Source organism: Pelophylax lessonae, assembly GCF_965119305.1.
Source record: "Pelophylax lessonae genome assembly, chromosome: 7".
NCBI lineage: Eukaryota > Metazoa > Chordata > Amphibia > Anura > Ranidae > Pelophylax > Pelophylax lessonae.
This window is the reverse complement of record NC_138774.1, coordinates 184,916,357-184,988,445: the sequence shown is the minus strand read 5'-3', so window position 1 is coordinate 184,988,445 and position 72,089 is coordinate 184,916,357. Positions and strand designations below refer to the sequence as shown.

Below are 72,089 nucleotides of genomic sequence, written 5' to 3'. Positions count from 1 at the left end.
GGTCGTGGAACGTTTTAAGAACCTGGACTCTGGCTCCCTCGGGTACAAAAATCTTATCCCTGTGCCACAAAAGACCTTCCTGCCTTCTAAGTGTGGGGATTTCGGACTCAGGGCACCGGGAGGAAACCTGTTCCAGGGTGGCCCTTAGATCAGGCTGGATAAGAAGAAAGTTCTGGGGAGACAGAATGGTGCTGGGGGTGGCAGTATTTGGGGTCTCAGGGAACATTCGTGACAGAGCATCCGCTTTACCATTCTTGGATCCTGGGCGATAGGTGAGGTGAAAATTAAACCTTGAGAAAAACAAGGCCCACCTGGCCTGTCGTGGTCTCAAGCGCTTGGCAGATCTGAGATACTCCAAGTTCTTATGGTCGGTGAATATCATAATTGGGTGCGCTGCACCCTCCAGGAGATATCTCCACTCCTCCAGAGCGACTTTGATGGCCAGCAGTTCCCGATCCCCAACATCATAGTTCCTTTCCGGCTGAGAGAGCTTTCGGGAGAAGAAAGCCACTGGATGCAATAGTGCTTTAGGGCCCAGACGTTGAGATAGGACGGCCCCTGTGGCGACTTCAGATGCATCAACCTCCAGTACGTAGGGCAGGGCGGGGTCGGGATGCTGCAGGACAGGGGCAGAAGTGAATAACGCCTTTAATTTATCAAAAGCCTCTTGAGCCTCTTGGGACCACTGGAAGCGGCAGTGTTGGCGGGTTTGCTGGGTAATCGGGGCGATAATGCCAGAAAAGTCCTTGATGAACCTCCGATAGAAATTCGCAAACCCTACGAACCTCTGAATGCCCTTTTTGTCCGTGGGAGCTGGCCACTCCAGGATGGCAGATACCTTCTGGGGGTCCATGGCTACCCCATCAATGGAAATGATCAGACCCAAAAATTGTATAGAAGTCTTTTCAAAGGAACACTTCTCTGCTTTTGCATAGAGTCCGTGTACCCTTAGTGTGGACAGCACTTTCTTGACATGGATTCTATGTAGTTCCAGGGTAGGGGAGAAGACAAGAATGTCGTCCAGGTACACAATCATGAAGTTATCCAGGTATTCTCTAAAGATATTATTCACGAAGTGCTGAAAGGTAGCTGGAGCATTACATAGACCAAAAGGCATAACCAGGTACTCAAAATGCCCAAAACGTGTTCGAAAGGCTGTTTTCCATTCATCGCCCTCGCGAATGCGTACTAGGTTGTAGGCACCGCGCAAGTCCAATTTAGTAAAGACCCGGGCGGTACGGAACCTCTGAAAGAGCTCAGGAACAAGCGGAAGAGGGTACCGGTTTTTAATTGTGATTTTATTGAGCTCTCTGTAATCCACACAGGGTCTGAGGGTATGATCTTTCTTTTCTACGAAGAAAATTCCGGCGCCAGCTGGAGAAGATGAGGGGCGGATGAATCCCTTTTTAAGGTTTTCATCAATGTACTGGCGCAACACCTCAAGCTCAGTCTCTGAAAGTGGAAAAATCCTTCCAAAGGGAACTTCTGCACCAGGTAATAGCTCGATAGGGCAGTCGTAGGGGCGATGAGGTGGTAGTATATCGGCCTTCTTTTTGTCAAAGACGTCCAGGAAATCATGGTAAACTGGAGGAACGTCCTGGCTGGAGTCGGAGACTGGCTGGACGGTCAGGCAACTGGAAGGAGACACAGGTTTGGGTATCAGACAGTGCTGAAGGCAGTAGGGGGACCCAAAGGAGATCTCCCTTCGGATCCAGTCTATCTGCGGGTTGTGTGCCTGCAACCATGGTATCCCCAGAATTATGGGGAACATGGGGGAACATAAAATATCAAACTTCAGGAACTCTTGATGGCCAGAGTCAGTAATGGTAAGAATAGGTACCGTCTCGTGAGTAACAGGCCCGGATCGAGGAGTGGTACCGTCGGCCAACTGGACCTTGAGTTTAAGTTCTTTAGTCTGAATAGGAATCCGGAAGTCCTTAGCAAGGGTTACATCCATGAAGCAACTACATGCCCCAGAGTCAATTATTGCTGGGAGTCGGACCTCCCCTTTCGCTACCTGTAGGGAGACATGGAGAACAAGATGAGTAAGGGAAGATCCTGGGACTTGCTGATACATGGAGTTGTGTGGGGAAGACTTACTGGGCCTCACAGGGCAGTTGCGGAGAAAGTGTCCGGCCTCCCCACAGTAGAGGCAGAGGTTAGCCCGCCTGCGGCGGAGTCTCTCATCAGAGGTCAGGGCAGAACGAACCATGCCAATTTGCATAGGTTCTCCTTCAGAGGAGGCTGCTGTGGCTGGAATAGGTGCAGGGACAACTGGGACCTTGGGTAGCATCCAGGAAGGCCGGAAGGACTGAACACGTTCAGATCGCCGCTCCCGCAGGCGTCTGTCCAGTTGGATGGCGAGCTGAATGAGGCCCTCCAAACTGGTGGGGCTTTCTACTCGTGCCAGCTCATCTTTGAGGGCCTCGGATAGGCCAAGTCGGTACTGGTGCCTGAGGGCGGCATCGTTCCATTCAGTATCTGCTGACCATTTGCGGAAGTCCACAGTGTAGTCTTCAGCAGGGCGCCTCCCCTGCTGTAAGGTATGGAGAGTGGCCTCTGCAGTGGCCCTGCGTTGTGGGTCATCATATAGTTGGCCCATGGCTTCAAAAAAGGTGTCCAAAGTGTTGATGACAGGACTTTTTTGTTCCAACAGGTGATGAGCCCAGGACTGCGGTTCATCGGATAGCAGAGAGATGACAAATCCCACTTTAACTGTTTCCAGGGAGAAGGTCCTTGGTTGCAGAGCCAGGTAGAGAGAACAGGCATTCTTAAAAGCCCTGAACTTCCTCCGATTGCCGGAAAAACGCTCTGGAGTGGGCACCCTGGGTTCAGGAGGAGGAGCCATCATCATAGGAGTGGGTGAGTGACGCTCCGGAGTCAGTGAGGCTGATGCAAGACCTGCAGAAGGAGGAGCTGTAGTTGCGGAAGATACTGCCAAGTTCTGTAAACGACCCTCCAACTGGAAGTACCCGTCCTGTAGGTTGGTCACTGCTTGGGTGAGGGCTGCGACTTGCTGGCACAGAGCCTCCAGCTGGGAAGCACCTCTGTCGGCCTCTGACATATTCTGGCTGGATGATACTATCACGTACCTGATCAGAGGCCGAGGTGCTGAGAGGGCTTCCCTTGTGGCTAAGTGCAAGGCACCCCTGGAGGTGGAGACAGGGAATGCTGTGCCCAAAGGAACAGGGGTCGCCAGCTGCGGCAAGCTCCGGTGAATAGGTGACTGCGGTGGTTGTAGACACGTAGTGCGTGCTGAAATGCAGGATGCCTTGAAGGTGACTGGAGAAGGTAGCCAGGCGTGCGACAAGAGCGAGGTCAAGATCAAGCCAAGGGGTCAAACACAGTTCATCAAGCAGAAGAGGAGTCCGTAGGAGCAAGCCGGGGGTCATACACGGGAACAGCAGACTGAAGCAGAGTGGGTAAACAAGCCGATGGTCGGAGCCAGGAGGAGAGACAAGACAGGTGAGACAAGCCGGGTCGGTAACAGGTAATCCAAGTAAACAGGAACAGGAACTCAGGAACACAGGAAACAGGAAGCTGAAGATCATCCAGCAACTAATGGCTGGAGCAGGCTGGTTTAAATAGGCCACTGGGCGTCGCTGCATTAGTGTGGGCGGAAGATCCAGCTCTCTTGTGGGAAGTTCCCTGACAGGCAGTCAGCGATGTGTTCTGTCACAGGGCTGACCGTCTGTGTTACAGAACGAGCTACCAAGCCCCTCCCTCCTCCACACGAATGGCTGCTAGAGGCTGGATCTGCTCTCTCTTTGCCCGCCCACATTCCGAGCAGCCCGTGTGCTGTCTGTCAAGAGGATGTGTGGGCGGGAAAGTTCAAACTGAGCAGTCGGCTCAACAGATAGAGCTTTAAAATGAATCCAGTGAAAGTAAGTGAGTTTTATCTCCCTCCCTCCCTTCCTCTCTCCCAAATCCCTCTCTCTCTCTTCCAAATCCCTCACCTTCACTGTAGCGAAATATTTTTTTTTTCTAGCAGCCTGACTTTTGTGACTTTGAGGTCAAAAAAGTGTGAAAGGGGCCTTCAGTAATCAAGGTATAGTGTGCCCCCTTTCGATGCAGAGAGACCAGCGTGCCCCCTTTCAATGCAGAGAGACCAGTGTGCCCCCTTTCAATGCAAAGAGACCAGTGTGCCCCCTTTCAATGCAGAGAGACCAGCGTGCCCCCTTCAATGCAGAGAGACCAGCGTGCCCCCTTTCAATGCAGAGTGACCAGCGTGCCCCCTTTCAATGCAGAGTGACCAGCGTGCCCCCTTTCAATGCAGTGACCAGCATGCCCCCATCAATGCAGTGACCAGCGTGCCCCTTTTCAATGCAGTGACCAGCGTGCCCCCTTTCAATGTAGTGACCAGCGTGCCCTCTTTCAATGCAGTGACCAGCGTGCCCCCATCAATGCAGTGACCAGCGTGCCCCCTTCAATGCAGAGAGACTTACCTGCAGCGGCGGCGTCTCCTCGAGTCCTCCCGCCTCCTCCTCGGCCAATGGCATGCATTCACCTTTCGTCCAATCAGGAAGCGGGTCTCGGACCCGCTTCCTGATTGGCCAGGAGGAGGATCCATGTGACAATAGTGAATTTTCATTCGCTATTGTCACACAATGGGTGGGCTCGGGGCGCACTGCTCTGCGCCCCGGGTCCACCCTTTTCTCAAGCCTATTAGAGCCTCTGGCTCTAATCAGGTGATTAAAAAAAAAACCCATTGAACTTCATGCGTCCGGCGCCCCGCGTGTAGATTAGGGGCCGGACGCATGGATAGGGGGGACGGCGCCCCCAACACACCGGCCGCCACTGTGGCTGCTATAGCTGCCGGCAGTGTTCACTGTATTCTGATGACTGGGAAACTTTCACCACAGAGCACACGCCAGCACACAGTTTCTATGGAAGCTTGGTAAATCAAATGCCAGGCTTCTCGAGCATTACACCTGTGTGGCTGTGACCAAGTCTGGGCACAAGCCAGCACAGGCTCCTGGAAATACAGGAGACCAGTAAGAGGAGAGCTGGGATATGGTGTTACTTACGTCGTATCCCTGCCACTCCAGCACCAGGCCCACAATGCCCTTAATCTGGCCCTGGGGGCCAGTGCACCAGCATGTGCCTGCATGTGCTTTTCTCACTACCCGCAATTGACACAGGAGGAGCCTTCAGCCTGGGGAATATGGTGGTTGTGCCCAGGGAGACAGCAGGACTTGCGTGTTTAGCCTGCTGCACTTACTGTGACTCCGCTTGCTTGGCTTACCCAATGGTGTGGTGCTCACTCACCAGAGAAGATCCAAACTCCACAAGTAGTGCTTAGTGTAGCAGCAGTGACACCCAAGACTTCAGTCTTCATCTTCCTGCAGTCTCTTTGGTCTGTGTACTGGGTGTGGGGAAGAGGCAAGCTCTCTGTCTCATTCTCTCTGGGACAATCATGTGGAGCAGTCTCTGAGAGACTGCTCCACATGATTGCCAAAACAGAGAGTAGCCCCCACAGAGAGTGACCGCTTCACGCTGCCCACACAGAGAGTGACCGCTTCATGCTGCCCACACAAAGAATGACCGATTCACGCTGCTCACACAGAGAGTGACCGCTTCAGGCTGCCCACACAGAGAGTGACTGCTTCATGCTGCCCCAAAGAGAGTGGCCGCTTCACGCTTCCTGCACAGAGAGTGACCGCTTCACGCTACCCACACAGAGAGTGACTGCTTCACGCTGCCCAAACAGAGAGTGAGGGCTTCACGATGCCCACACAGAGAGTGACCGCTTCACGCTGCCCGCACAGAGAGTGACCGCTTCACACTGCCCCCACAGAGAGTGACCGCTTCATGCTGCCCACACAGAGAATGACCGCTTCACGCTGCTCACACAGAGAGAGACCGCTTCACGCTGCCCACACAGAGAGTGACTGCTTCATGCTGCCCCAAAGAGAGTGGCTGCTTCACGCTTCCTGCACAGAGTGACCACTTCACACTACCCGCACAGAGAGTAACCACTTCACGCTGCCCGCACAGAGAGTGACTGCTTCATGCTGCCCACACAGAGAGTGATCGCTTCACGCTGCCCGCACAGAGAGTGACCGCTTCACGCTGCCCGCACAGAGAGTGACCGCTTCACGCTGCCCGTACAGAGAGTGACCGCTTCACACTGCCCCCACAGAGAGTGACCGCTTCATGCTGCCCACACAGAGAATGACCGCTTCAAACTGCTCACACAGAGAGAGACCGCTTCACGCTGCCCACACAGAGAGTGACTGCTTCACGCTGCCCGCACAGAGAGTGACTGCTTCACGCTGCCCACACAGAGAGTGACTGCTTCACGCTGCCCACACAGAGAGTGAGCGCTTCACGCTGCCCGCACAGAGAGTGACCGCTTCATGCTGCCCGCACAGAGAGTAACCGCTTCATGCTGCCCGCACAGAGAGTGACCGCTTCACACTGCCTGCACAGAGAGTGACCGCTGCCCTCCACATGATTGCCAAAACAGAGAGTAGCCCCCACACAGTGTGACCGCTTCACGCTGCCCACACAGAGAGTGACCGCTTCACGCTGCCCACACAGAGAGTGACCGCTTCTCACTGCCCCCACAGAGAGTGGCCGCTTCATGCTGCCCACACAAAGAATGACCGATTCACGCTGCTCACAGAGAGTGACCGCTTCACACTACCCGCACAGAGAGTAACCACTTCACGCTGCCCGCACAGAGAGTGACTGCTTCACGCTGCCCACACAGAGAGTGATCGCTTCACGCTGCCCGCACAGAGAGTGACCGCTTCACGCTGCCCGCACAGAGAGTTACCGCTTCACGATGCCCACACAGAGAGTGACCGGTTCACGCTGCCCGCACAGAGAGTGACCGCTTCACGCTGCCCGTACAGAGAGTGACCGCTTCACGCTGCCCCCACAGAGAGTGACCGCTTCATGCTGCCCACACAGAGAATGACCGCTTCGCGCTGCTCACACAGAGAGTAACTGCTTCACGCTGCCCGCACAGAGAGTGACTGCTTCACGCTGCCCACACAGAGAGTGAGCGCTTCACGCTGCCCGCACAGAGAGTGACTGCTTCACGCTGCCCGCACAGAGAGTAACCGCTTCACGCTGCCCGCACAGAGAGTGACCGCTTCACACTGCCTGCACAGAGAGTGACCGCTGCCCACACAGCTTCACAGAGAGAGAGAGAGAGAGAGAGACCGCTCCACATTGCATGCACAATGTGGAGCAGTCTCTCTCTCTCTGTGCAGGCAATGTGGAGCAGTCTCTCTCTCTGTGCAGGCAATGTGGAGCAGTCTCTCTCTCTCTCTTTCTGTGCAGGCAATGTGGAGCAGTCTCTCTCTCTCTCTCTCTGTACAGGCATTGTGGAGCAGTCTCACTCTTTCTGTGCAGGCAATGTGGTGCAGTCACCCTCTCCCTCTCTGCGCAGGCAATGTGGAGCAGTATACCGCTCTCTCTCTGTGCGGGCAATGTGGAGCAGTCACCCTCTCTCTCTCTGTGCGGGCAATGTGGAGCAGTCACTCTCTCTCTCTCTGTGCAGGCAATGTGGAGCAGTATACCTCTCTCTTTCTGTGCGGGCAATGTGGAGCAGTCTCCCTCTCTCTCTGTGCGGGCAACGTGATGCAGATGGATGTTGAGCTGATTCGGTGGTTCAGTGGGCCACTTGACTGGACTTGCCCCCCAGGCCTAAGGCAGCCAGCCCTCCCCTGACACAGCCGTCAGGTGGAACGGGACAGCCAATTGAAACATTCCAGCACATGGACAGTCCCCCTACCCTATAAATAGACCTGACCTGGGGCCATTTCACATTCCGTTTTCTGCCAGTGTAGGGAGAGGTCTGCTGTGCTCGTCAGGGAGAGTTTTCTAGACACATATAGCGCTGTGAAGATCCACAAAAGTCCTTTCCAGGGCTGGTATTTCAGTATAGGCCTTCTACAGTCTCTTTTCAGGTTAGGGACAGGTATCCTGTGGTTGCTTTAGGGGCAGTCAGAGATCGGCTGCAGTCACAAATCGCTCTGTCAATGTCCACAAAAGTCCTTCTCAGGGCTGGTATTTCGGTATAGGTCTAGTATCTTTTGAGCTTAGGGAGAGGTATCCTGTGGTTGCTCTAGGGGCAGTTAGAGATCGGCTGCAGTCGCACAGAAATCGCTTTGTCAATGTCCACAAAAGTAATTTAAAATGCTCCAATGTCGTTTTAGGGTCTATTACAGTCTCTTTAACATTAGGGCCAGGTATCCTGTGGTTGCTTTAGGGGCAGTTAGATATCGGCTGCAGTCGCACAGAAATCGCTTTGTCAATGTCCACAAAAGTAATTTAAAATGCTCCAATGTCGTTTTAGGGTCTATTACAGTCTCTTTAACATTAGGGCCAGGTATCCTGTGGTTGCTTTAGGGGCAGTTAGATATCGGCTGCAGTCGCACAGAAATTGCTTTGTCAATGTCCACAAAAGTCATTTAAAATGCTCCAATGTCGTTTTAGGGTCTATTACAGTCTCTTTAACATTAGGGCCAGGTGTCCTGTGGTTGCTTTAGGGACAGTTAGATATCGGCTGCAGTCGCACAGAAATCGCTTTGTCAATGTCCACAAAAGTCATTTAAAATGCTCCAATGTAGTTTTAGGGTCTATTACAGTCTCTTTAACATTAGGGCCAGGTATCCTGTGGTTGCTTTAGGGGCAGTTAGATATCGGCTGCAGTCGCACAGAAATCGCTTTGTCAATGTCCACAAAAGTCATTTAAAATGCTCCAATGTCGTTTTAGGGTCTATTACAGTCTCTTTAACATTAGGGCCAGGTATCCTGTGGTTGCTTTAGGGGCAGTTAGATATCGGCTGCAGTCGCACAGAAATTGCTTTGTCAATGTCCACAAAAGTCATTTAAAATGCTCCAATGTCGTTTTAGGGTCTATTACAGTCTCTTTAACATTAGGGCCAGATATCCTGTGGTTGCTTTAGGGACAGTTAGATATCGGCTGCAGTCGCACAGAAATCGCTTTGTCAATGTCCACAAAAGTCATTTAAAATGCTCCAATGTAGTTTTAGGGTCTATTACAGTCTCTTTAACATTAGGGCCAGGTATCCTGTGGTTGCTTTAGGGGCAGTTAGATATCGGCTGCAGACGCACAGAAATCGCTTTGTCAATGTCCACAAAAGTCATTTAAAATGCTCCAATGTCGTTTTAGGGTCTTTTACAGTCTCTTTAACATTAGGGCCAGGTATCCTGTGGTTGCTTTAGGGGCAGTTAGATATCGGCTGCATTATTATGCATGTTATTTAACAGTATAATTTTCGAAGAGTGTATTTTAGTCCTGCAAACATTTGGCCTCTTTTGCTGTGTTAACTCTGCTACACATAGTGACAACAGATACTGGCCAATTATTTGTAGAACTGCTGTAATAAACCTGTGCGCCCCCCCCCCCCAATGCCACATATTGAATTGAGGTGTTATTTAACAGTATACTTTTCTAAGATTGTATTTTAGTCCTGCAAACATTTGGCCTCTTTTGCTGTGTTAACTCTGCTACATACAGTGACAACAGTTACTGGCCAATTATTTGTAGAACTGGCGGACTGACGGACCGGCAGATTGGGAGGAGAGGCAGGCAGAACTTGCATTGCAGAAGAGGTAGAAAGCAGACTGCAAATGTATCTCAGGAGCGAGCCATCAACCATGTACAGTCACATCTGGCGCTCCCAGGATGCAGGCACATGGCTCCGCAGCATGGGCTTTTATTAATGTGTCCTTTGCTGACACCAGTGTTGCCATCTGCAGCCTTTGCAGTCAAAGCATACGTCGCGGTAAGCCCAACACTCACCTAGGGACAACCGCCTTAAGAAGGCACCTGAAATCCCATCACCAAGCCCAGTGGGAGCAAAACTGTCAGAACCCACAAAGCCACACTCCATGCTCTCACCGTCCAGCCTCTTCTTCTCCTCTCCCTTCTCCTGTCTCCTCACAGTTGTCCAACACTCCACCTTCCATGATGCTGTCGTCACGTTTTTCTGGGAAAAGGCAGACATCTGTGGCTCAAATGTTGGAGCGTAAAAAAAGGTGTCAGTTCAACCCATGTGAGCTCATGTTTGCAGCCTAAACAGCCCGCCACCAACTTGTGTATACTGTGAACGCCTACTGTACCTCTAGCCATCATATACTACGTTCCTTGCTGTCAGTTCAACCCATGTGAGCTCATGTTTGCGGCCTAAACAGGCCGCCACCAACTTGTGTATACTGTGAACGCCTACTGTACCTCTAGCAATCATATGCTACGTTCTTTACTGTCAGTTCAACTATTGACTATTACTGTGCATAATTATTAGGCAACTTAACAAAAATCAAATATACAGTATACCCATTTCAATTATTTATTTTTACCAGTGAAACCAATATAACATCTCAACATTCACAAATATACATTTCTGACATTCAAAAAAAAAAAACAAAAACAAATCAGTGACCAATATAGCACCTTTCTTTGCAAGGACACTCAAAAGCCTGCCATCCATGGATTCTGTCAGTGTTTTGATCTGTTCACCATCAACATTGCGTGCAGCAGCAACTACAGCCTCCCAGACACTGTTCAGAGAGGTGTACTGTTTTCCCTCCTTGTAAATCTCACATTTGATGATGGACCACAGGTTCTCAATGGGGTTCAGATCAGGTGAACAAGGAGGCCATGTCATTAGCTTTTCTTCTTTTATACCCTTTCTTGCCAGCCACGCTGTGGAGTACTTGGACGCGTGTGATGGAGCATTGTCCTGCATGAAAATCATGTTTTTCTTGAAGAATGCAGACTTCTTCCTGTACCACTGCTTGAAGGTGTCTTCCAGAAACTGGCAGTAGGACTGGGAGTTGAGCTTGACTCCATCCTCAACCCGAAAAGGCCCCACGAGCTCATCTTTGATGACGCCAGCCCAAACCAGTACTCCACCTCCACCTTGCTGGCGTCTGAGTCGGACTGGAGCTCTCTGCCCTTTACCAATCCAGCCACGGGCCCATCCATCTGGCCCATCAAGACTCACTCTCATTTCATCAGTCCATAAAACCTTTGAAAAATCAGTCTTGAGATATTTCTTGGCCCAGTGTTGACGTTTCAGCTTGTGTGTCTTGTTCAGTGGTGGTCGTCTTTCAGCCTTTCTTACCTTGGCCATGTCTCTGAGTATTGCACACCTTGTGCTTTTGGGCACTCCAGTGATGTTGCAGCTCTGAAATATGGCCAAACTGGTGGCAAGTGGCATCTTGGCAGCTGCACGCTTGACTTTTCTCAGTTCATGGGCTGTTATTTTGCGCCTTGGTTTTTCCACATGCTTCTTGCGACCCTGTTGACTATTTTGAATGAAATGCTTGATTGTTCGATGATCACGCTTCAGAAGCTTTGCAATTTTAAGAGTGCTGCATCCATCTGCAAGATATCTCACTATTTTTGACTTTTCTGAGCCTGTCAAGTCCTTCTTTTGACCCATTTTGCCCAAGGAAAGGAAGTTGCCTAATAATTATGCACACCTGATATAGGGTGTTGATGTCATTAGACCACACCCCTTCTCATTACAGAGATGCACATCACTTAATATGCTTAATTGGTAGTAGGCTTTCGAGCCTATACAGCTTGGAGTAAGACAACATGCATAAAGAGGATGATGTGGTCAAAATACTCATTTGCCTAAGAATTCTGCACTCCCTGTATACTGTGAAGGCCTACTGTACCTCTAGCCATCATATACTATGTTCTTTGCTGTCAGTTCAACCTATGTGAGCTCATTTTGGCGGCCTAAACAGCCCGCCACCAACTTGTGTATACTGTGAACTGTACCTCTAGCCATCAAAAACCAAGTTTTGTGCTGTCAGTTCAAACCATATGAGCTAATTTTTGGAGCCTATCTGAGTATAATTTTACAAGTGTATTTGTGTCCTACAACAATATTGCCTCTTTTGCTGAGTGAAGTCTGATACACACAGTGCCAAACTCACTGGACAATTTTTTGAACAACTGGTGTGATAAACCAGTGGCCCCCCAATACCACATATTGAAGTGGGGTGTTATTTGGCCTCTTTTGCTGTGTTAGCTCTGCTACACACAGTGACAACAGATACTGGCCAATTATTTGTAGAACTGGTGTAATAAACCTGTGCGCCCCCCCCCCCCCAATTGCCACATATTGAAGTGGGGTGTTCTCTGAGTAAACTTTTTCAAGTGTATTTGTGTTATGCAACAATATTGCCTAGTTTGCCGAGTGAAGTCTGGTACACACAGCGCCTAACTCACTGGCCAATTTTTTGAACTGGTGTGCTACACCAATGCTCCCCCCCCCCAATGCCACATATTGAAGTGGGGTGTTCTCTGAGTAAGCTTTTTCAAGTGTATTTGTGTCCTGCAACAATATTGCCCCTTCTGCTGAGTTAAGTCTGGTACACACAGTGCCAAACTCACTGGCCAATTTTTTGAACAACTGGTGTGATAAACCAGTGGCCCCCCAATACCACATATTGAAGTGGGGTGTTATCTGAGTATACTTTTACAAGTGTATTTGTGTCCTGAAACAATATTGCCTCTTCTGCTGAGTTAAGTCTGATACACACAGTGCTAAACTCACTGGCCAATTTTTTGAACAACTGGTGTGATAAACCAGTGGCCCCCCAATAGCACATATTGAAGCGGGGTGTTATTTAACAGTATACTTTTCTAAGATTGTATTTTAGTCCTGCAAAAATTTGGCCTCTTTTGCTGTGTTAACTGTGCTACACACATTGACAACAGATACTGGCCAATTATTTGTAGAACTGGTGTGATAAACCTGTGGCCCCCCAATACCACAGATTGAAACGGGGTGTTATCTACAGACACATGGTCTAGCAAACACGGGCAGGGAAGGTATATCACTTTTACTGCCCACTGGGTGAACCTTCTGACGGCCGTTAAGCATGCAACCCGTGGCACCCGTGTAGATTTAGTTGTACCGCCACGGATTGCAAGCAGGCCTGCCTCTTCTTCTTCTCCTCCTCCTCCTCCATCCTCCCTCTCCTCCTCGGCTGACTCCTCCTCTTCCACTGCTACCGTCTCTTCTCCTGCGCCGCCCAAGATCCCCAGAACCTATTCCACATGCCAGGTGAGACGTTGCTTGCCATGCTGTGTCTGTTGTGCCTGGAAGCCAAGAGCCACACTGGTCCTGCACTCCTTTCAGCTTTGCGTTCACAGGCAGATCAGTGGCTGACACCGCTGAATTTGTCAGTTGGTAAAATGGTGTGCGACAACGGTGCCAATCTGCTGAGCGCGCTGAAACAGGGCAAAATAACACACGTGCCATGCATGGCACACGTCCTGAACTTGGTGGTGCAGCGATTCTTTGCCAAATACCCTGGGGTCCAGGACGTCTTGCGGCAGGCCAGGAAAATCTCGGGCCATTTCCGAAGATCTTACACAGCCATAGCTCGCCTTGCTGAGATTCAGCGGCGATACAACCTGCCCCTCAGGCGTCTTATTTGTGACTGCCTGACGCGATGGAACTCAACGTTGCATATGCTCGATAGGCTGCTCCAGCAGAAATGTGCAGTTAATGACTACCTGTTTGAACTCGGAGGCAGGACAGGTTCTGGGGAGCTTGGGTTTTTTTCACCTCGCCAGTGGCTGCTCATGCGGTACGCATGCAGACTTCTGCGGCCATTTGATGAGATCACCAAACTGGTCAGTCACGGCCAGTGCGCCATAAGTGACATCGTACCTTACGCCTTCTTTCTGGAGCGTGCATTGCGTTGTGTCATTGATCACGCCGTCGAGGAACAGGAGCAGGAAGTCGCAATGTTAAATGAATTCCCAGGGGGTGATACTCCATCTGAGACAAATCAACAGCAGGAGTCTGAAGAGGAGTCAGAGGAGGAGGAGGATGGTGCTGGGGGGGATGAGGAGGAGCAAGAAGAGCATGCTTTAAACCTTTCTGGGTGAATGCCCTTGTGTTATGGATGGGGGAGGAGAACGAGGACGACATTATCCTGGATGATGAGCTGGAAGCAGGCCACTATACCGCTTTCAGTTTAGTGGGAATGGGGGCCTACATGCTGCAGTGTTTTAAGGGGGACCCCCGTATAAAACGCATAAAGGCCAAGGACCAGTAGTGGGTGGCAACGTACTTAAACCCCCGGTACAAACACAAAATGGCGGAAATGTTACCACAATCACAGAGGGCGGTCAGAATGCAGCACTTCCAGGCCTTGCTGCGGGAAATGCTGCATTCTGCTTTTCCGTGTGCTGGCAGAGGAATTTCCAGTCACAGAGAGACAGTTGCGGGTAGCAATCCAACAGCGCCTGCAAGAAGAGGGCGGTTGGAAGATGTATTGGTCACTTCAGATATGAGATCCTTCTTTCAGCCGAACCATCGACAGCTGTACTCCCGATCCAGCATGAGGGAACGCCTAGACCGACAGGTGTCTGACTACATCGGGTTAACGGCCAATGTGGATGCTCTGAGGAGTGATGAACCCCTGGACTACTGGGTGGGCAGGCTTGACCTTTGGCCAGAGCTTGCACAATTTGCAATGGAAATGTTGGCTTGCCCCCCATCCAGTGTCCTGTCCGAAAGGACGTTCAGCGCAGCAGGGGGGATCGTGACCGATAAGCGCACTCGCCTAGCTCATGACAGTGTAGACAACCTCACATTTATAAAAATGAATGAGGCATGGATCTCTGAGGAATTCAACACATGTGACCAGTAGACCAGGTTTCATCGCAATTCCTCCACCCACAACAATTTCTGGTCCTTGGCTTCGTTACATACAGCGGCATAAAAGGCATTTCATGTCCATTGAATGGCAAATTTTTGGGGCCTTTCAGGGCCAACAATAATTTTTTCTGTGAATGCCTAATGTACCTCCATCCACCAAATACTAAGTTCTTTGCTGTCAGTTCAAACCATGTGAGCTAATTATTGGAGCCTATACAGGCCGACACTTACGGTTCTGTGTACTGTGAACACCTACCATACCTCTAGCCATCAAAAACTACGTTTTTTGCTGTCAGTTCAAACCATGTGAGCTAATTTTTGCAGCCTATACAGGCTGATACTTACTTCTGTATACTGTGTGAATGCCTAATGTACCTTCAGCCACAGAATACTACGTACTTAGCTGTCAGGTAAACCCATGTGGGCTAATTTTTGGGGCCTATACAGGCCAACACTTATTTCTGTATCCTGTGAATGCCTAATGTACCTTCAGTCACAGAAAACTACATTCTTAGCTGTCAGGTAAACCCATGTGGGCTAATTTTTAGGGCCAATACTGGCCAACATTTACTTCTGTTACCTGTGAATGCCTAATGTACCTTCAGCCACAGAATACTACGTTCTTAGCTGTCAGGTAAACCACATGTGGGCTAATTTTTGGGGCCTGAAATGGCCGACACTTACTTCTTTATCCTGTGAATGCCTAATTTTTCAGACTGGAAATGAAAAATAATGGGTCTGTAAAGGTTCCGCCAAATTGTGGAATGGATGCGGACCCATTTTACAGATGTGTGAATGGACCCTATATGTATTAGACAATGTATTTACCGGCTGCTGTCAGTTCTGGCTGATTTATGAAAAAAATATATATATTTTTTGCTGTAAAAAAAAAAAATTATTTAGGGCAACTTTTTCAGTTGCAATACTTCTGTTATGGCATTGTCCATGTTATTTAGGGCAACTTTTTCAGTTGCAATACTTCTGTTATGACATTGTCCATGTACTGGGACTATTTGTGCACAGCTAGTACGTCTTTTGTGGCTGCAAATATGACCTAAAGGTTTTTAAAGTTCGCCTCTCATTAAAGTCAATGGGGCCCGCCGCGAACTTGCGGTTCTTTTGAGAAAATTTGCGGCTGGTATTCGCGAACCGCCCCGGCCGATGTTCGTCCATCACTAGTGACTAGTCCTTTGCTTACTTTTGAGGTGTACTATATTGCGCTCTCCAGATGCGCTGACCACAATGGTGTGTTAGCTTGCACATTACAATACTGTGGAGTTAACAGGTCCTTAAGCTATTGGTTTAACATGACGACAACCTTTTTTAGACAGAGATCTGTAATGGCAGCCCATGTTATCTCCCTCTTTCTTTTAGATCCATTTGTGTACAGTGACCTCTCCAGAAGCACAAACGAATATCAGCACATTACGCAAAGCTTCCTCAGAAATAGGAACTGATTGTAAACATTTCCAGGGTGGACCTCACATCTTGAGAACATGTGTCCTCCAGGGTAAGGTTGTTATTTTGTCCAGTTGGCTTGGGCTGAGGGAAGGTCAGAAATTTGGCATCGGGAGGGTCAATGCTATCTTTTCATAGAAAACCCACAGATTGCCCTGTGTGGTTGTGCACAGCTATACTGCAAGAACAGCATCTCACTGGTTCATATACAGCAGTTGGCATGGACTCAGAAGGAGCATGTCACATTTCTCTCTGCTGACCCCCAGTCTTCATTCTGTCTGCTTTCTTCACTCTTTCTCATTGTGTTGAAATACTTGAGCTAGTTTCCCCAACAGCAATCTGTGTTGTGCAGCTACTACTAATCCTGGCTTCACATCCAATCATGATTGGGGGGGGGGGGGGGGTTAATGGATAGAACTGTTAGCTGTATGTGACTGGATGTGTTGGAAGCAAATGTCCCTTTACAGTGGTTTGATGAATTGCCTCTTCTATAGTATATTACGGAGACAGGGCAGAGCCCCCCTCTGGCATGAGATTCACACCTAACTAAAGTCGGCGGGTCCAAATTGATCGATTGCAGCCACTCCTATTGAAAAAAGATTGCATATATAAGTACATGAAAAAATTGGGTTACTTTTTGCATCCAAACATAAAGCTGGGGGCTGTTTTTGTATCTAAACATATAGACCAGTGTGCATAGTGCTGTGTAAAGAGTAGGAGGGATGATTGCTAAAGTTACCTGTTTTATGTGGCGATAGAATCAGTGATTACTTTGAATATCTGAAAAATTAGAATAGACAGTGCTGAGTAAAAACATAAGAGGTGATTGCCAAAGCTAGAGGCAGTATTACTATTACAATGATGGTGGTTACTTTGTGAGCAGAAATCTGAATGAACAGAGCTGTGTAAGACTGGGTTTACACTATTGCAAATTGGATGGGTTTCCCCACATCCAATTCACATGTCAGGAGATTGTGACTGGCTCTCTACAGTGCGAATTGCACAGGAGTCCTGTGTGTCTTCTGGTCTGTTTCAGGTCCAAATTCAGCCAGAAATTCGGACTGAAACGGTGAACAGGGACACACTGGACCCTCTGCTGTGAGCTTCTCCGGGCAGCAGTGTGAACCCAACCTAAAGCAAAGGAGGGGTGACTGCTAAAACTACAATTGTTCTGTGTATGTGCATGTGGGAGTAAAGCATTGAGAGCGGTGCAGCAATTTTAGTGATCTTTAACTACCTCCCATCCGCGCAGTAGCCGAAGTACCGCTGCAGCGCGGACTCACATTTTCGGGAGGCCGTCTTTATACGGCCTCCCAGACACAGGCTCCCCGCGCGCTCCCGCGAGCGCGCATAGGGCAAAATCTGTGTCGGCCGTGTCCCTTGGACACAGCCAATCACAGATCGTGGTGAATGGCCAATCACAGCGGCCATTTACCACGTGATCGGACCGTCAAATGAGAGATGATCTCATATGTAAACATATGAGATCATCTCTCATCGCTCCTTCCTCACACAGAGCCTGCAGTATGAGGAAGGAGAGAGCCGATCAGCCGCCGGGGACAATGAAAAATGTAATCAGGGCACTGATCACCAGTGCCCTGATTACAACAAAGGTACACTAAACACACTTACTGCCCACCATCAATGCCCACAGTGCACGCCATCAGTGCCCACAATCAGTGCCCATAGTGCTGCCAGTCAGTGCCCATCAGTGCCTGCTCATCTAGGCACTGATGAGCACTGACTGGCAGCACTATGGGCACTGATGGTGCTGCCCATCAGTGCTCATCAGTGCCACCCGTCAGTGTCAATCAGTGCCACCCGCCAGTGCCCATCAGTGCCGCCCGCCAGTGCCCAGCAGTGCCACCTCTCAGTGCCCAGCAGTGCCGCCTATCAGTGCCCAGCAGTGCCGCCTATCAGTGCGGCATATTAGTACCTCCTCATCAGTGCCACCTCATCAGTGTCCATAAGTGCCACCTCATCAGTGCAGCCTATCAGTGCCCATCAGTGCAGCCTCATCAGCGCACATCAGTGAAGGAGAAAAATGTATTTATTTTCTAAATTTACTCGCAGAAAATAAGAAAAACTTTTTTTTTTTTCAAAATTTTCTGTCTTTTTTCTTTTTTTTTGTAAAAAATAAAAAACCCAGAGATGATTAAATACCACCAAAAGAAAGCTCTATTTGTGTGAAAAAAATGATAAAAATTTCATATGGGTACAGTGTAGCATGACTGCGCAATTGTCATTCAAAGTGTGAGAGCACAGAAAGCTAAAAATTGGTCTGGATGGGAAGGGGGTTTAAGTGCACAGAAGGCAAGTGGTTAAGGGTGTGTGTGCACTGACATCTAAATGATTATAGTGGCATGGATGATTTACGAGGGCTGCTACCATGGGCGTCCGCAGAACTTTTTTCGGGGGGGGGGGGGGGATTATAATTTTAAGGTCACCCATGCTCCGCCCCTTTTCAACAATTTAATGAAGGGGAGGGTCTTTGTCATTATAGCTATTTTGAGTATTTATTTTTAAAGAGCAAACAGCAGCATTTATTTTAAAAGCATTTGTTAACCTAAAAAAAAAAAAAAAAGATTATCCTGTTCCCATATTATACAGCACAGTGCTTTGCTGTGTAATTTGGCCCCTTCTATAACCTAAAATACCTGGTTTATCCTGCCTATGTCCTCCCCTCTGTAAACTGACCACAGTATACCATGGCTGCTGAGCCCTGACACTGGTCAGTTTACGTGTCTCCGTCATCCGCAGCCCTCCTGTCCTCTCTCCCTGCCTGTCTGCTCCTGTGTCAGTGCCCGCCCTCTCCCCTCCTGCTGCTGTAGTTTCATTTTAAGTTTCATATCCTGTCTACAGTCTGTTTAATAATCCTGTGTGCACCTGTGTCTATGTTTTACAAAAATAAGCCTTTCTTTACAAGTTTTCATGGCGCCACTCGCCGCTCACATGACCCACCGCCTCTCTCCCCCGCCTCCCCTCCCGACTGACATCAGTGAGGAATCCTCGGCCCCACCTACTGCAGGCAGCTGTCAGACGGGGAGAGAAATGAGTCGGTGGGTCACGTGAGCGGCGCTCAGCCCTCTGAAAACTGGTAAAGAACGGCTTATTTTTTTTAAACACATACACACAGGATTATTAAACAGACCAGACAGGATGGTATAAAGTGGCTTAACAACCACTTGAAAGGGGAAGTTGTGATTCCAGGGGGGGGGGGGGGGGGCATTTCCTCCCCCCTTGCCCCTACCTGCAGACGCCCATGGCTGCTACCGCTGGTCTCCTTTTCACTTGCAGTTAGGCACGCTGAGCCCTTAGCTGTATTATTGTCTGAATTCATTAGAAGTTCCAACCAGCTTCTCAATTGTTCCAGGTCTCCAGCCTATAGGATCCAGAGGAGCGTTTATAATAATTGTTCTAGATGGAAGTTTTACCCAAGTGTGTTTTTTTTTCCCAACCTGCAATTTATTCACAAAGCAAAACTTAGCACTTCTTTACATTTTTTCTATGCAATTAGCAGTTTACTACATCTGTTCTGACCCACTGCCATCTAGATTGACAGCATTACCAGTATCACTAAACCGCATCCACTGTACACTGCAATGAGATGAACTTGGGCATCCTTCAAACTCATCTCCAACAGAAACTCGAAATTTGTGTACCCCATTGAACTGCAGCCTGTGCCATTCCCTGTCCCACAGCTCATATGAGCTGCGAGGTGTGGAATGACCTGCCCCACAAATCATCGGATTACAGAAAAGTGCAATTCAGTTCAGAGGAAGCACAACCGCATCTCTATGTGTGCAACACAAATAAAGGTGGATTGACTTAGGCAGGCCATAGACGGTGCAAATTTCTTTTGCACGACTGCCCTATCAACACAGACAGTGCTGACAGGGGAATCCCTCCTGCCAAGACATTGTTGGCTCCCCGGGGGAGGCAGTCATCCCTACCAGGATAAGACTGCGATTATTGCTAGCGGCTTTAGCAGCCACTAGTGATCTCAAGTAAACCTGGCACGCTGTTGGTATCCAAGTTGATTGATCGATCAACTTGGTACATTCAGCCTGCCCACACACGGTTCAAATCTCTGCCAGTTCCAGCTGATTCAAAACATTTATGGCTGGCCATACATGTTCAACTTTCTTGTACAATTTTTTTCCTATGTCGTACAAGGGCCTGCCTACTTTGATATAATTGAAAGTAGTTTCATTTTGACCTCATATTATATGGTTTTTAGTAAATCTAAAGGAAAATTGTACAAGAGGGTTGAACATGTATGGCCAGCCTTATTTAGGGATTTTTTTTATCATTAAGAGGATTGTGCATCACATAGTACTTAAATTAGGGATCTGTTTAGACCAGGGTTTCGTTGAACTCTAGGGTTCCTCCTGAGGTTGCTAGGGGTTCCTTAAGCAATGGGTGATTTCTGCCTCTCAGATAAGTTTCCAATGACACCATTGTTCCTTTTAGCTATCTGTAAGGGGGTAATTCTTCCCAATGATGACCAGAGTAAGGAGCATTCTTCCACTGACTGTCACACTAATGTGTCATGAGTTGTAGATTTTCAATTTTTAGCAGGGGTTCCCCGACACCAGAAACTTATTTCAAGGGTTCCTCTGTGTTGAAAATGTTGAGAAAGGTTGGTTTAGACCAGTGATGGCGAACCTTGGCACCCCAGATGTTTTGGAACTACATTTCCCATGATGCTTGACTACACTGCAGAGTGCATGAGCATCATGGGAAATGTAGTTTCAAAACATCTGGGGTGCCAAGGTTCGCCATCACTGGTTTAGACTGTCATACAGGAGCCTTTAGATGTACTTTAGCTCAACCTTTACTTAACAAGGGTGCTGGCTGTACATTTGGGTTGCCTCTATAAGGCAACTCTACTGACAAAGAGAACACAATTGATTGAAAAAATAATAAAGAAAGCAAGACTGTGAAAAATACAAAATATTGTTCTCAGTTAAATGTTACAAAATAAACTCAATGTCCATTCAATGAAAAAAACATTAGTTTATCTTTAAGTAGAACTTGTAAAGAAGGAAATATAGGGAAGCAAATGGGGAGTTGTCTTATCAGGAAACCTGTCACGGGAAAAATAGCCTGGCTGCCATTTCCGACTGCCTCCTGAAGCTGCAAATTGTCTGGCTGTTAAGATAATCCTCTGGGTTTGATCATTTCCAAATCCCTGACATTTGACAAAGAAATAAGGGAGTGCCAATTTCATTACACTACAAGCTTGTACCATGCCAGGGACTTGTTGTGTGGTAAAGAAAGAATGAGGATGACAGGCCAAGGGGACAGTATCTTAAAAGTCAGCAATGAACTCCTGTATACTCCATGATGCTTTTATACAATTACAAAAATTACTTGATTTGAACTGCTTATCCAAAACCACTCTGTGTCAAATACATAAATAAGATTTCTGAGGGAGACACGATACAGAGGATTTCTGATTTTTGCACTGTCAATATTCTCTGTGCTCTAGATATAAAATGAGTGGGAGTTTGTCTTTATTTAAATATATATATATATATATATATATATATATATATATATAGCCAAATCTTTTTTTAGTTTTGGATAGAGTAAGGAAGGGTTAGAAATTTAAACCGGGTTTTTTTTTTTTGGGTGTATTCTACAGGAGAGATTTACCCTCACTTCCTGTGTCAGGGAATTACCACTATGGACAATTGTTGCTGGAACATTTGTGCCCATTGTATAAATCATAGGGCTCTGGTGACACCTCGAAATACAGGATTTTTTTTCTTACATTCTGTCTGGTGAAAGGACAAACATAAGGTCTACGCCAGCACTAGTCTATCCAAAAACAAAAAGTTTCGCCTTTAAATACACTTTATTAAGCAGTACTTAAAATAGGACTATAGGCATTTTGTATAGCGTAAGGGAGGGATATCACCCCTATAAGGTTTACTTTTGCCATCTTTGTCCCATTGGGGAGATTTACCTTCTCTTCCTGTCCCATAACCAAACAGGAAGTGGGAGGAAATCCCTGCAAATTGGGAGAACCTCTTGGGGACCCCTAGGTCACCAGAACTAGTGTCCTCATTTGAAGATTTCCCCTGTATTACTTTTCTGGGGACAACCCAAACTTGGGGATTTTCTTTTACTTTCACTTTCTATGATAATGGTAAACAGGACAAATAGAGAAGTTGAATCTCCCTAACGGGGGCACAGACAGCTATAAAATCCAACATGTTCTACTCTATCTCCACTCAATCCAAAACTGAAAATAAATGGTTTTGCCTTTGGTTATACTTTAGGAGCTGGAACTTCCCTTCTTTCCTTTTAATTATGTCTTCGTCTGGCAGATTGATGTCTTTGGATATGGCGGCCCATAGAGTCTATGAATGTTTTAGGAGGAACCCAAGGTTTCCAGTACCCACTAAATCGGAAGAATAACCTTTTTTTTGCTTAACTTGGAGGCCACAAAGCGCTTTAAGACCTTCTTCAAAATAGGAGGTTGAATATTGCCCCCCTTCCCAATGGTGGATGTCACAAAGATGTTTTACAGTGAATAGTGGACCAAACTTTGGGATTGGCACTACTTTAGTGGACATTAATGGGTAAAGTTTTATTTGCTATAGGAACTCTTATTAAGATTTTTTTTTTAGTAAAGTTTCATTGGCTATACGAACATTTTATAATTAAGATTTTTTTGTATATGTTAAATATAGTGGTACTGTACTTTGTTTATGTATATTTGATAGCTCTTATACTGTATATCTATATTGACAGGTTCCCCTTAAAGCATAGAACTGTCCAAATTTCAGCTGGCTTGATTTTCAGTAAGCTTTCCCCCCTGTGTAGGGGCTTCCTGACACTTCCCCAGCAGGGGCACTGCAACTGAAATTTGTACCCACAGGTCCTGGTCTGGCGGAAACTCCAGAATTACAGGAGGGCTGAAACATTGTACTAAATGTTTTTATCCTTAATGGAAGAAACGTTATACTAAGAAAATTATAAAAGTTTCCATTACTGATCTTCTAAAAACGCCTGGCTGTGTCTGGCTTGAGTATTGCTAAGTTACTGATGATCTGTACACGTGTTACACATCAATGACTTAGAAGTACTAAAGCAACTGGATCAATATGACAGCTAGGCATTTTCAGAATGATAAGTCAGCAGTGGTAACTTCCATATTTTCTCAGCTGCACAGGGAGTGAGCTAGGAGGAGGAAATCTTTTCTCTCAGTCCATAGAGAATTTCCATCTGTTTCCGTTTGTCCTTGGCACGGTTGATGACAGTTTTCAGCAGGTGGCAGTACAGGTCCAAGGAAGCCGGGCTGTCATCATTTCCAGGCACAGGGTAGGTGATCAGGCTGGGGTTGCAGTTAGTGTCCACTATTCCAGCTGTTGGTATGTTCATCTTGGCAGCATCACGGATGGCCACATGCTGCTCGAACACGCTGTTTAGCGTGTTGAGAAAGATGATGAGGTCCGGCAGCCGCACACCGCTCCCATACTGGATGTTGGCATTGGTCAGCAGGCCACCCTGCCAGAAGCGTGTGTGGGCATATTCCCCACATTCCTTGGCCAAGCTCTCCACCATGTGGGTGAACTGACGTCGGCGGCTCACAAACAGAATGATACCCTTGCGGTAAGCGACATGAGCAGTAAAATTCAGCATCAGCCAGAGATGCTCCAGCGTCTGGTCCAGATCGATGATATCCTGGTCCAGACGGCATCCAAAGATGTATGGCTCCATCAGCCTGGATAAACCAGACAGAGGTTAGTGCAAACAAAGACTATATGGCTGTATTACCATTTTACAAATTCTTTCTGTGAAAAGCAATCTATGGTGTCCTGTGACTGCAGGACCCATGTGTTGAGATATAACAGAAGAATTCAACACAAATAAAGAAAATGGACCCGTATAATAAATTCTTATTTTACTCATTAACTCTAATTTTTTAAATAGTGTTTACATTCTCTTTCTACAATTCCCAGCACACCAGAAATCTGATTCAAGCCAACCATACACTAATTGGAACTCGGTTGGACCAGCAAAGAGGTGGAGGGAGGGAATTTAATACATTTCATGATTATTTATGAATATATATCTGCATCCACTAACGTTTTTAATTCTGCCCCAAGTTTAGCATTTTACTGAAAAGATGGAGGTTAATAAGTTTCATAGCGCACCTGTGACGGCATCCTTTCTTGTGACCGAGATGGACACGGGAATCAAATAGTGCCTTCACCGAGAGGAGCTCCTTCACGTTAAAGAAGTCGGGGTGCTTTAGGGGCTCAGAGATAAGCCACTGGTCAAAATCTAGAATCCAGGAAACAGAAAAGAAATACATTAGGCAATATTTTGCAGGAGGTCACATGGGGGTTTGTACTGAAGAACTGGAGTTTGGGGGTTCAGTTCCTCATTGGAATTTGGGTTTGTGTGTACCTCTTCTGGGTGCCTCGGTTTCCTGTACCAACCAAAAAAATATACTGGGGGATAATCAGCTACCTCCCAAACTGAAACCACTGCCGAACTAGGACTCCAACAACATATTAAGAGTGTAAGCTAATTTGCGAGCCATATAAATAGTTCCATGTGCACAAGCTGCAAAATGTGAAACACAACATACAATAAAATTGTAATGTATTTGCCCCCCCCCCCCCCCACAGGTCAGTTTTATTACAATTTTAGTTGGAATGTTATTTATTTGAGGACCTTATATAGCACTGGATAGTACTATCAAATAAGTGATGTGTACAATGTGACAAAAATAGTATAATACTTCACCAAAATCATATAAAAGTGATAATGTGACAAACCTGTGACCATAAACAAAGTCCACAGGTAAAGAAATTGTAGTCCATAGACAGTGAAGGCTAAACACCCAAAAGATGCACCATAAGTCCCAGCAGATGTTAATAGTCCCGGAGGGGGTCTTCCCAGTGTGAGGTAGGAAAAGGACAACACCCGTGGTCAAAATGGCATATATCTAGCTGCTTACCAGAAGCTCATGGCCATTCAACCGAATGAACTGGCCATAAACACAATTCACTGAGCCAATGTACAAACCGCGGTACCAGATGAGACGTCAACACGCCCCCTTCCGTGCTGGCTCCAGATTATACATGTGAACGCGGTATGCCGCGGTACTTCCTACAGCCTTCACATTGATGTTATGCGCCTGTACTTTGGATTTTATGTAAATCCTTTTTAGCCTGAAGCAGGGTTACGCTATGCGCCTCTTTCCCCCATCTGTTATATATGCCGTCCAGGGGTCTCCCTTCTCTGTCTTGCCTTGAGACCACTTGATGAGTGACCGGACTGGGATTTGTACATCGGCTCAGTGAATTGCGTTTATGGCCAGTTCATTAGGTTGAATGGCCATGAGCTTCTGGTAAGCAGCTAGATGTATGCTATTTTGACCACAAATGTTGTCCTTTTCCTACCTCACACTGGGAAGACCCCCTCCGGGACATCTGCTGGGACTTATGGTGCATCTTTTGGGTGTTTAGCCTTCACTGTCTATGGACTACAATGTCTTTACTTGTGGACTTTGTTTGTTTATGGTCACAGGATTGTCACATTATCACTTTTATATAATTTTGGTGAAGTATTAAACTATTTTTGTCACATTGTTCACATCACTTATTTGATAGCACTGCACATTGTACTATCCATGTTGTTTGATCTTTTCTATAGATCAGTGCAAGCAGCTTTCCTTTATTATCAATTTATTCATATCACTTGATTTTTACACTTAGCGCAGAATATTTGTTTTGTTTTTTATTGTACTTGTATAGCGCTGCCAATTTACGCAGAGCATAGCAAGTGGAATGCGCCACCTGCTGGTTTTTTATATATCTGACCCAGCAGTGAAGAAATCATCCTGCCATAATTCCTCTTTGCTCGCCCCCCCCCACCTTTCTGCTGCATTCTTAAAATTTAAAAAAAAAAAAAAAAGCAGAAGGGATGGTGGGAGCCCCTTATGTTGTCCAGGATTTCCCAGAGGAGTAGAAAGAACTGTCAGTCAAGTGTCTACTTTGGTCGAAGTGATCGTCATCTGTGCTCACCTTTGATGCTTGTCTCCTGCGTCTGTTCCGCTGCAGTGGACTGCGTCGTTGCATAAAATCTGCTGCATGGCAGTAGAGAAATCCGAGCTGGAAAATACGTTGCCTGCCTGCAGAGTCTTGGCAACCCTGACAACAAAAAAACACATATACGGACATGCAGAACTAAGGATGACAAGTATACTGCTGCAAGAACAGAAAGCCTGAGAATTCAGAAAACTTTAAAAACATATAAAAACACTATAACCAAACTTAAGCCACCTCCCACATCCTGTCCCATCTCAGCTGGTTACTGAACATTCTGTATAGATAAGGACACCACAATCACGGATCGTTTACTACACAGAATCGGAAAAGGTTTTTATCTGGTTCAGCCTAATTAATATGTATGTAAACCCTAACAAGGAACTTCTCGTTTGTTCTGTTTTTGGCCTGTAAATATAGCATTGGGAGTGTTTTATTATAACTGTTCAATAAAAAAAAAATATTACCTGTTTACAGGGTAGATAAAAAAAAAAAAGTCAGATTTTTTTTATTTTTATCTAATTTATTTGAAATAAAATGCTTTTGGGGTAAAAATCTATTGAAAGATAGTTTTCTATTTAAGATACTTAAGAATTTAATTTATTCAGCATGAAATGGAGCTTAGTTATGTAGCATGAGGCTGTATATTCTGCAATATTTACATTTTTGGTAAACTCATTCAAGGAATCCAAGCTCTGCAAGCTGAGATAACATGCACTGCATGGATGCAATCACACAATTTCCCACTACCAGCAAGAATAAGTCTTACATTTAACCACTTGCCGACCGCCACAAGTAGATTTACTGCGGCGGTCAGCCTCTCACAGGCAAAGTGACGTATATTTATGTCATTAGCCTGTGAGGCTCTGGGGAGCGAGCGCGCGGCGCGCTCCCGCGCAGTCACGGACCCCCCGCGCATGTGACCGGCGGACCCGATGTCCGCCGCTCACTCTGCGATCGTCGGGGGAGAAAGGCAGGCAGCTTGTGTAAACAAGTTGCCTGTCAGTTCTCCCTGTGTAGAAACACCGATCATACGGTTCTACTACGTAGGACCGTTGATCAGTGTTCCTACAGCTCAAGCCACAGCCAATCACAGTTAGAATCACGCCCCTAGGGACACACACAGCCCCTCCCTCTCAAATAAAGTTAACCCCTTCACTGCCAGTGTATTTTTACAGTAACAGTGCATATATATAGCACTTATTACTGTAGAAATGTCACTGGTAACCCCAAAAGTGTCAAAAATGTCAGTCAAGGGTCCGATCTGTCCGCCCCAATGTCGCAGTACCGCAAAAAAAAAAAAAAAAAAAAAAAAAAAAAAAACGCAGATCGCCTCCATTACGCGTTAAAAAAAAAAACAACAAAAATGACAAAAATCTTTCCCTTTGTTAGTAAACGCAATAACTTTTGCGCAAACCAATCAAAATATGCTTTTTGCGTTTTTTTTTACCAAACATATGTAGCATAAAACAAATTGGCCGAAAATGTTAAAAAATTTTGATTTTTACTTTTTTTTTGGGGGAATTTCATATAAAAAAATGTGAAAAATATTGTTATTTTTGCAAAATTGACGCTCTTTTTTTGTTTATAGCGCGTGATCAAAAAATCGCACAGGTGATCAAATACCACCAAAAGAAAGCTCTGTTTGTGGGAAAAAAAGGACGTCAAATTCGTTTAGGTACAGCGTCGCACGACCGCGCAATTGTCCGTTAAAGTCACGCAGAGTCGAATCGCAAAATACCCCCTGGTCAGGAAGGGGGTAAAATCTTCCGGGGCTTAAGTGGTTAAAGAGCACCTGTCATTTCAGATCCATAATGGCAGCACCTGTTAGTGGGCATCCACTCACCTGCTGCCGCCACGTCCCTCACCTTGTTGTATCACTGCCGCATCACCAGCCGTCCCATTAAAGTGAATGGGACTGTATTCTGTAGCAGAATACATATTGGCCTGAATTGATGAAGAAATTTGATTTTTTACATTTTTTTATTGGATAGGTTTTATTGCAAAAAGTAAAAAATATTTTTTTTCAAAATTGTCGGTCCTTTTTTGTTTAGAACGCAAAAAATAAAAACCACAGTGGTAATCAAATACCACCAAAAGAAAGCTCTATTTGTGGGGAAAAATTACATCAATTTTATTTGGGTACATTGTCGCATGACCACGCAATTGTCAGTTAAAGTAACGCACTGCCGTATCGCAAAAAAATGGCCTGGCCACGAAGGGGGGTAAAACTTCTGGAGCTGAAGTGGTTAAACAGCCCTTCTCCTATGATTATCTATAGTCAGTCCTAGTTGCCTTTTCCCTGCAGGGAAGCTCCTCTGCCTTGTCTGCACCCTTAGGGTATGTGAGCTGAACTGTGTATGAAGGATGAAGCCATATGAACACATAAATTGAATATTTTGCTAGCTTTACAAGCTGCAGCCTGACACTGATTGCTGTCACCATAGAACTACACTATAAAACCATCAGGGAAGCTGGCAAGGAGGATCATATGATGCATGCACACAGCCCAGCACAGGGCATGCCCAGAGTACACCCCCTGACTGGAGATCTATGTGTGCAGCACAGAGGATGGCACTGCTAGGCACAGGAGCAACTATGGGTCGCCATTACCCGCTAACACTCACCAGCCTTCAGCAGCCCAGACACTGCACAGGAAGCCATGCTGTCTCCTGGAAGGTCACACTACAGCTTCCTCTGTGTAGCGTTTCCTGTCCCAGCCGCAGAGAACTCTTGCGCCACCTGCTGGACAATCTGCTTATTGCTAGTCGGCACTATTAACTGTTAGATAACCATTATTCCATTCAAAATAATGGTTTTGGAATTAGGTCATAACTAATATTATTTTAAAATAAATGAAACTACAATTAAAACATTGTCAGGGATTATTATTCTTCACATTGATTTTTAATTGACTGCTTTATGTTTATCTGTTTCAATAAAGAATCTGTTTAAAACATGGGTGTCCAGCCTTTTGGCTTCTCTGGGCCACATTGAGTGTAGAGAAATTTTCTCGGGCCGCATATAAAATATATACTATAGTTAAGGCATATAAGTAATAAAATGCAGCCATGCCCCCGCACTAATTTAACACAACTAGAGGATAATCAAATGAAATGGAATCAGTATTCAGAGGTTTACTTCTTCTTAAAGATATTAACCTCCCTAGCGGTATTCCCAAGTGTGGCTCGGGGTTAAATTTCAGTGCCAAAAGCGGTAACCCCGAGCCACACTTGGAGTACCGCTAGGGAGATCGATGGATCTTGTAAGAGAGGGTACTCACCTTTCCCCGGGATCCAGCGATGTATCCCGGCAGTGTGCTTCGGCCGGATCTTCCTCCCGATGCTCTGTGCCCCGGCTTCCGTCTCCTGCGATGTGATGCTCGCAGGGGGGTGGAACCGGCGGCAAATTCAAATAGTAAAACACACCAAACACACTGATACATTACAAAATAAAATAAATTCACTTTAGTTTGCCCCCCAGTGCCCTTTATTGCAGTTTTACTGTACTTTCTATGTACATACATATATATATATATATATATATATATATATACACATACATACATGCATACTTTAACTTATTTATTATATTATAATTTATGATTTTGTGTTTCAAACTTTATCAGACCTGAGATGTTATAAAGAAGAACGCACAGTAAAAAAAAAAAAAATCATATGTAAATAGTTGGTTTGGGCTGCTCGTTCTTAAGAATTACATGCAAAATAATGGTCTTGCTTTCAGCACCTGAAATCGGAAAGAATCATACCGCCAGGGAGGTTAAATGAACACTCTAACCATCATGACCACTTCAGTGATTTGATGATTGTTGAGATGGTTAGAGTTTGGACACGGTACAGGAGTTGGTCAGAGGCTGCGGTCATGGTACAGGAGCTGGTCAGAGGCTGCGGTCATGGTACAGGAGCTGGTCAGAGACTGCGGTCAAGGTACAGGAGCTGGTCAGAGGCTGCGGTCATGGTACAGGAGTTGGTCAGAGGCTGCGGTCATGGTACAGGAGGTGGTCAGAGGCTGCGGTCATGGTACAGGAGCTGGTCAGAGGCTGCGGTCATGGTACAGGAGCTGGTCAGAGGCTGCGGTCATGGTACAGGAGCTGGTCAGAGGCTGCGGTCATGGTACAGGAGCTGGTCAGAGGCTGCGGTCATGGTACAGGAGCTGGTCAGAGACTGCGGTCATGGTAGTTCCTCCTCTGTCCCCCTTACCTCTAGACATCAGTGTCCTCCTGTGCTGTGCCGCTTTCACCCCTCCACAGGCACATCAGTGTGTCCTCCGACCTCTGCCCACTTTATGGCTGCAATATTGTCCCCCTCACTCAGATGAGTGTCTGTCCTCCTCGCTCTGAGTCAGTCCTCCTCGACTCCTTCTCTGCTGTGGCGGAGAGGCACCACCGAGAACGATTGAGTGCCTTTAATTTAAAAATGGCCCCAGGCGGCACCATTACACAACGGTGCATGCAAAGTTACAATGTTGGCCTGCAACCATCTTTTTCGGGCACCGCTGGCCATACCGGGCATTTACGGGCAGCCCGAAAATGGGCTGAAATTTGCCACTCTAAAATTTGCAGTTTTACTGGATTGGGGGGGGGGGGGGGGTCTGATAACCAGTTAGTATCTGGTGTGACCACCATTTGCCCCATGCAGTGCAACACATCTCCTTCGCATACAGCTGATCAGTTTGTTGGTTGTGGTCTGTGGAATGTTGGTCCACTCCTCTTCAATAGGTGTGCAAAGTTGCTGGACTTTGGCAGGACCTGGAGCACGCTGTCGTATACGCCAATCCAGAGCATACAAAACATGCTCAATGGGTGACGTGTCCGGTGATTATGCTGACCATGCAAGAACTGGGATGTTTTCAGCTTCCAGGAATTGTGTACAGATCCTTGCAACATGGGGCCGTGCATTATTATGCTGCAACATGAAGTGGTGGTCGTGGATGAATGGCACAACGGGCCTCAGGATCTCATCACGGTATCTCTGTGCATTCAAAATGCCATCAATAAAATGCACCTGTGTTCATTGTCCATAACATACGCCTGCCCATACCATAACCCCACCGCCACCATGGACCACTCCATCCACAACATTGACATCAGCAAACCGCTCACCCACACAATGCCATACACGCTGTCTGCCATCTGCATTGTACAGTGAAAACCAGAATTCATCCATAAAGAGAACACCTCTCCAAAGTGCCAGACACCATCGAATGTGAGCATTTGCCCACTCAAGTTGGTTGCGATGACGAACTGCACTCAGGTCGAGACCCTGATGAGGATGACAAGCATGCAGATGAGCTTCCATGAGATGGTTTCTGAGAGTTTGTGTAGAAATTCTTTAGTTATGCAAACCAATTGTTGCAGCAGCTGTACGGGTGGCTAGTCTCAGATGATCTTGAAGGTGAAGATGCTGGATGTAGAGGTCCTGGGCTGGTGTGGTTACACGTGGTCTGGGGTTATGAGGCCAGTTGGATGTACTGCCAAATTCTCTGAAACGCCTTTGGAGATGGCTTATGGTAGAGAAATGAACATTCGATTCATGGGCAACAGCTCTGGTGGACATCCCTGCAGTCAGCATGCCAATTGCACGCTCCCTCAAAACTTGCGACATCTGTGGCATTGTGCTGTGTGATAAAACTGCACATTTTAGAGTGGCCTTTTATTGTGGCCAGCCTAAGGCACACCTGTGCAATAATCATGCTGTTTGATCAGCATCTTGATATTCCACACCTATGAGGTGGATGGATTATCTCAGCAAACAAGAAGTCCTCACTAACGCAGATTTAGGCCCTTTCACATTTATGCGACCTAAAAGTCGCGCAATTATACAGCGATTTTACCTGGACTTGAAGCAATGCCTATGTCTATGAACCTCAAACACATTAACCACTTAAGCCCCGGAAGATTTTACCCCCTTCCTGACCAGGGCCTATTTTGCGTTTCGGCACTGCGTGAGTTTAACGGACAATTGCGCGGTCGTGCGATGCTGTACCCAAATGAAATTGACGTCCTTTTTTTCCCACAAATAGAGCTTTCTTTTGGTGGTATCTGATCACCTGTGCGATTTTTTGATCATGCGCTATAAACAAAAAAAGAGCGACAATTTTGCAAAAATAACAATATTTTTCAAATTTTTTATATGAAATTCCCCCCCAAAAAAATTTTTAGGCCAATTTTTTTTTTTACAATATGTTTGGTAAAAAAAAATCGCAAAATGCGTATTTTGATTGGTTTGCGCAAAAGTTATTGCGTTTACTAACTAAGGGAAAGATTTTTGTCATTTTTATTGTTTTTTTTTTTAACGAGTAATGGCGGCGATTTGCGTTTTTTTTTTGCGGGACTGCGACATTGCGGCAGACAGATCGGACCCTTGACTGACATTTTTGACACTTTTGGGGGTACCAGTGACATTACTACAGTAATCAGTGCTATACATATGCACTGTTACTGTAAAAATTACACTGGCAGTCAAGGGGTTAACTTTATTTGAGAGGGAGGGGTTAAGTGTGTCCCTAGGGGTGTGATTCTTACTGTGATTGGATGTGGCTGTGTGTGTAACAGCAGAGATCTACGGTCCTACATAGCAGGCGTATGATCTGTGCTGTTACACAGGGGAGAATGACAGGCGGCTTTGTTTACACTAGCCGCCTGCCTTTGTCCCGCTGTACCGGAGGATCGCGAGTGAGCGGCGGACATCTGGTCAGCCGCTCACTCGCGCGGGGGGGTCCGTGAGCGAGCGGGAGCTCCCTAGAGCCTCACAGGCTAGTGACGTACCCATACGTCACTTTGCCTGTGAGGGGGTGACTGCCGTCATATATAGTCAGGCGGCAGTCGGCAAGTGGTTAAAATCAGCCCAAAGAAGTGTAGGGACTGCTTTGAAGTCGTTGCGACTTGAAGTCATACAGATATGAATGGTACTCATTGAAAATCATGGAGTATGACTTGTCATGCGACTTTGCAGTCCCAATCGGAAGAAAAGTTGCACAAGTGTGAAGGGGGCCTTAGACAGATTTGTGAACAATATTTGAGAGAAATAGGCCTTTTGTGTACATAGAAAAGTCTTTGAGTTCAGCTCATAAAAAATGGGGGCAAAAACAAAAGTGTTGCGTTTATAATTTTGTTCAGTGTGTGTATATATATATAAACATAAATCAGATGATCAGATTGTAATAGTTCTGGCCAGTATAAGTGTCAGTGCATTCCCTGAATGAAAGCTGATACTATGTTGCCCTCTAGTGGTTTCCTGGCAACGGTTTCCAGGGATTCCTGGTTAACAGCAACAAGATCCTTTAAGTGGTGTGTGTGTTGAGCCTCAGTCTTCTCACTGCTCCACTTCTGGGTCCATAGAGAAAGATGGCTGACAATCCCCCTCCGCATATCTCATCAGAAGGTCAGGAGACAACCTACCCCCAAACCAGCGACTTTTATCGAGTGGACCCCACCTTACCTGCCAAGTTTAATCACCCGGAGACGTGGAGACCAGGATATAGGTATACAGAACGCATCCATATCAAAGGCCTCATTTATTTATTATGGCTCCATGCACACTAGTGTTTTTTGAGCTCCTAGAAGCTATTATTAGCATTTTTCAGCTCCTAGAACCTAAATAGTGTTATCCTATGTGTCCATGCACACTGCTTTAGGCTATTAGTGTTTTTTGAGCTTCAGCGTCTACGAGCAGAAAAAAAATTGTTTTTGTAGAGTTTCTTGAAGCTTTTTTTTTTTTCCTTTAGTAGAAACGCTTAAACACTACTAATATTGTAACCCCCCCTCCCTTTCTTCCAAAGGGAATGCAAAAATGATAATAAAACGCTAACACTCTTAAACTGTACTAAAATGCTACTAAAGTGCTACTACAAAAAGCTATTACTGGCATTTTTTTATTCAGTGTTTCTTTTAAAAAAAATTAGTGTACATGGAGTATACCAAATACTGCTATTTTCAAAATGAATAATGTTCCTAAAGATGTGAGTCATTTAAAGTTACTAATCCAGTGTAGGCAGTAATTATTAGTTTTGTTACATGGCCAGTTACTGATCATTTCAGGTCGCCTGACAGGTCGCTCGCCATAGAGAAGCTATGGACCCGTTCTAATAGGAGCGACACGAGTCGCTCCGACTTAGAAAAAGGGTCCGGAGCTTCTTTGGGGCGACCCGGAGCGACCTGCATAGACTTCAATGTTATGAAGTCCGTGCCTGCCGCTCCGAGGTCGCGGTGCGAGCAGCGCACCGCGACCTATGAGGTCGCCCCGGCAAGTCGGATCGCCCCAGTGTGAACGGGGCCTAAAGGATCACTCCACCTAGAAATAATATTTTAGTTTTTGGTGGATGCCCATTAGTAAGTCTAACACCAAGTTTCTTGTTTTAATTATTTTTTTTCTGAAAATAATAAACATGTTATATATGTGCAATGGTTTTGCACAGAACAGCCCCAGATCCCCTATTGTGGGGTTCCCCTCTTATCCGAGTGTCCCTATTGCAAGCCACTTGCTATGGGGTCTCTTGTGGCTCAAGCTCAAGCCGGGCTGTGTACGTCCATAGACACACATAGCGCAGCTTGGTCCCACTCCCCACTCTGCTCACAGGTTCTGACTGACAGCAGCGGTAGCCAATGCCGCTGCCGAGTCACCTGTGAGAAGGGACAGGGGTGAGAAGAGCTGCTGCAGACGAGCAAAGAGTTGGATCAAAATCAGGTTCAGGTAAGCCAAGGTTCACACATGTGGGAAATGCAGTGATCCCTGCGTGTAACATCTCTCCACTGTGTTTGCAATCCGCTGCGGGTGTCAATACAAAGTGAACAACACCCCAAACGCATCGCAAATGCAGTGCGATTTGCCTGCACTGGATTGTGTAGTACAAAATGATCATGTGATCCATTTGCCGTTCGGCTCCAAAAAAGGTGCCTGCATTTCTTGCAATTCAAGCCTATTTAGGTGCAATTCAAGCCTATTTAAAATGAATAGGCTCAATTTGCAGTGCACTGGATTGCATGTGAATTGCACAGGAATGCGGTGTGGTTCCTGTGCAATTCACATGCAGGATATAGTGTGAACCAGGGCTAAGTTCTTAAGGGTATCTTGTTTGTGAAACAGTAATAGCTGGCTCACATCTCTTTACTGCTTTGGCAGCTCTCCGTTCCCAACTGTGGTAGGGGGCAGTGTGTTGTGCGATTCAGCGCATCACACACAGCTCTAGTTTTATCATATTTGTTAGATCTTAATTTAAAGTATGCAAAAGTACATTTCATTCATGGCACTGTACAGCAGAGAGATGTACAGTGTGTGATAGAATGCAGCTCCGGGCTGTGTTGCAGTGTGAATGGGATACACAGGAAACAATTGTGACAGGCGTGTTGTTTCCTGTGTGTCCCATCCTAAAAGCAGGTGGAACATGTTCCAAAGGTGAACTTAGCATTTAAACTGGCCAACTGCGTCAAATTAATCCCTCTCTGGCCAGTCACTACTCTGCTCTGCAAAATGCAATGACTCCAGTGATTATAGTACCAATATGGGGCAAATAGAAACAAGCTGTAGGAGAGCTACAGGTGCGCAACAACAGAAATAAGATATGCCTGAACTAAAATAGCTTATACATATACAGTATATAACTCAACAGGTGCTAAAGGGGTGTGATCACATGTGAACACTAAAAAGTCTGGATGAACCCTCTGCACACTGCTATACACCCTTTCTATTGCTTGTGAAACAGGTCACTATACTGTATGTGTGTGTGTGTATATATATATATATATATATATATATATATATATACATAATTCAGTTTACAAATGTTATTGAGTATGCCACTTACATATGTACAAATTAAAATCATATAAACAATTCCACATTAGAAGATCTGCTAGCAGATTGGTATCTCTCACCCACTTGCCGTAATTGATACCCAGGTGATACCGCTCCGTTCGGCATCCACTCAATACTGCTCTCCCTCACCTGCTCCATACCGATCCGTCTCTCACCCACTTGCCATAAGTGACACCCGGGTCACGTGACACTGGGCGTGACCACGCACGTGACCTCCGAGATCGTATGCCGAACGGAGCGGTATCACCCAGGTGTCACTTACGGCATGTGGGTGAGAGACGGATCGGTATCGGGTGGGTGGCAGATGGAGCGGGTGAGAGACAGAGCAGTATTGAGTGGATGCCGAACGGAGCGGTATCACCCGGGTATCACTTACGGCAAGTGGGTGAGAGATACCGATCTGCGAGCAGATCTGCTAGTGTGGAATTGCTTATATCCCAGAAGAGTTGAAGCTGTTATAGCTGCAAAGGGTGGGCCAACCCAATATTGAACCCTACAGACTAAGACTGGGATGCCATTAAAGTTCATGTGTGTATAAAGGCAGGCGTCCCAATACTTTTGGTAATATAGTTTATGTAATAATCTAGTTTATAATATATGACATGGTGGAATTTAGACTGCAACTTTAGTTTAGCTTGCTTGCCCCTAACCTAGCACTATGTTTCATAAAGATCTCCATCTACAACTAACTTGTCATAAAAACAGACCTGATCTAATGGTTCTTTATGCTTTTCAGAACCAAGCCTGGCAACCCTCTGTACAGGACCACAAATCAAACATATGGGAGAAGGCCGCCCACTGTTCATGAGATGCCGGTAAGATGGAGATTATTTTGCTTGTATGCATCTGGTGGTCAGTAACCATGTTGGACCACCTTTAATTGACAGCAGTTCCATACCATTGTAGGGACTCCACAACCGTAAGGGTCCTGTGTGGTTCACAAGACATTCTCTCCAGAGAGAAATACAAAGGTTGCCATTGCTGACCTTCTGCAAATTCTATTTTACCAGGTGTTTCTGGCTTTAGTGCTTTGAGACACTGAACTGGTAAAGGCATGCAGATAAAGAAATTGAGATTGAAGTTGGGAGTCCACATCTGCATATGTTTTCCGAATAAAGTGGAAGTAAACTTCCCTCTGTAACTTCTACCTATAGGCAATCCTATGATAAGGCTTACCTATAGGTACAGTACTATTAATATCTCCTAAACGTGCACCGTTTACGATATATTTACTTTACATGCAGCCATTGACATCACTGGCGCATGCGCTCTGAAGGAACAGCCACCCGTGCCGCGGGAGTGACATCATCCCGGCCCAGGCCATTCAGAAGACTGGAGGATGGGAACCTGGAAGGAAGACTAGTGAACATGTCGGCCGTCTCAGCAGTGAGCAGGCGCCGCTAGAAGGGCTTTGTTCTAAGGTAAGTATTTCGTAATGAGTTCGTATGCGATGCATACTAGCTCATTATGCCTTTGTCTCACAGGTTTTTTTTATTTTTTAGGAGGTTTACAACGTCTTTAAGTGATTCAGAAAGTACCAGAGCCTTTAGATGATTAGACTAGCACTTCTGGTAGAGCAGCAATGGCAGCCTACATGTTCTCACTTGACAAAGCGCATGCGCGCGAAACATGTCGTTGCGGCAACCAGAAAGCAAGTACATTCATGTCCGTGACCAGCCCGACTTCCTGACTGCAGCTGATCATCACTTCCGGTGACGCGATCCCCACGTCACTTCCGGTTACCGCGGAGGAACCGGCGGACTCGAGAACCCGAACACAGGCGAGCTGTCATCAGCCGTGGGACTGTGCGGCGGCTGCGCACAGCACCCCCCTTCAGCTCAACAACAGCGCAAGTGTGCTATTTGAGGTACCCCATCCCCTATTAGCCGGTATCCATAAGTGTGACGCTTGTAGATCCCCAGACACCACTGGGCACCACCTGTTGGGTCAGCATTTCCCTTGGAATCTTACAGCAACCCAAGGAGGTCTAGGATTGTTGGGACTGGTGTGGCATAATTTTTAATGTTTATTTGTGATTTTTTCACACTCTCCAGTCTTCCATCCATAGAGGATAGTATTCTATAGACACCAGTGAGCGCCACCCTTCTTTTCCAGTATTACATGTTCTCACTATAACTTTCCTTTAGAGTCCATTCATACCAGTTGCGGTGGGACTGTTTTGGGTGGCTATTCTAGCACACCCCCACCTCAGGACTAGGCAAAATTCTGTGTCACCTGAATGTTCAGTCCACACTACTGCATTTCAGTGGTGTGCGGGCAGTGTAAGCTGAAAAAAGTATGACTTTTTTTTTAGTGCAGCATGAGGCAATCAATGGCCTCACACTGTGCAATGGCCAGTTGAACCTAATGATATTTCACTGACATCTTAATAAAATAAAAAAGTGAATAGTGTGATGCGCCTAGATCGGCACTTCAGTGATCCCACCAGACCACGGCGCACACAAGCTGCTGTGTTAACCACTTAAGCCCCCGAAGATTTTTCCCCCTTCCTGACCAGGGTTTTTTTTGTGATTTTTTACTGCGTGACTTTAACGGACAATTGCGCGGTCGTGCGATGCTGTACCTAAACGAATTTGAAGTCCTTTTTTTCCCCACAAACAGAGCTTTCTTTTGGTGGTATTTGATCACCTGTACGATTTTTTGATCATGCGCTATAAACAAAAAAAGAGCGTCAATTTTGCAAAAATAACAATATTTTTCACATTTTTTTATATGAAATTCCCCAAAAAAAATGTAAAAATCTAAATTTTTTAACATTTTCGGCCAATTTGTTTTATGCTACATATGTTTGGTAAAAAAATCGCAAAAAGCGTATTTTGATTGGTTTGAGCAAAAGTTATTGCGTTTACTAACAAAGGGAACGATTTTTGTTATTTTTGGTGTTTTTTTTTTTAAACGAGTAATGGCGGTGATCTGCGATTTTTTTTTGCGGGACTGCGACATTGCGGCGGACAGATCGGACCCTTGACTGACATTTTTGGGGTTACCAGTGACATTACTGCAGTAATCAGTGCTATACATATGCACTGTTACTGTAAAAATGACACTGGCAGGGAAGGGGTTAACTGTATTGGAGAGGGAGGGGTTAAGTGTGTCCTAGGGGCGTGTTTCTAACTGTAATGGGACATGGCTACTAGTGTAAAAAACAGAGATCAACGGTCCTACATAGTAGAACCGTCTGATGTCCATTTTTATACAGGGGAGAATGACAGGCGGCTTGTTTACATTAGCCGCCTGCCTTTCTCCCTTCCCGGCGAACGATCGCGAGTGACCGGCGGACATCGGGTCCGCCGGTCACACGCACTGACTTCTTAGGGAACGAGCTGGGGCGGGCGCGTGCCTCAGCCCGCTATTGGCTCACAAGCCGGTGACAGGCTAGTGACGTATATATAAGTCACTTTGCCTGGCCGGGGCTGACCGCTGCAGTATATGTTCTTGCGGCGGTCGGCAAGTGGTTAAACAGCAGCTGGAGTGAACTAGCCCTAAAAGCAGTCATCACTGTGTTTCAGGAATGGCACACCTTTCTATAGACGCTGTGTAAAAATGCATCCTAAAGTCTGCCAATGCATTGGTGAAGTTGGAGCTGGAAATCAGTGGAGGAGATGGCATTTTTCCTACCATCATCATCCCAGAGACATGTCCCAGCCCTGTATGAATTTATTCTGTGGTGTACCATGGAGGAGAGAGGTGCATTGCCTTGTGGTCAGCTTTTATACCCTTGATGCAGTCAGGAAGAGAAAAATTCTAACGCTATTGTGATGTTAATTGATGTGTTTGCTGTGAACTACTTATCTGCCATTATAGCTCAAGTCCATCAACATCTCTCCCTACATAACGAACATTTTGATTGTAACTCAATGTTATTGGAAATTCTAACAGCTCAATAGAAGCAGAGATGCTTGCACCCCTCTGAGCCATTTCTATGGTCTGTTAGGCCATGGAAATCCATTCTTTGTCGTCTGTTCATATACAAAGTCAGTGATGTAACCAGGCCTACATCTGCTTCAATGGGCTCAGGTTCTGGCTTTTTAGATACTGAATGTGCACAGTTGTATGGTACCACTGTCAGACCTAGATTTGTGAAAGGGTGCAGTAATCATAAAGGAAAATCATTTGCAGTTTGATGTCTTACACATACTTATGCCTCGTACACACGCAACGATTATCGGCCGACCGATCGGCCGTCTTTTGTCCAAGTTGTGTTTTGTTGGTTGGAATGTGCCTAGACTGCACACAAATTTTCTCGGCCAACAAAAATCTACTTCAGAAGTGATGTCATGTGCTGGTTTACTTTACGTGTGTTTTTTCTTCTCTGAGCATGCCCAGTCTTGCTCATCAGATTTTTGTCTGCCGAAATCTGTACTGACTGACCGAAAATCGGCCGTTGAGTTGACGGCCAACAAAAATTTTATAGCCTGCACACCAGATTTTATTCGGCCGAAAAGTCAGAGTCGGTTGTCGAAAGCATCATACTAACAAGCTGAAAATCGGCCGATCGGACGCTGGCCGAAAATTCACGGCCAATAATCAATGCGTGTGTACGAGGCATTAGTTACCACTTTATTAGGTACAACTGTTTACTAATGCAAATGGATCATCATATGGCTGCATCTTTACACATAAAGCATGTAGAGATGGAGAGGAAGTTTAGCTGCTGGACCAAACATCGTAACGACCTACACAAATTTGACTGAAGAATGATTGTTGGTAGCAGATGTAATTTTTGCAGCATCACAGAAACCACTGGCCTTCCTGGATTTACAAATTGTTGAATGTAGGGAACTCTTTTTTTTACAAATAAATATGTGAAAAGTGTGGGGTGCATTTGTTTTCAGCCCCCTTTACTCTGATACCCCTAACTAACATCTAGTGGAACCAATTGCCTCCAGAAGTCACCTAATTACTAGAGTCCACCTGTGTGTAATTTAATCTCTGTATAAATACAGCTGTTCTGTGAAGCCCTCAGAGCTTTTTTAGAGAACCTTACTAAACAAACAGCATCATGAAGGCCAAGGAACACTCCAGACAGGTCAGGGATAAAGTTGTGGAAAAGTTTAAAGCAGGGTTAGGTTATAAAAAAATATCACAAGCTTTGAACATGTCACTGAGCACTGTTCAATCCATCATCCGAAAACGGAGAGTATGGCACAACTGCAAACCTACTAAAACATGGCCGTCCACCCAAACTGACAGGCCGGCCAAGGAGAGTATTAATCAGAGAAGCAGCCAAGAGGCCCGTTGGAACCCTGGAGGAGCTGCAGAAATCCACAGCTCAGGTGGGAGAATCTGTCCACAGGATAACAATTAGTCTTGCACTCCACAAATCTGGCCCTCATGGAAGAGTGGCAAGAAGAAAGTCATTGTTGAAAGAAAGCCATAAGAAATCCCATTTGCATTTGTGGGGGACACAGCAAACACACGAAAGAAGGTGCTCTGGTCAGATATCACCAAAATTGAACTTTTTGGCTTAAAAGCAAAGCCTTGTGTGTGGCGGAAAACTAACACTGAACATCAACCTGAACACTCATTCCCCACCGTGAAACATGGTGGTGGCAGCATCACATTGTGTGGATGCTTTTTTTCAGCAGGGACAGGGAAGCTGGTCAGAAGATGGATGGAGCCAAATACAGGGCAATCTTAGAAGAAAACCTGTTATAAGTCTGCAAAAGACTTGAGACTGTGGCTGAGGTTCATCTTCCAACAGGACAACGACCCTAAACATACAGCCAGAGCTACAATGGAATGGTTTAGATCAAAGCATAAACATATGTTGGAATGGCCCAGTCAAAGTCCAGACCTAAATCCAATTGAGAATCTGTGGCAAGACTTGAAATTTGCTGTTCACAGACGCTCTCCATCCAATCTGACAGAGCTTGAGCTATTTGCAAAGAAGAATAGGCAAAAATGTTACTCTCTAGATGTGCAAAGCTGGTAGAGACATCCCTAAAAAGACTTGTAGCTGTAATTGCAGTGAAAGGTGGTTCTGGAAAGTATTGGCTCAGGGGGGGCTGAATACAAATGCATGCCACACTTTTCACATATTTAGTTGTAAAATTTTTTGAAAACCATTTATCATTTCTCTTCCACTTCACAATTATGTGCCACTGTGTGTATCACATAAAATCCCAATAACAAAATATACATTTACGTTTTTGGTTGTAACATGACAAAATGTGGAAAATTTCAAGGGGTATGAATACTTTTCAAGGCACTGTAAGGCTGTCAGGGTGTTGTATAATAGCTGCTCTCCTATTGAAAGGACACAAAAAAAACTAAAAACAGTACGTATACTGATTAACTTATCAACTACTAGCAAAATATTTTCGAACGTTCCCATTTTTTCAGTTTTATGTTCATGTTCATGCAGTTCAGTGTCTCGATGTACTATTCGAATTTTGATTCATTGGACCCATATTTCAGTCTGAGCTCTGCTGTACTGTGGGCTGTAAGAAGCTAATACCAGATCACATTTGGGTTCTTGCACTACTTGTATCTAAAAATACATTTAATAATGTGCTAGTAAATGATGCATTGATCTGTTTTTTTTTTATCTGCAACAATTTCAGTTTAAATCTGTTCTTGAATCTGTTGTCCTGTGAGGTACCTCCTGTTTTATGCAAGTTGTAGACTCTCAGAAACTTTTCTTCTGATTCTGTTATGGTTTTGGGTTTGCCAGACCTGTTCCTGCAAGAGTGCCTTTTGTTGGTGTAAGAAACTGTATTCACTGACACCTTGGCTTTCCCCTAATAATGGTGTGTTTTTTTCCTTTGTTAACCAATCCCCGCCCCTGGGGTGCTCATCAGGAACTCTCTGTGACCGTTGTGTGCCTTGGACACAGCACATCATAAATCGGGGTACAAGGCCCATCACAGTGGACCTTTACGTGGTTGCTATGTCCATTCACAAGCCATCACAGATGGAAACATAATAGATCTTTGCCTGTTAATGGCTCTCCTTCCCTTACACAGAGACCGCATGTGAGGGTCACAGTGTGTACGGTGGATCATCAGTGCAGCTTATCAGTGCCCAATATTGCAGCCCCATCAGTGCAGCCTCATCAGTGCACAGTGAAGAAGAAAAATTACTTATTTGCAAAATGTTATAACATAAACTGAGAAAAAATGTTTTTTCTCAAAATGTTTAGTTTTCTTTTGTTTATTTAGCAAAAAATAAAAAGCCAAGTGGTGATTGAATACCATGAAAAGAAAGCTCCATCTGTCTAAAAAAAATGAAAAAAACTTTAATTTGGGTAATTGTCATTCAAAGTGTGACAACATTGGAATCAGAAAATTGGCCTGGGCAGGAAAGGGGTAAAAAACACAAACCTATATATTCACCTGCATGCTGCAACATTGGTGTGATACTGCAGATGTCCCCCTGTACGCCTGAGAAATCGAGAACTAAGTTGTCACAAGACAACTGATCACTAGGTTCTTGGTCTTCCCAGAGCACAGTGATGACTGTGTCACGGCCCCTCCAGTGCTCACGGGAGCTCCAGCCTGGAGAGGGGGCAAGAGCACCTGGCTCAGACTCACAGCGGTGCACTGAGAAGTTGAGCCTGCTGTTGATCAGGCACCTGTGTTTATCAAAAATGCTTTTGCCGTACTTTACTTTTAATCTCCCTTTTTCTCATTATTATGAGTTACTCCTTTGTGAAGTGCAATAGTAACCAAATCTGTGGGTGTAGTAACATCATTTTTTCACACTGCCCTTATACAGGGCGATTGTAACTTGTGGAACCTGTAGAAATTAATTGTATAAACATTTAGCCTCGGTTCACACTAGATGCTGTGCAAATTTACAGCAAATTCGCTGCGGATTCCGCACCGCATCAAAATCGCAACCCGTTCATGCAAACCAATGGCAGAGTGTATGTTAACAACACCCCGAAATTGGTTTGCAAAATGCAGTGCAATTTGTGAAATTTGATTCCATGAGCGTTCACACCTCCGATTCTGGTGCGGACAAAAAACAGGGTCCTGCACAAGTGAGTGTTGTGAATGTGGTGCGATTTGAGCAATACAAATCCATGGCTCAAATTGCACCCTAGAGACACTGCATGTAATTCGCACAGGAATGTGCTGTAATTTCTGTGCAAATTACTATGCAGTGTCCAACGCATAGGGCCAATGCTCCTGATAGGATAAATAGACAGCCGTCTGGGGCGCACTGCTGCCTAGGGGGCACAGCCACGGCCGCTGACTTCCCCTTTAGCCTGACCAGGGAACACAAGGGGCTGAAGAATGTCTGGTGGGCACAGCTGGGGAGGTGGAGGACAGTGGGGAGGGGATCATAGCGAGCCAGACGAGGCAGGCACAGCTAAGGAGGCAGAAGGAGGACAGTGGGTGGGGATCATGGGGAGCCAGACAAGGTAGGCACAGCTGAGGAGGCAGAGGACAGTGGGGAGGGGATCCTGGGTAACCGGATAAGGTGGGCACAGCTGAGAACAGTGGGGAGGGGATCCGGATGAGGTGGGCACAACTGAGGCAGAGGAGGAGAGTAAGGAGGGGATCAGGACGAGGGGGGCACAGCTGAGGAGGTGGAGGACAGTGGGGAGGGGATCATGGGGAGCCGGATGAGGTGGGCACAGCTGAGAACAGTGGGGAGGGGATCCGGATGAGGTGGGCACAACTGAGGCAGAGGAGGAGAGAAAGGAGGGGATCAGGACGAGGGGGGCACAGCTGAGGAGGTGGAGGACAGTGGGGAGGGGATCATGGGGAGCCGGAGGAGGCGGGCACAGCTGAAGAGGCAGAGGACAGTGGGGAGGGGATCATGGGGAGCCAGACAAGGCAGGAACAGCTGAGGAAGACAGTGGAGAGGGGATCTGGATGAGGCGGGCACAACTGAGGAGGCAGAGGAGGACAGTGGGGAGGGCACCATCAGGTCTCCGGACGTAGGCGAAACTATCCTGCCCAGTGAGTCTGCTCTGACCCTGTTCCCTGTTGTAGTCACCCAGGCCCAGGGCAAGATTAGTGCTGCCCCTCCCCGCCCCCCAGGTGTTATTCTTGCCTAGGGCTCGAAATTGTCAGGCACCGGCCTACCTGCATTGCATCAGTGTGAACCCAAGCTTAACCACTTAAGCCCCGGAGGATTTGGCTGCTAAACGACCAGGGGGTATTTTGCGATTCGGCACTGCGTGACTTTAACGGACAATTGCGCGGTCGTGCGACGCTGTATCTAAACGAATTTGGCGACCATTTTTTCCCACAAACAGAGCTTTCTTTTGGTGGTATTTGATCACCTGTGCGATTTTTTGATCACGCGCTATAAACAAAAAAAGAGCGTAAATTTTGCAAAAATAGCAATATTTTTCACATTTTTTTATATGAAATTCCCCCCCCAAAAAATGTAAAAATCAAATTTTTTTAACATTTTCGGCCAATTTGTTTTATGCTACCTATGTTTGGTTAAAAAAAAAAAAAAAAAAAAAAAAAAAAAAAAAAAAAAAAAAAAAAAAAAAAAAAAAAAAAAAATCGCAAAAAGCGTATTTTGATTGGTTTGTGCAAAAGTTATCGTGTTTACTAACAAAGGGAAAGATTTTTGTCATTTTTGTTGTTTTTTTTTTAACGCGTAATTGCGGCGATCTGCGTTTTTTTTGCGGTACTGCGACATTGCGGCGGACAGATCGGACCCTTGACTGACATTTGACACTTTTGGGGTTACCAGTGACATTTCTACAGTAATCAGTGCTATACATATGCACTGTGTCAGGGATACCACATGCAGGCATCCAGCAAGGGTGATCAGATCAGTTGGCTGCACCAAGGAATCAGGACCCAGATGGATAAAGATGTAAATAAGTTTATTAAGCAAAATGACACACTCCAATACCAACACCAGTGACCATAAACAAGTAAACAAAATATAAATGATAACAGTACAAAACCCCAATAGAACCTAACAACCTATATACAAAAGGATGGAGCAAACAATAGCAGGACAGGACAGGGACAGGAGACAAGGAAAGCAGGGAGCCAGGTACAGGAAGCAGGGTACAGGGAACAGGATCAGAATACAGCATTCAGGATACAGGTTTCAGGTTTCAGGATACAGGATACAGGTTTCAGGATCAGACAGGGACACGGCTAGCAGAGAAAATAAAGCACTGAGCCTCAGTGAAGGGCGGGCTTATATTCCCTCAGCAGTCCTCAGGTGCAGCTTAATTAAAAGAACAGTCGAGCTGCTGGGAGACACCCGCTGGTGGGCCCTGGAACTGCGCCCCTCAGTTCCAGAAACAGTGCCACCAGCAGGTGACCCACGTAATGACACTGATCCTGACAGTTCCCCCCCTTTAAGGAGCGGCCTCCGGACGCTCCATTGTGCTTCTACCCCGAAAGTCCAAAAAGGTCTCCCCTCCATGTCTGTGGGTCTTCTAGCACTCTCTAGGCCAAAGGCCTTTAACTTGCCGGAAGGCGTGCCACCAGAGTCCAGCAATTGATCATGCGCCCCACCACCAGGGTCTGGAAGCCGTCTAGGCACCCCACAGGTCAAGTTCCTGAAGAGGCGTAACATTAGGGATACACCTGTCCTCATTGCAACACATGTCCCAACACTGGGACTGAAGGCAAGCTGGACATCAAGCAGGGGAGCGCCAGCGGCATGCAGGGTGTCCGGCAGTGGCACACCAGGCTGGGCAACAGACAGTGGCACATCAAACAGGGCGGCAGACCGTGGCTCAGCGGGCACTGGATCAGCAAACACTGGGTCAGCAGGCACCGGAACAGCAGGCACTGGGTCAGTGGGCTGAGTAAGAGACACCGTATCAGCAGGCACCGGAACAGCAGGCACTGGGTCAGCGGGCACTGGAACAGCAAGCACTGGGTCAGCGGACTGGGTAGTGGTCACCAGAACAGCGGGCACGGGATCAGCTGGCACTGGATTAGCGGGCTGAGTAAGAGACACCGGATCTGCGGGCACCAGAACAGCGGGCACTGGATCAGCAGGCTCAGTAGGAGGCACCGGATCAGCGGGCACTGGACCAGCAGGCTCAGTAGGAGGCACCAGATCAGCGGGCACTGGAACAGCAGGCATCAGAACAGCAGGCACTGGATCAGCAGGCTCAGTAGAAGGCACCAGATCAGTGGGCACTGGATCAGCAGGCTCAGTAGGAGGCACCTGATCAGTGGGCACTGGATCAGCGGGCACTGGATCAGCAGGCATCAGAACAACGGGCACTGGATCAGCAGGCTCAGTAGGAGGCACCGGATCAGTGGGCACTGGAACAACAGGCATCAGAACAGTGGGCACTGGATCAGCAGGCTCAGTAGGAGGCACCAGATCAGCAGGCATCAGAACAGCAGGCACTGGATCAGCAGGCTCAGTAGGAGGCACTGGATCAGTGGGCACTGGATCAGCGGGCATCAGAACAGTGGGCACTGGATCAGCAGGCTCAGTAGGAGGCACCAGATCAGTGGGCACTGGATCAGCGGGCACTGGAACAACAGGCATCAGAACAACGGGCACTGGATCAGCAGGCTCAGTAGGAGGCACCAGATCAGTGGGCACTGGATCAGCAGGCTCAGTAGGAGGCACCAGATCAGCGGGCACTGTAACAGCAGGCACTGGATCAGCAGGCTCAGTAGGAGGCACCCGATCAGTGGGCACTGGATCAGTGGGCACTGGATCAGCAGGCTCAGTAGGAGGCACCGGATCAGTAGGCTGGGTAACAGGTATAATTGTATGTGTTGGGAAAAATCTCCTTTTCTTTTTAGGTTTAGATACAGGAATCTTGCTAATGGTTGCAGGGCTATGAATAGATTGTGAAGTAGATGGAAGTGAAATGGCAGTATTGGGAGATGGTGGAAAAGGAGAGACAGTTACAGAGGAGAATTTCTGAGAGGTTGCTATGGGCAACAGGGTAGTAGAGGAAGTTTTCACAGGGTTAAATGCAGGAAAAGTGCAACTCGTTAAGCCAGGATATGAACAAGCAGTGGCAAGCAAACCATACCTAACTGCAGCTGTGGTTGCTACGGGTAACGGAGAGGAGAAACTTTGAGAAAACTGGTGTCCAGAGGCAGAAGTGGATTGGTGTGAGTTAGCTGATGCTAAATTGGAAAGATCTGACCAGGTTTGCAGTAAGGCCTGAACAAAACTCAATTTACAACCCCCTTGTCTGATTAGAGAATATACAGCATTCATGCAATCCAACAGGGCCTCTGGAGAATACACTGAATAATGTTCAATAAAATAGGGTTTATCATCTTCCAAGAGCCACACAAGAGATACCACCTGAGAGACACTAAAAAGGAGGAGAATAATCATCACCACCCTTAGGGGTATTAGATAAAGCCAACTCTGCACAGAGCTGAATAAGTGGCTGAATCTCTTTGAACAAAACTCTGCCTTGGTCAACAAACGAGTGGGCCAGACGCATGCATTCCAACAACTGCTCGCTAGTGTAAGTTTTCAAAATTTGGCGACAATATTCCCTGTCTTCTGTTACAAGCAAAGAAAAATAAAAGACCTCCTCTGACTGCATCTTGCAACAACCAGAAAATTTGTAATTCCCAGGTGCAACCGATCTGATCATTAGTGGCTTCAGTATTCTGTCAGGGATACCACATGCAGGCATCCAGCAAGGGTGATCAGATCAGTTGGCTGCACCAAGGAATCAGGACCCAGATGGATAAAGATGTAAATAAGTTTATTAAGCAAAATGACACACTCCAATACCAACACCAGTGACCATAAACAAGCAAACAAAATATAAATGATAACAGTACAAAACCCCAATAGAACCTAACAACCTATATACAAAAGGATGGAGCAAACAATAGCAGGACAGGAGACAAGGAAAGCAGGGAGCCAGGTACAGGAAGCAGGGTACAGGGAACAGGATCAGAATACAGCATTCAGGATACAGGTTTCAGGATACAGGATACAGGATACAGGATACAGGATACAGGATACAGGATACAGGATACAGGATACAGGATACAGGATACAGGATCAGACAGGGACACGGCTAGCAGAGAAAATACTGAAGCACTGAGCCTCAGTGAAGGGCGGGCTTATATTCCCTCAGCAGTCCTCAGGTGCAGCTTAATTAAAAGAACAGTCGAGCTGCTGGGAGACACCCGCTGGTGGGCCCTGGAACTGCGCCCCTCAGTTCCAGAAACAGTGCCACCAGCAGGTGACCCACGTAATGACACTGATCCTGACACACTGTTACTGTAAAAATACACTGGCAGTGAAGGGGTTAACTTTTTTTTGAAAGGAAGGGGCTATGTGTGTCCCTAGGGGCGTGCTTTCTACTGTGATTGGCTGTGGCTTCAGATGCATGAAGAGTGATCATACGGTTCTACATAGTAGAACCGTATGATCATCCTTCATACACAGGGGAGAATGACAGGCAGCTTGTTTACACAAGCCGCCTGACTTTCTCCCTCTCCCCGACCGATCGCAGAGTGACCGGCGGGGGGGTCCGTGACCACGCGGGAGCGCTCCTCCGGGGGCGCGCGCTCGCTCCCTAGACCCTCACAAGCTAGTGACGTAGCCCTACGTCACTTTGCCTGTGAGGGGCTGACTGCCGACGTAGATCGGCGTTAGGCAGTCGGCAAGTGGTTAAAGTCTATATTGCGTCCATTGCTAAAAAAAAAAAGCTCAAAGTTTTGAACCCACTACTGCTACCCTTACTGAAATTGACATTATTTTTCAGTATTTGGTAACCTAATTGTTTCATGTTTGATTTGAAGAAACTGCAAATAAAATGTTTATTGGATGTTTTTCTCTCTTTACTTACAGACAAAGTTTAAAGGAGTTTCTGACAAGTTTTCAGAAGCTGCAATAAAATGCGGCAATTATAGAAACAATGGACTCAACACACACATGGAGAAAAGTTTTGTGACGGGGCCAGACAATCTAATCACCTTTCATGACAGACTGAATTTTCACCGGAGCTACAACATCAGTGGGCCATCACAGTCAGCTTGATTACCATTTATTTGAAATAACTTTACTACCTGAGCTGTGAAACTGAATTTAGTTACAGATTCCTGCATTTGTGAAGAAACATTTCCTGTGTGTTAGATGGTGATTCATAAAGTCTATCTAGTGATATTTCAGTTATATTTAGAGTCTTAGTTTTTCTTCGGTTTCTTTCTTTTGGGAATTTGAAGAGCATGATCTCCTTGCCAAATTTCCTGGCTTTGTTCTTGTCTCCCTTGTGATATTGCCATTTTTTCATAATATAAAATAAATAAAAATACAAGTAAAGGGTTCCAAAATGTGGAAAGCTCATCAATGGGGCCCCCAAAAGATGAAAGAAATGGTCACAGGGTTTACCTTCCAGAAATATCAGATCTGGTTGGCTAAATATTGATTTATAAAAAAGAAAGGAAATGCACAAAATTACTATAATATACCTTAATAATAACCACTTCACTCCTACATGTAAAAATTGTAAAAAATAAGAAAATTACTTAGAGCCCCCAAGCATTATATATATATATTTTAGAAGAGACCCTAGAGAATAAAATGGCCATTGTTGCAATTTTTCATGTCACACAGTATCTCCGCAGCGGTTTTATAAACGCAATTTTTTTTGGAAAAAAATACACTTTAATTAATTTAAAAAAAAAACTAAAACACAATAGTTTCCCTAATTTTTTTGTACAATGTGAAAGATGATGTTACGCCGAGTAAATCGATACCGAACATATCATGCTTTTAAATTGCGTCTGTCTGTGGGATAGCTGCAAACTACAGTGCTTAAAATTCTCCATAGGCGTTGCTTTAAATGCCTTTACAGGTTACAAGTTTAGAGTGATGCAGGAGGTCTGGTGATAGAATTATTGCTCTTGCACTAACGTTCGTGGTGATACCTCACGTGTGGTGCAATCACCATTTACATATGCAATTGGGAGTAACGTAAGCGTTCACATTTGTGCTTAAGGGGGATGGTAGTGCTTTATTTATTTATTTTTTTCTATTATTATTTATTTTATGCAACACTTTATTTTTTATACAATTTTTTTTTTTTTGGATTAACTTTATTGCTATCACAAGGGATAAACAACATCCTTTTTGACAACATGGGCCATAACAGGTCCTCTTTATGGAGAAATCTGGGGTCTATTAGACCCCAAATCTCTCCTCTGGCCTCCAGGGCAGCTAATCAGACACAGAAGGGTCGGATCGGCTGCTTTCCTGGACGCTATCGGGCAGGCAAACAAAGAGGTGTAACTGGAAGTGACGACATAGTCACCGCTTCCTGTTTCCGGGGTCACAGGAAAAGAGAGGAATAACGTCAGTTCCTCTCTCTCTGTCCCGTGTAGCCAATGTCTCCGGTCGCATCGCTCCCGAGCTTCGTGATCAGACGGTAAAGCCTGGGAGATGCGGCGCTGGGAACATAGTGAATGTGGTAAAGCTCTGCAGATTTCCATCATTCAATCACGTACAAGCAAAAATGCTATTTTTTTTATGGGTATTCTTTATAAAGAAGTTTCACCACCTCACTGAGGCAAATAGGGAAAATGAGCGCAACTGCACTTGCAAAGTGCGCAGTCTATTTACCTTTAGTAAATCAAACCTCATGAGTTCACAAAAAGTATTATCCTTAAAGTGGTTCTAAAGCATAATTGCTTTATTTTACTTTAAAGCAGTCGCTGCATATAGGTTAACCGCTTGCCGACCGCCGCAAGTACATATACTGCGGCGGTCAGCCCCTCACAGGCAGAGTGACGTATCGGTAAGTCACTAGCCTGTGAGGCTCTGGGGAGCGAGCGCGCGCCGCCGGCAGCGCGCTCCCGCGAGGTCACGGGCCCCCCCGCGCGTGTGACCGGCGGACCCGATGTCCGCCGGTCACTCTGCGATCGTCGGGGGAGAGGGGGAAAGTCAGGCGGCTAGTGTAAACAAGCTGCCTGTCATTCTCCCCTGTGTAGAAACACTGATCATATGGTTCTACTATGTAGGACAGTTGATCAGTGTTCCTACAGCTCAAGCCACAGCCAATCACAGTTAGAATCACGCCCCTAGGGACACACACAGCCCCTCCCTCTCAAATAAAGTTAACCCCTTCACTGACAGTGTAATTTTACAGTAACAGTGCATATATATAGCACTGATTACTGTAGAAATGTCACTGGTAACCCCAAAAGTGTCAAAAATGTCAGTCAAGGGTCCGATCTGTCTGCCCCAATGTCGCAGTACCGCAAAGAGAGAAAAACATCCAATAAACATTTTATTTGCAGTTTCTTCAAATCAAACATGAAACAATTAGGTTACCAAATACTGAAAAATAATGTCAATTTCAGTAAGGGTAGCAGTAGTGGGTTCAAAACTTTGAGCTTTTTTTTTTAGCAATGGACGCAATATAGACTTTAACCACTTGCCGACTGCCTAACGCCGATCTACGTCGGCAGTCAGCCCCTCACAGGCAAAGTGACGTAGGGCTACGTCACTAGCTTGTGAGGGTCTAGGGAGCGAGCGCGCGCCCCCGGAGGCGCGCTCCCGCGTGGTCACGGACCCCCCCGCGCGTGTGACCGGCGGACCCGATGTCCGCCGGTCACTCTGCGATCGGTCGGGGAGAGGGAGAAAGTCAGGCGGCTTGTGTAAACAAGCTGCCTGTCATTCTCCCCTGTGTATGAAGGATGATCATACGGTTCTACTATGTAGAACCGTATGATCACTCTTCATGCATCTGAAGCCACAGCCAATCACAGTAGAAAGCACGCCCCTAGGGACACACATAGCCCCTCCCTTTCAAAAAAAGTTAACCCCTTCACTGCCAGTGTATTTTTACAGTAACAGTGCATATGTATAGCACTGATTACTGTAGAAATGTCACTGGTAACCCCAAAAGTGTCAAAAATGTCAGTCAAGGGTCCGATCTGTCCGCCGCAATGTCGCAGTACTGCAAAAAAAACGCAGATCGCCGCAATTACGCGTTAAAAAAAAAAACAACAAAAATGACAAAAATCTTTCCCTTTGTTAGTAAACACGATAACTTTTGCGCAAACCAATCAAAATACGCTTTTTGCGATTTTTTTTACCAAACATAGGTAGCATAAAACAAATTGGCCGAAAATGTTAAAAAATTTTGATTTTTACTTTTTTTGGGGGAATTTCATATAAAAAATGTGAAAAATATTGTTATTTTTGCAAAATTGACGCTCTTTTTTTGTTTATAGTGCGTGATCAAAAAATCGCACAGGTGATCAAATACCACCAAAAGAAAGCTCTGTTTGTGGGAAAAAAAGGACGTCAAATTCGTTTAGGTACAGCGTCGCACGACCGCGCAATTGTCCGTTAAAGTCACGCAGTGCCGAATCGCAAAATACCCCCTGGTCTTTTAGCAGCCAAATCCTCTGGGGCTTAAGTGGTTAAAAAAAAAACCCACTAACTGTTCCCCATTCCCAAACACTCACCTGACTGCTCCTCCACCGATCCAACACTGTCCCCTCTACAGCAGCGCTGCTCCCTCTTCCTGGTCCCACAGGAGACTCTGAGCCTGCTGCCTGTCAGCCAAATCCTGTTAGAAGAGAGCAGGATCATGGCTGAACTGTGCTGTGTGTGTCTATGAACGCACACAACCTGGCTTGAGTGCACGCCCACAAGGGAGCCCCCTCAGCACATGGCTCGCTGAGGGGGAACTCGGAGGAGAGAAGGAGCAGACAGTGCTGCTGGGCGACTCTAGAAGTAAAGGACCTCTCTGTCCAATACCATTGCACAGAGCAGGTAAGTTTAGCATATTTTCAATTTTAATTGAATAAAAAAAAATTATATAATCTTTACAATCACTTTAATTAATGTGATGAATCCAAGGTATTGACTCGTATTGGCAAATGGGTCCATTAAAATCATGAAGTAATCTTCCTGCTGCTCCTTTGGCGAGAAGCAGCTTGAACTCTCATAAAACAAGGAAGAGATGGGGAACAGATAAACAAAATTAGTAGAAATGTATTAAAATAAAATAGGTCCTGAGGAGGTCTGAGAAACTTCCTTATTGGCAGTGCAGTTGTCAGTGTGTGAGCCGATCCTGGTGCGCTAAGGAACTGACAGGTGCAGTGGCAAAGCTAGACATTCTTTCACCCGGAGCAAAGGCTCAGTTCGGCCCCCAAGGTTTAGGGGTTCTATACATACAGGCTGCAGGGTTTAGAGGTGCCTATATACAAAGTGCAGGGTTTAGGGGTGTGCGCTACACACAGAGTAACAGAGTACAGTGTTTAGGAGTGGCTATGTACAGGGTGCAGGGTTTAGGGGTGTACCACATACAGAGTGCAGGGTTTAGGGGTGTACCACATACAGAGTGCAGGGTTCAGGGGTGTTCTGCATACAGAGGGCCGGGTTTAGGGGTGCACTATGAACAGGCTGCAGGGTTCAGGGGTGTGCTGTGTACAGAGTGCAGGGCTTAGTGGCGCACTACGTAGAGATTGCAGGGTTTAGAGGTGCACTACATACAGAGTGCAGGGTTTAAGAGTGCAATATTTACAGAGTGCAAGGTTTAGAGATGCAGTACATACAGAGTGCAGGGTTCAGAGGTGCGCTACCAACAGAGTGCAGGGTTCAGGAGGGGCGCTAAGTACAGATTGCAGGGTTTAGGGAGGTATACAGACTGCAGGGTTTAGGGTTATGCTACATACAGAGTGCAGGGTTCAGAGGTACGCTATAGCGTACAGAGTTCAGAGATGCGCTACGTACAGATTGCAGGGTTCAGGGGTGCGCTGTGTACAGGGTTTAGGGGTGTGCTGTGTACACAGTGAAGAGTTTAGGGGTGCGCTATGTACAGAGTGAAGAGTTTAGGGGTGCACTACATACAGAGTGCAGGGTTTAGGGGTGCGCTACGTACAGAGTTTAGGGGTGCGCTACATAGAGTGCACAGTTTAGTGTACAGAATGCAGGGTTTAGGGGTGCGTTACATGCAGAGTTTTGGAGTGTGCTGTGTACAGAGTGCAGGGTTTAGGGTTGTGCTGTGTACAGAGTGCAGGGTTTAGGGGAGCACTATGCACAGTGTGCAACGGCTGATACAATAGACCGGCGGGAAAGAAGAAGCTCAATAAGGCAGGGAAAACTCAGTCTCAAACTCCCAGGCAATAGCTGTGCAATCATTTGTCTAGCCCCTCCTTCCTCCTCTGGAACCTCTCCCCCAGCGCTAACCTCCTCTCCTGCCAGCAAGCTGTGCAGTATGCAGGTGGGCTGAATAAAGGCATAATCCTTAGTATGAAGTTCAGCATGTGATTGGTAAAAAAGCCACAAAATAGTTACAACATAACTCTCATCGGCACTGGTTCTTCTGGTCTTTCCTATTCAGGACGGAGAGTGGGGGAAGGGAAGACCAGGGAAACAAGTGTCAAGGAGGGTTATGCTGTAACTATTTTGTGGCTGTTTTACCATTCAAATGCTGAACTTCTCCATGCCAATGATTATGCATTCAGCCCGCCCAGTTACTGCACAGCTAGCCGAGGCAGAGGAGAGGAGCATTAAGGAAGGAAGAGGGGAGGGGGGGGCAGACAAAAGACTGCACAGCTAGCTGGCGGGATAGGAGGTTAACGCTGGGAGACCAGAGGAATATGGGGGCCAAACAGCTTAAGCAGGGGCATGGACATAAGTTACAGCTGGGGCGGCATACTGGTACTGTATTTTCCTCCTGCAGCAGCTGAATGCTGGCTGGCGGGAGAGGAGGAGGAGAAGAGGGCTTTAAGCTGCCGCAGGAGGATCGGTGTCAGCTAAGGTGCCCCACAATGCCGTGCCCGGGGCACACGTCCCCCCTGCCACGCCCCTAGTTTTGGCCCTGGACAGGTGGAGTAGAGGACAGCTACAGAGGCTGGAAGTTTCTCAGGCTTTACCAGTGCTCTCCCAGCACCTATTCTGCTGATCTTTTTTTTTTTTTTACTGGACAATCGTTTTCTCAGATGTAAGGCTGCATATATATTTTTTCAATACATTTGTACTAATTTTAATCACTCCTGTGCCCTCCCATTGTTTTATAAATATTAACCTGAATGTGTAAATTTAAAAATCATTAACCCCCTATGCTGCATTTTGCTAACAATATCAAACATGCATTTTACCATGCTACCACTGCAAATGATAACACATGATACAAGGTGTGCTGCAGTACTATTCCATTGTGAATCATTTGTATGTTGTGGTGCACTATTTTGAAAAAAAAAAAAAATCAATAAAAAGGATAGGTCTGTGTTGCCAGCCCATTCAAAACAAAAGACGCTTTAATGTATGTGGTAATATATGCCACCAGTATTTATTCAGCTTTAAATGATCAAACAAATCTCCCTACATGCTCTTTTTTTTTTTGTGGTAATGTAAATTAGTGAATAAATATTTCCACCAGCTGTTATTTTTTTTTTCTTCAGAAAGTTCCCAGCACCATTTTCTGTCACAGCTGTGAAGAGGAAGGGAAGCCACTGTACCAAAGTGGGTTAACAATCTAATGTCCCCATACACTAATACATCATATATGTATATATGATCTGCACCCGAGGATATGACACTAGTCAGATAAAACCACCTGTCACACATATGCTGTCACTAGTAAAAATTGAATGACACAGTAAGGCAATTACTAAATGTTGAATAAACTGAAACTTTATTAAACAAAACATGAAAATACAGAGAAGAGGACACACTACAATGTTAATGCTCAGAAACAATTTTTCTGATCCACAATTCAATTTTCATGTTTACACCTGACAAGCGGGTTAGAAATTAAGGGCCAGATGAACTGTGTTATCACTCTGAGTATCCAGTCAAATACATCCACTTACCATGGGCAAAAAATAATAAAGGAACAGAGCGCACACCGCCCTAGTGTAACACCATTTATTTGAAGTTAATAGAAGCCATAAAAACAGGTACTCACAAACAGATAGGAAGTCATGCATGGAAATAAATATCCCCCGATGATGTTTACAGGGCTCTCTCCTCCTAGCCTCGGGCAAAGGATCTCTGGGGTGTTGAGATCTGAAGAAGGAGGCTACGCCTCCGAAACGTTGTCCTTAGCAACCCCATGCAAGTCATGCTCTGGGTCCCGATCGTGGAGTCTCCCTCTGCTTAACCGCATTGTCAGTTTCTCTGAGCGGCTATAGCATCCGGCTCTTGGAGGATGTGCGGCGGCGGCTGGACCGTGCGCAGGCTCACCACATCCAGTCTCCTTGAGTAATCCGAGGCGGTTGGCTTAGCCGTACGATACTCACTGACTAGTGCAGGATGAACAGCTGAGCCGCCGAGGCTAGGAGGAGAGAGCCCTGTAAACATCATCGGGGGATATTTATTTCCATGCATGACTTCCTATCTGTTTGTGCGTACCTGTTTTTATGGCTTCTATTAACTTCAAATAAATGGTGTTACACTAGGGCGGTGTGCGCTCTGTTCCTTTATTTTTTGTACAGCTGCTTTGCCTCATATCCCATGGAGGGTTAGGAGAGCTGCCACGCTTCATTCATGTGTTTCACCACAGGCCATATTACAAGATTCCCCAGCTTGAGAATCAATCTCCAGGATCTGGTAATTGTGTTTTCTCTGTACTTACCATGGGCAACATCTCTATTTGTCTTTGACATCACTTGCAAGAGATATGAATGGAACTGACATTACATTAACCAATGAACATAAACTGCACAAGTGATTCTTGGTTGCATGCATTGTGCACAAAATTCCGTCAATCACTTACTATATGTAAAAGCTAACAGGCTTAACTCCAAACTACAGAAACACCAATGATCCATAATTTAGCTCAACTATTAAAGTGGCCAATAAAAGAAGTGTGGTGTCTTATGTCAACCTAAAGCTTTCTAGCTATACTGACCAGCATCACTGAACCATGATTTATCACTGAAAGGATGGTAAAGAAGAAACTGCTCCCATTTTTTCAGTTTCAGGCATGGTAAAGAAGAAACTGCTCCCAGTTTTTCTAGTTTCAGGCAGGGTATGTCATTGTGCATGATGCTATGAGGGTGCTCTCTGCTCAATACTATCACATCAATAATAAAGCAGAAATAATAAACCCTGAACTCCTTTACAGCCAAGGAATCCACCATTTTTAGCCTCTGATTGATCAGCAGTTGCCATGGTGCCGCAAGTGATCAGTTATGACACCAGCCATTTCATGGTTTCGCAGTTTGGTTGACAGCACAATCAACAGTGACAGTTTTCATTCATGGCATGCCTTGAATGTAACTGTTTTGGGAAACAGTTAAAGTGGAAATGTACTACAGAAATATTTCAACCAGGCAGGCTTTTAATACATAAAAGACACACTATGGGGAGATTTACTAAAACTGGTGCCCACACAATATGGTGCAGCTGGGCATAGTAACCAATTCGTTTCCAACTTCAGCTTGTTCAGTTAAGCTTTAACAATGAGCTGTGGTTCACACATTAACGATTTGTCATGGGATTTGACAGTTTCAAATCGGATGACAAGTCGCACCCTATTGCTGGCAATTGAACCGTTCATTCGGCCGTGACTCATGTCACAGTGATTATGAAAAAGGTTCCTGCACTACTTTTTATCCAATTTCATTGTGACTTGCATAGACTTCTGTTAACTGAGGTCGCAAGCCACAATGAAATCGGCGGTACAAATCGCACCAATCTGTAGCTTTGATGTCACGTTGAAGTAGTACAATTTCAAAGCCACACCAGTGATTGGTTACTATGCACAACTGCATTAGATTCTGTGTGCACCAGTTCTAGTAAATCTCCCCCATGTCTATTGAGGTATTCTTACCTGCCTGTTTGCAGTGTAAACACATGCAGCTTAGTGTACAATTTCAGCATCTGCAAAATGAATGAAATCCCGCTCATGTTTTAGAGTGACTTCATCTTGGCCTAGCCAATAGAAATGACCAAAGATTGAAACTCGGAAGACTGGTCGCAGATGTCTGTGGCCAGCAAGGGAGTGGAGATGAGTATATTTCCACTTGAAGAACAGCTCTCAACTTCAGTGTAGCTTCTTAGGAGATAATCTTCAATGAATGTTCTGATTGAGATCACACACTGTCACATAACACTTGTGAATAGCATGCATATAAATATTTTTCACCTCTCACATTTGTAGGACAGGATGGTCCTTTAATTTGTGGAAGCAGCTCTATATGGGGGGCTGCAATCTTTCACCACTTCTAAAGCAGAGAACCAGAATTTTGTCCTTTTTGACCAATAACTGTAAGTGAAATTGCGTAGAGGTTCTGCCAAAAGTTAAATTTATGTTAACAATTACTAGTAACCAGGGACACACGTTTCTTTACAGTGTAACATACTGACAAACTGATATAAAAAAAATAAACAGTAATACCTTCACCAACAATGGCATTATACACTGCAGCTCATAAACCATTAGTAGAGCTACCTGGAAATGAAAAATAATAATTTAAGGTATTAATCTTTTTGGTCATCAACCAGTTGTAAATGGCTTCTCTCTGCTGTGATGGATTTTGTTCAGGAGGCAAAACGTATCGAAAGCCAAAAATTGTTTTCAAGTAACCGCTGTCTGAATTAATTGTCAGGATAAAAATTGATGAGAAGTTAAATTTTTTTGTTGTCGCTGGAACAAGAAGTATGGGAAAATCTACCAATAAAGGAACCTATTCCGGTGTTAACTAAGAGGAATTTCCTCTTGTTTCGAAAAGATGCCCTGCCGTCATTAGAAGAATTAACATTTTACTTTTGTCACAAGGACAGGAAAAGAAACGAAACGGAACACACATAGAAAACAAGTAAAACCCCCCCCCCCCCAAAAAAAAAAACCATCAGGGATTTTACCCATTCCACCCAAAACTAAAAAAAAATGTTTTCGTTTTGGATACTCTGAATAAATGGGAATACAGACAAAGGTGTTGAACAAGTTGACCTCCTTTGCAAGAAAAAGAAAGCATTAAAGCATTTAACTTGTGTTCAATATATATTGCACCGTACCAATCCTTAAATATGGTAGCTGTATTAGTTTCCCCTTTTAGGCCTTTTTTTTATTTCACCTGGTGATCCACCCAGTAATGCACTTCCCGTCTTGGACAAAAGAGACACATTGGACAGCAGCATTGTCAATCTGGGGAGAGGATAGTGTTAGATGCACCAGAAGATTTAGATGGACTGAAATTACAGCTAAACTCCAGCTAACACTTGTAAGCAGTTACAGCAACAGTTTTATTTTTCCTACTGGGACAAAGGTTTTACATTATTAAATAAAAGCTGGGCATTGTAAGCACCCCTGTCACTAATAAATTGTTTGTCTCAACCCCCTGTCACTTCCGGTCTAAAAAAGGAAGTTGAATAAAAGACTTACTGGTCGGATCACCAGGTGAGAATAAAGGAAAAAAAGCCTTAAAAAAAACCTAACATCACATCACTAACAACATCACCACATCTAAGAATCAGTAAGCTGCAAAATAATACATTTTTGGTTTAACAGCTTAAATGATGAGCTTATTATGCAGCTTATTAACCTATGTGGACATATATGCAATTCTGTCATCAGCATCTTGCAACACAAAATTAACAATTATTTCAAATTTGTATCCATTATTCTTCTTGGCACTGAGATCTCCATACAAAACAGAGAAGCTGTTCTGCATTATTACCATGGCTGATAATAATATGATACAGAAAAACTGGAAAGGAGAAAACCTGCATTAGATTTTCATAGTCGATGTCTTGAAGGAATGAACAGGAAGAGAGTAATTTGGATGCAGCTGCGATGTAAACTGATTCTCCTGTAATAAAAAACAAAATTACATAGCACTCAGTATGATATATACAGGATCAGATCCATTGCTCTAGAGCCTGTTGTGGAACTTTGTACTGGGGATTTCCTTCTCTAAGAACCAACACAGGTCAGATACTGCTAGGGTTTTCCAGGTGTTAAGAGGAACATTCCTAAGCAATTTTAGAGACCCGGGACCCTACAGGCAAAAAGGACATGACACCTAGTTTATATTCTATAGTTCAAAACAGTGGTCTTCAAAATGTGGCCTGGGGGCCGGATGCGGCCCATTGTTTGCCTTTATCCAACCCTTATGGCACTATTCCTTCCAATGACACCAAAAATGGGGCACTATTTTTCCCACTGACACTAAAGAAGGGGCACTATTCCTCCCATTGACACCAAGTATGAGGCACTATTCCTCCCACTGATACCAATGACGGAGCACTATTCCTTCCACTAAGGCTGGGTTCGCATATGTGGAAATCGGATGCGTTTTTTACATGTGACCAGCTCTTAATAGAACTATTTCACACATGTCCGGGGCGGCCACGATGCAAATTCCAAAAGAGTCCTGTGCTATTTTGGGTCCAGTTCAGGTGCAAATTCAGGCAAAAATTCGGACCTGAATTAAACCTGAAACATTGAACACGGATGTATTGGACCCAAGGCTAGAAACCATGGCCACACATATGTGAACCAGGCCTTATTCTAATGATGGGGGACTATTCCTCCCATTAAAACCAATGATGGGGCACTATACCCCCCCCCCACAAATACCAATGATGGGACATTACTCCTCCCCTAAAACTAAACATGGGGCACTATTACTCCCACTGGCGTCCACTGGGTCATTTTCTATTCCCACTGGCCACAGTCCTGCCCCCCTAAGGTCTGAATGAAAGTAACCAATTCTCAGGAATTATATAGCACCAACTGTCTGTGCAGTCCTTTACAATATAAAGGGTGTCAGTAGAGTTACAATTCAATTCAAGACAAAGGGGTTAGAAGGGCCCTGCTTGTGACAGCTTGCAATCAAACAAGGAAGAGAAAGTAAATGTTAATTTGTTAAGTAGGAGGTGGGATAACACTGAACCTATACATTTTCAGGGATCGCCTAAAAGCAGAGTAGAAGAGAGCAGGACAGATTGGACTAGTGCACTACAGAGGAGAGAAGAGACTCTGGAGAAGTCCTGGGATGAGCATGGGGGAAGTGTTTCCTAGGGAACTAGAGAGCAAGAGGTCTTGGAAGCAACAAAGAGGATGATTTGGGTGAAATTTTGAGACAAGTCTGGTAATGTACACTACTGGTCAAATATTTTAGGACACCCAATTTTTCCAACTTTTATTGAAATTTTAACAGTTCAAGTCCAATGAATAACCTGAAATAGTACAAAGTAAGTGGCAAACTGCCAGAGGTTAAAACAAAAAAAAAGTTTAGGTTAACAAAAATTGAAAAATAATGTACATTTTAGAGTTATACAAAAAGGCCTTTTTCAGGTAATGGGCTAACAACTCACAGTTGCTCTGCAGCAATGTAAGTTAAATAGGCCTTGAATGTTTATGCTAACAATTCTTACAGGAACCCCAACTGTTGTTGATTACTTACAAGCTCTCTGTCTGTATAAAAATACTGTTGAAACAGACTGTGTTATTACACCCTCTTAAGAATATTTGGACAGTATTATACCGCATGAAGAAGTATATTGCTCTTAACATGGCAAGAAAAAGGCAAATAACAAAGGAAGACAGACACTATGACCATTATAACTAGGGATGCACCGAAATTAAAATTCTGGGCCGAAACCGAAACTGCAGGATGCCCTTGGCCGAAAACCGAACCGAAAATGACTTTTTTCCCCCCAAAAGATTTTAAAATAGATAGAACAGGGGCATACACGGGTTGGCAAGTGGTTAATTTAAAAAGGTAGGATAAGCCTATGCGCTGACCATCAACCAAATGTAGTAAAAGGATAAAAGAAATTAGGTAGAGTACGAATATTGCTGCTTATTTTTATTATGGTATACTTGCACTTATTGTCACTGTGCACATTACTGTTCACTTATTTACATTGATTTGCTGTTGCTTGGCTTGTTTTTAGATGTTCATATTTATTCCTGTGATTTTTATAACATATTGGGGGTGATTGAGCGCCGGTTCTATTTATAATTTTAAGTGGTTAATTTAATTACCAATGGTATTAGTATTATGCAGCATGAGGGGGTTAATGTATTGCCACTGCTGGTCACTGATGCATTAGTGACCGACCAGTGGCAGTTAATTAACCCCTTTGTGCTGCATTAGTGCAACCAATATCAGTGTTAATTAACACTGGTTGCACTGATACTGGTTGCACTAATGCAGCACAAAGGGGTTAATTAACTGCCACTGGTCGGTCACTAATGCATCAGTGACCAGCAGTGGCAATACATTAACCCCCTCATGCTGCATAATACTAATACTATTGGTAACCTCACCTCAGCGTCCCTCCCCCCCTGCCTCAGCGTCCCTCCCCATCCCAATGATGCAGTCTCCTTACTCTCTGCTTTCCTGTGTTCTTCCTTTCAAAAGACCCGCCTCTGGTCGGCGGCCCGCCTCCCGGTGATGTCACTACTACTATGATCTGTGCATGAATGAACTAACAGACCCGGTGGGCGGGCGAGCGGCCGCTAATAGCTATAATTAAGTGAGCGCTTCACTTCCCTGTCAGCAGAGATACCCGCCTGATAGGGAAGTGAAGTGCTCACTTAGTTACAGCAATTAGCGGCCGCTCGCCCGCCCGCCCGCCGGGTCTGTTAGTTCATTCATGCACAGATCCTAGTAGTAGTGACATCACCGGGAGGCGAGTCTTTTGAAACCTGCGCTGCGCCGGCGGCGGCCATCTTTAGTATCAGCATTTTTAACCCATTTTCGGCCGAAATGGAATAAGCCCATTTTCAGCCGAAAATTTTGGTGGCCGAAATTTCGATGCACCACTCATTATAACCCTTAAAAGTTTAGGTATATCCTTTAGAGAAATTGCCAAGAAAGCCAGTATGTCAGTGAGTACAATTTCCTACACTATCAAAAGGCACTTGGAAACTGTAGGAAACTCTTACAGGAGAAGATCTGGCAGACCCAAAGCCACAATAGAATAAGAAGACAAGTTTCTGAGGGTCAGCAGTTTGCGTGACAGGTGGCTCACAGGCATAGCTTAACACTGATCGAAGTAAGCAAGTCTCAGTTTCAACTGTGAAGAGAAGAATTCAAGCTGCAGGTTTGACAAGTTGAGGGGCTGTAAGAAAGCCATTGCTAAGATGGCTCAATAAGAAAAAGAAGCTCGTCTGGGCCATGAAGCACTGCCAGAAGAGGTCTGGAAAAACGTCTTATGGACCGATGCTTAAAAATGTAAGATCTTTGGTTCATCACACAGGGTTTTGTATGTCATTGAGTAGGGGAAAGGATGGTTCCTTGGAAGTGACACTGACTGTGAAACATGGAGGAAGAACAGTGATGGTCTGGGGCTCTTTTGCAGGATCCAGAATTGGCGACTTGCACAAAGTGAGTGGCACCCTGTACCAAAACTACCACAGCATTTTGCAGTGCCATGCAATACCCTCTGGAATACACCTAGTTGGTCAGCGGTTTATCCTACAGCAGAATAATGATTTAAAACATACCCCCAGGCTGTGTCAAAACTACCCTAAAAGAAAATAACAAGATGGTAGGTTTCAAATTATGGAATGGCAAGCACGGTCTCCAGACTTAAACCCCATCAAACTGGTTTGTGATGAACTGGACAGAAGGGTGAACCTACAAGTGCCACACATTTGTAGGAACTTCAGCAACAGTGTTGGGAAAAACTTTACGAACAATATTTGATTTCCGTTGTAGAAAGAATGCCACAAGAGTGTTCTGCTGTTATATCTGCAAAATGTGGCTACTTTGATGAGTCACAAATTTAGATTACATTTCGTTGAAGAAATCGATTGCAATGTCCAATTGTTAATTTGTTCTATGCTTTATTTTCAAAGATATTAAACTGTGTAAATTGCAAAAAAAAAAAAAAAAAAAGGAAAAACTTTTAACCAGTAGTGTAGCTTAGAGCAGAGCTGGGGATGGCTTTGTATGCTGTGAGTATTTTGAACAGAAGCCAGTGGTGGCATTGCCAGACAGGGGTAGCAGACACAGCAGTTGGTTAGATGGATTAGTCTGGCAGTGGTATTCATGATAGACTGAAGGGGAATAATCTGTGTAGAGGAAGGGCAACAAGAAGGGAATTGCAATATTTGAGGTGAGAAATAACACGAGAGAACATTAGTCATTTTGCTGATGTCATGTTTTAACCGCTTGCCGACTGCTCACAGTATATTTCCTGCGGCAGTCGGCCCCTCACAGGCAGAGTGACGTAGGTCTACGTCGCTCGCCTGTGAGGCTCTGGGGAGCGAGCGCGCGCCCGCGGAGGCGCGCTCCCGCTCCCGCGCGGTCACGGACCCCCCCGCGCGTGTGACCAGCGGACCCGATGTCCGCCGGTCACTCGGCGATCGGCGGGGGAGAAGGAGAATGTCAGGCAGCTTGTGTAAACAAGCCAACTGTCATTCTCCTCGCTGTAAAAACACTGATCACTCGGATCTAGTATGTCCTTACAGCTAGAGCCACAGCCAATCACAGTAAGAATCACGCCCCTAGGGACACACACAGCCCCTCCCTCCCAAATAAAGTTAACCCCTTCACTACCAGTGCATTTTTACAGTAACAGTGCATATATATAGCACTGATTACTGTAGAAATGTCACTGGTAACCCCAAAAGTGTCAAAAATGTCAGTCAAGGGTCCTATCTGTCCGCCCCAATGTCGCAGTACCGCAAAAAAAATCGCAGATCGCCGCCATTACACGTTAAAAAAAAAAAACACCAAAAATGACAGAAATCTTTCCCTTTGTTAGTAAACGCGATAACTTTTGCGCAAACCAATCAAAATACGCTTTTTGCGATTTTTTTTACCAAACATAGGTAGCATAAAACAAATTGGCCGAAAATTTAAAAAAATTTTGATTTTTACATTTTTTTTTGGGGAATTTCATATAAAAAAATGTGAAAAATATTGTTATTTTTGCAAAATGTACGCTCTTTTTTTGTTTATAGCGCAAAAAGTAAAAATCGCACGGGTGATCAAATACCACCAAAAGAAAGCTCTGTTTGTGGGAAAAAAAGGACGCCAAATTTGTTTAGATACAGCGTTGCATGACCGCGCAATTGTCTGTTAAAGTCACGCAGTGCCGAATCGCAAAATACCCTCTGGTCGTTTAGCAGGAAAATCCTCCGGGGCTTAAGTGGTTAAGAAGGGGCTTATTTTGTAATAGTTAATGAAGTGAAGGTGGCATTATTTGGACAGTGATTGGATTTGAGGCTGAAAAGAGGTCAGAAACCAGGATTCCACTTAGTATCCTGGCATCAGGGAAGAGTTGGATAGTTGTAACACAGCACTCAAATGCATTTAATGAGCTTTAGGAAGTGGTGAGACAATCAAACTGAAAGTTACATTAATAAATTAGTGTGAGTATGGAGTAGTGGTCATTGGTTTTAGAAGTTATTAAGTCGTTAGTAATTGCAGTTACTGGGGAGTTTTGAGGGCAAAAGCCTGACTATAAGGGGGTTAAGAAGGGTGTTATCAGTGAGGCAGCAGTTGAGATGGTTGTAGACTAGGTGTTCTAGAAGGTTGGAGGTAAACAGGAGCAAGAATTTTGTCCTGAAATTTGCAATGTCCTGAGCAGTAAAAAAACTTGGTGGAAGCAGTGAGTATGAAGTAAAGAAGTAAAGGTAGAGAAGAGTTGATAAACACAGCGACTACGCAGGGGCAGTGCTCAACAGTCAAAACACAAATATAGTGTGATACAAATATTAGAAGTTCATAAAGTGTGTGGCGCGAGCATTGAAGGATGATACGAGAAGGATAAAACCTTGCCCTAAAAAACTAAGGAATCCCCCTAAAAATATTACAGTAGAAGGAGAGCATGACTCGTTAGATGGCAGTGGAGGGATCATTGATCCAGAGTGACCAGACTTTAAAAAACTTTTTGGGACAGCCTCTATTTTGGTATGTATCTTGGTATAGAGGTAAGTTAGAATTCACCAGCTGCTTCCAAAATTGGACATTGGAAAGGGAGGGTTTTTTGCAACACATAGTGATACCTTTTCTGACGTAGAGCATAAGGAGGCTAGAGAGAATTCTCTCCGTCACTGTAGGAACCAATTCCCCCACCAGACCTAATAGGCAGAGTCTGGGCATTGGGGTAATAGAAAGCTGGGCCATGGCATTATTGACTTTGATAATATTACTTCATTAAGGGATAATTGCCAGGATGGCCCATTTGATGAATTATTATTTATTGGCAACACCTTTGCAACACCAGCGCAAAAAGCGCTCCTTTTTTTTGTTTATATACAGGTGCATCTCAACAAATTAGAATATCATCAAAAAGTTTTTTTCAGTAATTAAATTAAAAAAGTGAAATTCATATTATATACTATACATTCATTATACACAGAGTGAAATATTTGAAGCATGTTTGTACCTGTTTTCTTTTCCTTACAGTAACCTACTTGCACCCCAATATACCCCAAAAGAAGCCTTAACCGCTTGCCGACCGCCGCACGACTATTTACTGCAGCAGTCAGCCCCGGACAGGCAAAGCGAAGTAGGGCTACGTCGCTCGCCTAGGGTTGAGCGCGCGCCGCTGGAGGCGCGCTCTCGCCCCCGCTCGTTTCCTGACATGCCCGCCGGTCACCCGCAATCTCCCAGTCGAGAGGGAGAAAGGCAGGCGGCTAATGTAAACAAAGCCGCCTGTCATTCTCCCTGATCTAACTGCAGAGACTACACGATCCTGCTATGTAGGATTGTATGTCTCTGTGGTTACATCACTAGCCACGCCCCTTTACAGTTAGAATCACGCCCCTAGGGACACACTTAACCCCTTGATCACTAATAAAGTTAACCCCTTCCCTGCCAGCGTCATTTTTACAGTAACAGTGCATATGTATAGCACTGATTATTGTAGTAATGTCACTGGTACCCCCAAAAGTGTCAAAAATGTTAGTCAGGGGTCCGATCTGTTCCCCGCAATGTTGCAGTCCCGCAAAATAAATCGCAGATCGCTGCCATTACTAGTTTAAAAAAAAACAATAAAAATTACAGAAATCTTTCCCTTAGTTAGTAAACGCAATAACTTTTGCGCAAACCAATCAAAATACGCTTATTGCAATTTTTTTTTTACCAAACATATGTAGCAGAAAACAAATTGGCCTAAAATGTTAAAAAATTTTGATTTTTACATTTTTTTTGGGGAATTTCATATAAAAAATGTGAAAAATATTGTTAAATTGACGCTCTTTTTTTGTTTATAGCGCAAAAAGTAAAAATCGCACAGGTGATCAAATACCACCAAAAAAAAAAGCTCTGTTTGTGGGAAATAAAGGATGTCAATTTCATTTGGGTAGAGTCCTGCATGACTGCAAAATTGTCTGTTAAAGTCACGCAGTGCTGAATCGCAAACTAGGCCCTGGTCTTTGAGCAGGAAAATCCTCCGGGGCTTAAGTGGTTAAAAGGCGAAATGCATTGGGATGAGTGTTTCCTTCTTCATTTGATTTGGGTCTACTGTACTAATTGCAGTTCACTTATGAGGGGAGGGGCCTCCATCTTTAGAGGTACTTCTTTGGGTTACAATTACAATATGTAATGTTATTTACTGTTTTAGGGGGACTTGCTAACCCCCATATGTGCAACTTTTAACAAAGAATGTTTTTGTACCAATAAAGTTTTTTCATTTTTTATTAATGGTTTTGTATTGATAATTATACTGAAAGGAGGGTCAACACTTTTAAAGTCCCATTGCTCTATTCTTGGTTTTACTATGAATTACTGAATAAGTTAACTTTTTGATGATATTCTAATTTTTTGAGATGCACATGTATATTGCAGCACAACCTGTGTATATGAAATTGGTAGATTTGTGAGGCATGAAACCTGTTTGGTCTTGATCTACTAGGTTATAGACAAGCTGACTAGAATTTAAGTTTAGTAAGTATTTTCAAATCACAATTAGGAAGAGCTATGGGCCTATAAGAGACACAAAGCGCTGAATCCTTGAGGTTTATGTAGCAATATAATGTCAGCCTCTTGCATGGAAGGGGGTAGCATGCCAGAAGTCAGGTACGTATTGTACAAATAAATATCAATAGAGATGATCAAAGTCCAAAAAAGTCCATTAATAAAATAGAGGTAAAAATGAAATTTCTCCAACCACCTTGAAAGGATTAAAGTATAGCCAAACACACCACGTGAGAGTAAGGTGGACTCTTACCGGATGATATTGACCCTCCGTGGTAGAAATGTCAATACTCGCAAATATCGGATAGGTTCTGGAAGTGACGATACTGGATCTGGTTAATTCAGATGGCTTAAACATACTGATATCAAGAAATTCAAGTTGACAAACCACCTCAGGATAAAACAGACTCAAATAGTGTAATACGTCCAACCAGAAAAAATTTATTAGAAGTATGTACTTACAGGAAGATAAAAATCAAACAGCATGTAAACATCCCAGAAATCCAAAATTGCGGTCAAAAAGTGTGCTTACGTCATATGATCTGTCCCCCCTTATGCGTTTCATCATTAATTGACATACTCAGAGGTGTGTAATCTTGCCTTTTTGTGCTAGCTGCCTTTGCTTTTAAGCTTTCACTATTTGTTCTGAGCGCAGATATACAGTGCCTTGAAAAAGTATTCACACCCCTTGAAATTTCCCCCATTTTGTTATGTTACAACCAAAAGCATAAATGTGTTTTATTGGGATTTTATGTGGTAGACTAACACAAAGTAGCACATAATTGCGAAGTGGAAGGAAAATGATAAATGGTTTTCAATTTTTTTTAAAAATAAATGTGTGAAAAGTGAAGCGTGCATTTGTATTAAGCCCCCTTTATTCTGATACCCCTAACTAGAATCTAGTGGAACCAATTGCCTTCACAAGTCACCTAATTAGCTAATAGAGACCACATGTGTGTAATTTAATCTCAGTATAAAAACAGCTGTTCTGTGAAGCCCTCAGAGGTTTGTTAGAGAACCTTAGTGAACAAACAGCATTATGAAGGCCAAGGAACACACTAGACAGGTCAGGGATAAAACAGGGATAAGTTATGAAAAAATATCCCAAGCTTTAAACATCCCACGGAGAACTGTTCAATCCATCATCCGAACATGGAAAGAGTATGGAACAACTGCAAAACCTACCAAGACATTGCCGCGTACCTAAACTGACAGGCCGGGCAAGGAGAGCAGCCAAGAGGCCCATGGTGACTATGGAGGAGCTGCAGAGATCCACAGCTCAGGGAGGAGAATCTGTCCACAGGACAACTATTAATCGCGCAATCCACAAATCTGGCCTTTATGAAAAAGCAGCAAAAAGAAAGCCATTGTTAAAAGAAAGCCATAAGAAGTCCCGTTTGCAGTTTGCAAGAAACCATGTGGGGGACACAGCAAAAGTGGAAAAAGGTGCTCTGGTCAGATGACACCAAAATTGAACTTTTTGGCCTAAAAGCAAAACACTATGTGTGGCAGAAAACTAACACTGCACATCACCCTGAACACACCATCCCCATTGTGAAACACGGTGGTGGCAGCATCATGTTATGGGGATGCTTTGCTTCAGCAGGGACAGGGAAGCTGGTCAGAGTTGATTGGAAGATGGATGGAGCCAAATACAGGAAAATCGTAGAGGAAAACCTGTTAGAGTCTGCAAAAGATTTATAACTGGGGCGGATGTTCACCTTCCAGCAGGACAACCACCCTAAACATACAGCCAGGGCTACAATGGAATGGTTTAGATCAAAGCATATTCATGTGTTTGAATGGTCCAGTCAGAGTCCAGACCTAAATCCAATCTTTGGCAAGACTTGAATATTGCTGTTCACAGACGCTCTCCATCCAATCTGACAGAGCTTGAGCTATTTTGTAAAGAATGGCCAAAAATGTCCCTCTCTAGATGTGCAAAGCTGGTAGAGGTATCTCCAAAAAAAGACTTGCAACTGTAATTCCAGAGAAAGGGGGTTCTACAAAGTATTGACTCAGGGGGCTGAATACAAATGCACACCACATTTTTCACATATTTATTTGTAAAACATTTTGAAAACCATTTATCATTTTCCTTCCACTTCACAATTATGTGCCACTCTGTGTCAGTCTATCACATAAAATCCCAATAAAATACATTTATGTTTTTGGTTGTAACATGACAAAATGTGGAAAATGTCAAGGGGTGTGAATACTTTTTCAAGGCACTGTATTACTTTTTATCACGTATTGTACAAAGATACCCGTTTTTGGGCAAGAAAGTCAGCCTATGACTTACAAGATTCAATGGGAAGGCCTTTGGGCCTGGGGGCCTTGCCATTGGGCTGATAGCTAGCAAGTCAGGGGTAAAATAAAGCACCAGCCTAGCACAATACGAGTGTTTTGTGGATAAAATCGGAGTGGAGCTCAGCTGCAGCACGTCTGGCTTGACTCACATCATGACCACGCCACGCCACGCCACGCCACCCGTAGTGATTTATTTTTTCACCACACTCGCATAAGAGTATGGGAATGTCTTTTGAGACTTCTGGTTGTAGCAATTGGGGCATAATACTGTGCGTAGTGAGGGAAGCAAATGTGTATCCCGGGAGGATGGCAGCCAGCTAATCTTGAAAGAAGTGGTCACGTTAGGGCAGGACATGGGTGAGGTAGTCAGTAGCAGAAAAGGGAACAGACAGTTTCAAGTGGTAACATTTTCTAGATGTAAATGTTTTCTGGCTGGAGGGATATTGGCATTGAAGAAAGGGTGAGTATGAAATCTAATAGGTTTGTGAACACAGAATGAAAAAGGGAGAGGTTGCAAGGAGTGCAGGGAATATAAGGTCAAGGGTGTTGCCATCAGGATTAGTAGGAGTGCGTATCCATTGTATTAGGTCAAATGGTTAGGTTGAGAAATTGAGAGGTAGCTGGGGTGTTTTACATTAACAGGGATAGTAAAGTCACCAAGAATGATCGTGGGTATTTCAGAAGGTAGACAGTAGGGTAGCCAGACAGATAGGTCATTAAGTAAGTGTGACATCAGTCCAGGAAACCAATAAGTTGCAGAAATCCCCAAAAGAACTGGAGAAAAAAATTAATACATTACGCTTCAAAAGAGCAGAGACAGAGGGAAGTGTAGGAAAAACCTGGGAAGTCCTTTGTGGGAAGAGAAGAATTTCAGCTTCACCTCCCTGTCATCCATTAAGTCTGGGTAAGTAAGTCCAGGGGAGGAAGGAACAGCTGGAGCCCTAAAGCCAGATTTCAGTAACAGCAAGTGGG

General features: G+C 45.1%; 2 protein-coding genes across 2 annotated transcripts; one reads left to right on the top strand and one right to left on the bottom strand.

Annotated features, from left to right (window-relative positions):
• Nucleotides 1–23,245: 23,245 nt before the first annotated feature.
• On the bottom strand, nt 23,246–28,926 carry MRPS2 (mitochondrial ribosomal protein S2). The gene is made up of 4 exons (XM_082264694.1): nt 28,837–28,926; nt 26,189–26,314; nt 24,308–24,437; nt 23,246–23,874 (listed from the first exon to the last, which is right to left on the bottom strand). The coding sequence occupies exons 1-4, from the start codon at nt 28,871–28,873 to the stop codon at nt 23,331–23,333; spliced, it is 837 nt and encodes a 278-aa protein (XP_082120820.1). The 5' UTR covers nt 28,874–28,926; the 3' UTR covers nt 23,246–23,330.
• A 4,523-nt stretch (nt 28,927–33,449) lies between these two features.
• On the top strand, nt 33,450–50,101 carry PIERCE1 (piercer of microtubule wall 1). The gene is made up of 3 exons (XM_082264557.1): nt 33,450–33,712; nt 36,779–36,857; nt 49,807–50,101. The coding sequence occupies exons 1-3, from the start codon at nt 33,576–33,578 to the stop codon at nt 49,993–49,995; spliced, it is 405 nt and encodes a 134-aa protein (XP_082120683.1). The 5' UTR covers nt 33,450–33,575; the 3' UTR covers nt 49,996–50,101.
• Nucleotides 50,102–72,089: the final 21,988 nt, after the last annotated feature.

What these genes read in the sequence shown, in the direction of transcription:
- MRPS2 (XM_082264694.1), bottom strand. Translation starts at nt 28,873, where the DNA reads ATGGCTTCCTGTGCAGTGTCTGGGCTGCTGAAGGCTG. An exon ending in GTCTGGGCTGCTGAAGGCTG is followed by an intron (nt 26,315 to 28,836) that starts GTGAGTGTTAGC and finishes TTTTGTTGTCAG; the next exon opens with GGTTGCCAAGACTCTGCAGG. An exon ending in AAGAAAGGATGCCGTCACAG is followed by an intron (nt 23,875 to 24,307) that starts GTGCGCTATGAA and finishes TGGTTTATCCAG; the next exon opens with GCTGATGGAGCCATACATCT.
- PIERCE1 (XM_082264557.1), top strand. Translation starts at nt 33,576, where the DNA reads ATGGCTGACAATCCCCCTCCGCATATCTCATCAGAAGGTCAGGAGACA. An exon ending in ACGTGGAGACCAGGATATAG is followed by an intron (nt 33,713 to 36,778) that starts GTATACAGAACG and finishes TATGCTTTTCAG; the next exon opens with AACCAAGCCTGGCAACCCTC. An exon ending in CCACTGTTCATGAGATGCCG is followed by an intron (nt 36,858 to 49,806) that starts GTAAGATGGAGA and finishes CTTTACTTACAG; the next exon opens with ACAAAGTTTAAAGGAGTTTC.